General features: G+C 41.1%; 5 protein-coding genes across 10 annotated transcripts; 1 reads left to right on the top strand and 4 right to left on the bottom strand.

The window, feature by feature from the left end:
• Positions 1 to 3344: 3344 nt before the first annotated feature.
• Positions 3345 to 18214, bottom strand: rskrb (ribosomal protein S6 kinase related b). Of its 2 annotated transcripts, none has more exons than XM_015961843.3 (13): positions 17871 to 18214; positions 15415 to 15705; positions 15247 to 15330; positions 15022 to 15090; positions 8675 to 8744; positions 7943 to 8050; positions 7368 to 7408; positions 7107 to 7134; positions 6823 to 6912; positions 6645 to 6733; positions 6464 to 6574; positions 6280 to 6393; positions 3345 to 6207 (listed from the first exon to the last, which is right to left on the bottom strand). In XM_015961843.3, the coding sequence occupies exons 1-13, from the start codon at positions 17898 to 17900 to the stop codon at positions 5983 to 5985; spliced, it is 1350 nt and encodes a 449-aa protein (XP_015817329.3). In that variant the 5' UTR covers positions 17901 to 18214; the 3' UTR covers positions 3345 to 5982. The 2 variants fall into 2 exon arrangements, with proteins under 2 accessions (XP_015817329.3, XP_054586866.2); XM_054730891.2 differs by having other exon boundaries at positions 15415 to 15702.
• Positions 18215 to 18337: 123 nt separating this feature from the next.
• On the bottom strand, positions 18338 to 26039 carry cct8 (chaperonin containing TCP1, subunit 8 (theta)). 2 transcript variants are annotated; one of them, XM_015961727.3, is made up of 16 exons: positions 25901 to 26039; positions 25263 to 25353; positions 25096 to 25175; positions 24839 to 24988; positions 24527 to 24707; positions 24374 to 24435; positions 24162 to 24299; positions 22046 to 22224; positions 20999 to 21065; positions 20834 to 20921; positions 20622 to 20737; positions 20458 to 20529; positions 20212 to 20376; positions 19491 to 19610; positions 19115 to 19254; positions 18338 to 18609 (listed from the first exon to the last, which is right to left on the bottom strand). In XM_015961727.3, exons 1-15 carry the CDS (start codon positions 25958 to 25960, stop codon positions 19147 to 19149), a joined length of 1677 nt encoding a protein of 558 aa, XP_015817213.3. In that variant the 5' UTR covers positions 25961 to 26039; the 3' UTR covers positions 18338 to 18609; positions 19115 to 19146. The 2 variants fall into 2 exon arrangements, with proteins under 2 accessions (XP_015817213.3, XP_015817214.3); XM_015961728.3 differs by lacking the exon at positions 19115 to 19254.
• Positions 26040 to 26186: 147 nt separating this feature from the next.
• Positions 26187 to 30044, bottom strand: LOC107387002 (protein PIMREG). 4 transcript variants are annotated; one of them, XM_070555912.1, is made up of 6 exons: positions 29766 to 30044; positions 28795 to 29109; positions 28387 to 28688; positions 28193 to 28288; positions 27640 to 27678; positions 26187 to 27351 (listed from the first exon to the last, which is right to left on the bottom strand). In XM_070555912.1, exons 2-5 carry the CDS (start codon positions 29086 to 29088, stop codon positions 27648 to 27650), a joined length of 723 nt encoding a protein of 240 aa, XP_070412013.1. In that variant the 5' UTR covers positions 29089 to 29109; positions 29766 to 30044; the 3' UTR covers positions 26187 to 27351; positions 27640 to 27647. The 4 variants fall into 4 exon arrangements, with proteins under 4 accessions (XP_070412013.1, XP_070412014.1, XP_015817215.3 ...); XM_070555913.1 differs by having other exon boundaries at positions 26187 to 27348; XM_015961729.3 differs by lacking the exon at positions 27640 to 27678.
• Positions 30045 to 30174: 130 nt separating this feature from the next.
• Positions 30175 to 40118, bottom strand: tmigd1 (transmembrane and immunoglobulin domain containing 1). The gene is made up of 6 exons (XM_015961724.3): positions 40015 to 40118; positions 39103 to 39176; positions 38735 to 39016; positions 32249 to 32536; positions 31984 to 32087; positions 30175 to 31898 (listed from the first exon to the last, which is right to left on the bottom strand). Exons 2-6 carry the CDS (start codon positions 39155 to 39157, stop codon positions 31887 to 31889), a joined length of 741 nt encoding a protein of 246 aa, XP_015817210.1. The 5' UTR covers positions 39158 to 39176; positions 40015 to 40118; the 3' UTR covers positions 30175 to 31886.
• A 5010-nt stretch (positions 40119 to 45128) lies between these two features.
• slc47a1 (solute carrier family 47 member 1) lies at positions 45129 to 60866 on the top strand. The gene is made up of 17 exons (XM_015961723.3): positions 45129 to 45392; positions 45726 to 45827; positions 47956 to 48024; positions 48127 to 48275; positions 48556 to 48598; positions 50849 to 50893; positions 51318 to 51415; positions 54084 to 54181; positions 54268 to 54381; positions 54659 to 54726; positions 54845 to 54953; positions 55062 to 55137; positions 55217 to 55286; positions 55385 to 55517; positions 57847 to 57941; positions 58083 to 58187; positions 60153 to 60866. The coding sequence occupies exons 1-17, from the start codon at positions 45186 to 45188 to the stop codon at positions 60510 to 60512; spliced, it is 1941 nt and encodes a 646-aa protein (XP_015817209.3). The 5' UTR covers positions 45129 to 45185; the 3' UTR covers positions 60513 to 60866.
• Positions 60867 to 62880: the final 2014 nt, after the last annotated feature.

The raw sequence follows: 62880 nt of genomic DNA, 5'->3' as shown, positions 1-62880 counted from the left end.
AAAAGCAGCTGAAGACTCACTTGTTCAAGCTGGCTTTTGTATGACCTTCTTCACCACTCTCTCTTTATTCTGCTCTCCCCACCTATTCCACCTTCCTCAGGATCCACTGATTTCCCTCTTTCCTATTTTCTCTGTCTTTCTTAACATTTTTAATCACAATCGTCTATTTTTTGCTCATTTTAAATATATTTTAACCACTTTCTAAATTCTTTTTTATATTTTTACATTTTTTGTTTTTGTGAAGCGCCTCGCGATTTTTATCTTGAAAGGTGCCATAGAAATGATATTTTCTTCTTCTTCTTCTTCTTCTTCTTCTTCTTCTTCTTCTTCTTCTTCTAGCCTAACAAAGCACTCCACTGTTTTTTGGTCCAGTGCATTGGTATAAATAATCAAAGTGACTGAAAAAAGGGATTATCTGAGACAAAATGCATCTTTATGTCCTGAACCACATTCTCTCATTCGATAAAAGATCAGTTGCTGGACCAGTGTGCCTTTATTTTGGGCTTCTCACCATGCAGCTTTGATCCTTTGTGGAAGTGAGTGGGTAAAAGTAAGATTTGTTTCTGTACATGCAGTTTCAAGATATACTTGTGTTCAAATAACCCCAAATACAGGCCTTATCCTATTACAGACCTTTTGTTAGAAACATTTACTACGCACATTCTTCAAAAAAACACAAACACAAAATTGTTATTCTTAGGACAGTCAAACTAAATTTCTCAATTTTGAGTGAAAATTAAATTGTAATAGGTATAATACTGTTTATGGCAAAATAATAAAGAAAATAATTTCTGTGCATACATTTTCATATACTGATATATTTCATGGGTTTCAAGTCTTAGATGTAGCTTCAGAGGTAAATAACTGAAGGTTTCATCTTTAAAGATCTTAAAGATTAATTCCCATTTTCATCAGAGAATTAAAAACAAAGCCAGAGTTAAATATGTCAATTATTTGTCAGAACATAGAAGGAAAACCTTTTTAGTTTTAGTGAAAGTAAACTATGCTTTTTTAATTTCATTTATTATTAAAATAGAAAAAAAACAATACTAACAAATAAAACCAAGAAAATGAAAAGGGAACAGAAAGAAGAAAACTTATGTTATCTGCCCCTTTTTAACTAAAATGACATTTTTACAATGAAATAACAATAATTATAAATTAGCCTATACAAAGTAATTGCTCAACTAGTTAGCTAACTTGAGTTCAATTTCCAAAGAAGAACGAAAAAATTAATAGCAATAATAATTCAAAAAGCAAAAGAATTTTTGCACATACACATATACATTAAAGTGCATCGCATGCCCATATGGTCGCACCAGGCCCCCACAATGTGGCTCAAAAATTGAATTAATCCTGGAAGTACCAAAAATTGCAGTTCCACCCTCATCCACTGGGGGCTGGTGTCAGAAGCGAGCAAATCCTCATTGACTCCCATGTTAAAAATATCAATTTCACAGCAGAAATAAACATGTTTACAGCCTGGTTCCAAAACATGTTTTTTGTTTAAATGATCTAGTTTACACTCATGAAAACTCTGAGGGGGATGAATTTTTTTCTCACTCTTCTGTTTAAGTGTATTAAAAGCCTAAAATTCTGTATAATTAATGAGCATCAGACCCACGTGACCACAGAGCTAGCTCCGTGGAAAGGCCTCAGTAGAGCCTCGGTCTGGCCTGGAAACTGTTCCGGGATTTTGAGTCTCCGTGTTTGTGTATTCTTTTTTGGATATTATTTGTGCAATTGTTGGACAACATGACTTGCTGTGGCACTAATTGCACTAATAGATCGTCCAAGGAGTCTCCACTTCATTTTTTTCAGTAAGTAAAATTATATTTATGTATTTTAGGTCACTGCCGAGCTGAGCTTCGATTTTAACATGTACTGTTAACCATGACATTTAAATATAATAGAGTAAAACCCAGTGCATTTAACATAATGCTGCACTTTAGAAAATGGGTTGAAATATAACATGTTGGTGGAGCTGGGTTCCGACTACCGGCTTATGGAGCTCTCGGGAGACCGATGTTTTTCACCCGTTTCTCCCCTCCCCACTGCTCGGCGCATCTCTGTCTGATTGCGGCTTCTGTCTACTGCGTGGGCTGCCGGCTTGTGGAGGTCTCGGAGACCTCTGTGTTCCACCCGGTTTTACCCAGCGGTCAGCCCGGCGTATCTCTGACTCAGAAGCTCTGGTGTTGTGCACAGTTAACTCCGGTTGTAGCTAGGTTGCTATCTCCGTTAGCTTAGCTCCCACCTCCGCGTTAGCTTTGGGTTAGCTTCAGGTTAGCTTGTAGCTAGTTCGACCGGGTGTCGTCAGTTGATCCCAGCCTTACAGCCCCACCCTCAGCTCCACCTCTCTTCCCTTTTGTGGAATTGTCTGGGCTTGACGGAACCTGTGACACAGTCAAAATGGCGGTGGTGGCCACCTCCCATTTATCTTCAAAAATGTGCTATTGGAGTCTATGGAAACCCAATGTCCAATATTTAAATGTCGATGGCTCGCACATACTTCATTTATACATATACAGATATACACACGTATCCACTACATATACACATAAACAAACATACGTTCATATTTATACATACACACATGAATATACCTACACACATCCTCTATAGATTTATTTATTTAGTTTTTTTATATACAGTAATTGATTTGCACGTATGATTCCAGTATTTCATTTTTAATTTGTTTTTTGAAAGTAAATATTGTTTTTGCATCCTTGATTACATTACCTAGCTTATTCCATATTTTAACTCCATATATAGACACACACAGCGCTCCTTTATAATTATTCTATACTTAGGTATTGTAAATAATTTATGTCCTTTTAGTTCATATTTACTCTGTTTTTTTTATAAATCTTCCAAGTAAATTTTTAGGAAGGTTTTTTTTTGTTCGCATTATACATAAATTTAGAAATATTGTAGTCCACTAGGTCATAGAATTTTAATGTTTTGTTTTTATGAATAACAGGTTAGAAGGATCGCTGTAATTACTCCTTGTAATGATTCTTATTGCTTTTTTTGCAATATATAGACAGAATTTGTATAAGTTTTGTATGTTGTGCCCCAGATTTCTATACAATAGTTCAAATATGGTGCAATAAGTGAATTATATGTTGGGTAAATCAGCTACGTTAAGCAAACAAAAGGTGATTTCATAAGCTGCATGCGCTGAGGAAATGATATGGCACAATATGTGAAGCAATAATTCTTGTCAGTTCACTTTTTTAGTCCATGCTAGAAAAAAATGGCAGATTTTTATTTTTTTCTAACATTTGTGGTACTTACAAAAACACACCAAAATCCACAACATGAGTAAAAAAAATTCTCTGGTATATCCATATACATTTTTATTAAGATGAATGTATTTATATATATTTATAAATATGTACAGAAGCATTCTGAAATTAGAAAGCAAGCTCAGCATCACACGTGAGGCATTCCGGATAATTAGTGCAGGTGTAAATGTAAATTTATTTTTATTTTTTATTAAATCTTTATTTGGAATGAACATATAGCAATAAACATGACAAGATGTAAATGACATAGGAACAGAGTCATTCCAGTTTTTTTTTCCCTCCTCCCCAACTGAATCCAAGATGAGTAGTGGACGGCAAGAGCATCCCATCCTTCATAGAGGAGTATCAACGAGAGTCCCTTAATATCTAAAGTACTGAAAAGTGACTGTGCTCGCGAGAGGAACCTGTAATAGTTGAAGGATGAAACACATTTATATAAAACAGTAAACATTACCAGAAACTGAGGGGATGCCTGTGCTGCTGCCTAAAAAAGAAATGAACTTGGTAGGTTACAAAAAGTTGATTAACAGTTGAATCACATAAAGTCCGCTCTTGAGGGGGTAATGAATAAGATCCACTTGTTCCAGATTTCATAGAATTTGGTCTTCCGATTATTTAACACATATGTCAGTTTTTCCATCCTAAATATCTCTAAGACAATCCCACACCAATCATTCAGTGTGGGGAGGACAGGGCTCAGACATCGTCTCATTATTGTTTTCTTACATGCCACCAAGAGTAGTTGCACCAACTTAATCTCACTCCTACATTTCAGAAAGGGGACCAGCCCCATGTATAAAACCTTAAAGTCTAAAGAGATTTGAATGTTCAAAACTGCATTTAACGAGGTCTGCACTCCCGTCCAAAATTCCTTTAACCTGGGACAGTCCCAAAAAATATGCAAATGATTAGCAGCAGTAGCGCCGCATTGTCTCCAGCAAGGCGTATGGGTGCCTTGATATCTCTGCTGATATGGCGTTTTGAAAATGTAAATTAACGCAAAATTCAGACGAGTGGAGGAAAATGAAGATTTCCAGTCATAGATGTAGCAACAAAAAATAACTTCTGTGTTAATAATATCACAACCCACAAGCAGCTGGGTTGAAGCTACAAACTTACAGGCATGCTCGTAAGAATCCAAAGCTGCTGCTTTACTTTGAGGAGGTAAACTTTGTAAATGTTTGGGTCACACAGCATCTCTACAAAGGAAGGTTTAAATTACAGAGAACACAGCATGAAGCAAAGAGTAGTCCATTTCTACTATAAAAGGTCCCCCAGTGATGCAATATAACAAACGAGGAAAAGATTTAAAGGGGACATATGATGAATTTTTATTTTTTACTTAAGTTATAAGACTATGATTGATACAAAACCTTTTTATGAAGTCATTTGCATTAAATTCCTCTCGCATAAAAAGATTTCAGCTGTTTATTCTTGACAGTTTCAGTACCTTCCAGAATGAGCTGTTTCAGAGCTCTATCACTTTATGAAAACATGCTGGAGCTGGCCACGCCCACCCATTACCGCTCAGGCTGCTATAAGCTGAGAAGCCAGGAGGGGCGCACAGTCGAGCCGTCGTAACAGCATCTGTCCATGTGAGAGGTATTTCAATGCTCATTTATTTTTAATTACTTTAAGAAATGGCTAGTTTGAGGCGCATAATTCCCAAAAATAGTTGAGGTATTTTTTTTTCCACATTTGGAGTGTTTATAGAGGCAGTACATGGAAGCACAAAAGGATGCAAAAGGTGCATTTTGCATAAAATGTCCCCTTTAAAACTTTTCTTGTTTTGTTAGGATTTCTACAAATAAAGATGATCAAACACAATCCATTGATACAGACTAGCACAACTTGTCCAAGTGGGGATGATTTCTCATCAGTAATGAACCAAAAAGGTTCAAATGAAAAATCGGAGAGATGTGTAGAATCACAAAACCAAAAATCAGGGAGGCAATTAGGGAAAGGCAAGCAAGTAAAGGAGCAAAATGTGATCAGTACCTTGAAAAAGCACGAACATCAATAACAGATAGAGCAATATAGTGATTAACTTTATTAAATTGGAATTGGACAATGTGTAAAGTGCACCACGCCTGTGTAAAGGTCATTTATTGTGTGTTTTAGTCTGTCTGTAAACTAAGGCCCTGTCCACACGTAGCCGGGGATCTGCCAAAACGTAGATATTTTTCTACGTTTTGGCCTGTCATCCACTCGAAAACGGATCTTTTTAAAAACTCCGGCCAAAGTGAAGATCTGCGTTTTCTCCGTTTTGGGTGTCTGCGTGTGGACAGACAAAACCAGAGTTTTAAGGTCCGCAATGTCACTTTCCACGACAAAAAAATGCTGACATCACGTGTGCGACCTGTGTTTACACTAGCCGACAGCATGGAAGCCCTCAGAGCTGCGCTCGCTTTATCAATTGTCCAAGCGCTTTTTGCTTGTTTGTTTTTGCAAGCGGGATTACTGCTCCTTGCGGAAGACCACAGACGAAGGACGAGGTTAAGAACGGGGGAAGTACTGCCGCCTACAGGTCTGGCATGTCCTTAACAACGTATTTATCCGGGTACGTGTGGACAGTTTTTTTTTTAAACGAGATGGTGTGGATGCAAGTTTTTGGAGGGGCGGATATTCGTTTTTAAGAAAACCCGGCTACGTGTGGACTAGGCCTCAAAGTCCGTCACACAAACACTTCCCTGCGTGGACCTTTTTCCTGAGGATGCTTCACTGCAGGTCCAGGCAGCGGTGCAGCTGTGCGAGCGCCTGCGTCCAGCTGTGTCTCCGGAGTGGCGGGAGGGCTGAGGAGCAAATCGAAGTCGAAGTCCCTCAAAGGCTGCAGGGATAACGTGAGGCCTCGTCGAGCTTTGGCGACACGGTCTGGCCTTTCTCTCAGCTCCAGAATCACCTGGGAGTAAAGAAAAATCTCTTCACTCGCTTTCCTTTTCATTTCTTATTTGAACAGCCGCTCACACATTACCTCCACAGGCTGACGCTGGAGGCGGTCGAGGTCAAACGATATTCCGTGGAAAAAAGTCTGGCGTTTGAAACGATCCAGGGTTTTTAAGCGGCGGGAGGGGTTCTGGCACAAAAGCTGCACAAACATACGCAGGTGATGCTGTGACAAACTACATCAGCAATATGATGACAAATCAAGGAATTACCTCAGTTATTAATAAGGAGAGCGGCGGGCTGAAGCTGAGGGGCATTTCATACGGAAAACTCCTGACTTTCCTCAGCATACTGCAGTGATCTGGCTCTGGAGGCACGGGGAACTGTGGACATGTGTAAAGCTAAACACTCAGTGTTTAAATGTTTAACATCAAACTGGAAGCAAGAGCTCACCTTCCCAGTAGCCAATGAGAAGAGCAGAATTCCCAGTGACCACCAATCAGCTGCATGGTTGTAGGGTCCACCGCTCAGCACCTCCGGAGCTGCAGAGCAGAGAGAATTCCCTCTCATCACTTCACACACTTCAGATAAATTCAGACATCCGCTCCTTTGCAGGATTTGTGTTTCTCACCCATGTACTGGATGGTTCCACAGATGGTGAAAGCTCTGCCTCCTCTCTCCAGACGGCGGGACAAACCAAAGTCAGCCAAGCGGAGGTGGCCTAGAAGAGCATTGTTAGGAGGCCTTGTCACGATGCTCGTGATGATGCACACTCATTATAGTGATGTACTTAACAACTACAATAACAGTCACGCTTCCAGCATGATTGTGTGTTAAACTGTGATATGTGCAGTAAAGAATATTTTCTTAGAAGCTTCTGAGCTTCTGCTGCCCAGCTCTCTGCTGGGGACTCACCGTTGTCATTCAGCAGAATATTTTCCATCTGGGGAAATAAAGCAGAAGTAAAGAGATCTCACTTTTTCAAAAGAGCATGGTTACACAAAAAGAATAAAATGTGAATTATTTTACACGCGTAAGGATTTTTCATCATTTTTACATTTTTAAACCTAAACATGTCATCAAAGACGTAGATTAATGATTCTTGGCGACGGTTTAAGTAGCAGTTAGCTGAGATTTTAGCTATGACAGTAAGAATTACAGTTTTCTACTTCTTACTTTCACATCTCTGTGGATGATCCCAAAATCATGCAGAAAACCTGCAAAAACAACAAAAATGATTTCCATCATTTGGAAAGTGGTTTTATCCCGTATTCTTCTAGAAATAAAGATCAAGATTGTGGGCTTGCCAGTATTGGGCTGCAGTAATGGTTGTGGTTTAACATAGTTTTATTAAAATAAGACTTTTTCTGACAAATATGACATCTGGATGGAAGCAATAGTAAACGTCTCATGCTGAAGCACTTTAATTCTTAAACAACCTCTCATCATTTTCTTTAGTATGGAATCCCATTCCTGCCACTCTGATATATATATATATATATATATATATATATATATATATATATATATATATATATATATATATATATATCCCATAATTATGATTTAGTTATTTTTTTTATAATGAGATAGTATCTCAATATTATGAGGTAGTATCTCATGAGATACTTAGTTATAATTATGAGATAATTACTATACTTTTTAAGGAAAGTGGCAGGAATGAGATTCCATACTTTAGAAACAAGGTATCATGTAGAATTATTCTGGAGTGTATTTTGTTGCACACACACCTAGCGCACATCCCAACTCAGCAGCAAACACTCGCACCGTGTCCTCAGAGAACTGACCAATCATCTGCCAGTAGGTGTACAGGTCTCCTGTGCTGCAGTAGTCGCACACTGTTGGAGAAGAAAGTGCTTAAAAAATGTTTTTGTGTTCTGCAGAGTAAACATGTTGGAGGGAGGGGTTGTGTAAAGGACAGGAGGGATTGGAAAACACCAAGTGATCTTCATTTGAGAGAAAGAGATCAAGATCAGGAACATAAGCTGCTATATGGAAGAATATGAGGGGCACATTTTCAGGCGCAGTTTGTGACCGTTATAGTGATAACATCATGTCTGTTTTTTTATTTGTGATGACGCAGAAGGTTTAGGCCTGCCGAGAACCTTCAAGTTTTGACCAACAGAGCGGCACTATTTCAGTATAAAATGTGATTCAGTGATGATTCACTAGCTGAGCATGCAGTGGTGCTGCAGTAACGTTCAGTATCTGGTCTCTGGGCTAATATGCTGCCGTTTAATTGGGGGGTGGGGACACACACAAGTGGGTCATAGCTTTTGAGTCAGTGGATAAGTGGGAAAAACAGGGATAACTGATGCACGGGGACTGGCTAAGTGCTGGGTGGGGAATCGTGGGTCGATTCTTAACAAAGCCACCAGAACTTGGGTGACAAAAGGTGGAGTGGAGGGGTTCTGGATTGAGGATCTGGGTTAAAGTGGGTCACTGATCGCTGCCTGACTCACTAATGTAAAGGTGGCGTTGTGTCTGCCAGCAGTCCTGGAGGTCGAGGATGAATGGATGGCAAATCTGACGCTGTGGGCAAAGGTCAAAGGTTGTGAACTTGAAAAAAGCTTGATGCTGACTGTCACTTTTGACAGTTTTCAGGTCTGATGCACAAAATAAAACAACCAAGGATTACATAAAACTGTCTCAATGAGAAATATACCAGTTTGTTTATAGACATCATCTCAAGCAGCGCAGAAATCCAAAGAAACTGTAGCAGTAGCAAAAGATTTAGCTCTGCATGTTGGTCTGGCCACGCTCCACTGCAGCCTCAGCATGTCTACCATTGGCTTGGCTAAGTGTAGGGCAGTCCAATCACAGCGGTCTATGTTAGTAGATGGACAGTGTCAGCCGTGGTGCCCACTGATTATGACGGGGCTTCAGCCCCGAATGTTTTCAGTCGAGCCCCGAATGTTATTTGCCTTTTTTTTCACTCATCAGCCACAGGCTCGCTCGCTACTCTCTCTCTTCGTCACAGCAAGCCGGACTTGCTTCCGTGACTCACACTAACATTTTAATGCACCGCTTCCCCGGTGTGATTTTCCTGTTTAAGTGCTAATCCCTCCTCTGCGTAACCAGGTTGCAGGTACAGAAGCCAGGAGAGGCTGAAATTCCCCAAACGTATTTTATCCTACTGGCTGATATGAATAAAAACTGACATTCCAGCCATGATTGCTTTGATAACTTTTAAGACTTTGTGCTGATGATCCACCTGAATTGTGTAGTGGATGAAATTACCTCATTAAATTAACTCAACATGATAAATAAAACAATTATTGGTAATATTGTGAATGACATGATATTGCCCACCCACAGATGGAATTGAAATTATTTTACATGAACTAAAGATAGATGGATAAAAAAAATGTAATGAACCATGTAAAACACAATAACCTGCAGTCTTTTTGTGATTTTTTGTAATCCAGATTTAGATCTGATCAGATTCTTTAGTTGTAATTCCTTTAGTTGGATAACTAGGTTTAATCCTGCCCTGTCCTTGTTTCCTGAGCTGCAGGTGTAATGGCACCAGGTGGGCTTGTGGTTTGGCTCTCTGGTTTTTAAGGATGCCTTTGAAGCTCAACAGTTTTTGTACCAAGATTTAGGACCACCGTAAAGTTCATCCTTTTATTTTTACATATATTTATTCTGTTGCAAGTGTAGATGTGTGTATTTCTGGCCACAACTCTTGTTTTTTACTAAAGTGAAATGTCATTTGTGGTCTGGGGGCTAAGCCCAGGTGCTCCATAAACCTCTGGAGGCAGACGTTGCAGGTTTGCAACAGTTAAAACCTACCTACATAGTTACTCCACATAAGGATTGCATGAGCATTTTTAACTTAGAATACCCCTGAAGCACTTAGTTGTTTGTCCTTTTATCCAAACTTATTTTGAGCCTGAGGGGGTTAAAGGCTGAAGACGCCCCTGGACAGTGGGCGGGCTTATCGCCACTATGACAGGGCTTTTTAAAGATGATGGTAGAGCTGCACCGGAGCAAAACAAAAATGGCTTTGGCACCAACTTTGGACAGTTTAGACTTAGGCTATTCTTTCAGACATGAGAAGATTGAGGTACTTCCACTTCTCCTTCCATGGTGTATGGTGGACTGCCTTGTTGACAAATCCGTACGAATTCATCCCATTGTTCGTTTGCTCTAACATGTCCTAACGCTTTCCAATTGAGACAGTATGAAAGACAATTGTAGACTCCGCCCCTACGAATGGAGCTCTATCTATGGGCCAATGCAAGACTATACGTAAATAGGATGGCTTGCTAGGCTACATCTCAAGTTCCCTACTTTGCGATTTACGACACAACCTTTGGAACGGTAGCTCCATATTATTAGTGAAAATATTTGGAGAGTAACAATACATTGATGTACATCAATACATCAGTTATGCGGTCATTGACCCAAAATGCAAAAGTCAGTACAATGGCTATTTATCAAACACACTTTTATTTTGCTCTCCTTGAACCGTCACCTTATCGTGGTGGAGGAGTTTGAGTGCCCTAATGATCCTAGGAGCTATGCTGTCTCGGGCACTTTGTGCCCCTGGTAGAGTCTCCCATGAAAAATTGGTCTTAGGTGAAGGGTGAAACAAAGAACGGTTCACAGAATCTTTCACGGTAGTAAATTCAAAGAGTCGGAGTACCCGGCCCGGAGGGTTACTGGGGTCCCACCCTGGAGCCAGGCCTGGGGTTGGGGCCCGTGAGCGAGTGCCTGGTGGCCGAGATTTCACCCATGGGGCCCGGCCGGGCCCAGCCCGAACCGGATACATGGGCTCATCCAACTGTGGACCCACCACCCGCAGGAGGAACATGAAGGGTCTGGTGCAATGTGGATCGGGTGGCAGACCAAGGCGGTAGCCTTGGCGGTCCGATCCCCGGACAAGAAAACTGGTTTTTGGGACATGGAACGTCATCTCGCTGGCAGGGAAGGAGCAGGAGCTTGTGGCAGAGGTTGAGCGGTACCGGCTAGATATAGTCTGACTCACCTCGACACATAGCATTGGCTCTGGAACCCAAGTCCTTGAGAGGGGTTGGACACTCTCCTTTGCTGGAGTTGCTCCAAGTGAGAGGTTAAGAGCTGGGGTTGGCCTTTTGTTAGCCCCGAGACTCTCTGCCTGTGTGTTGGGGTTTACCTCGGGGGACGAGAGGGTAGCTTCCCTGCGCTTTCGGGTCGGGGAACGAGTCCTAACTGTTGTTTGTGCTTATGGACCAAATATCAGTACAGAGTACCCACCCTTTTTGGAGTCCCTGGGACGAGTGCTAGATAGTGCTCCATCAGGGGACTCCATTGTCCTGCTGGGGGACTTCAATGCTCACAAGGGCAATGACAGCATGACCTGGAGGGGTGTGATTGGGAGGAACGGCCCGCCTGATCTGAACTTGAGTGGTGTTTCGTTATTGAACTTCTGTGCAAGCCGCAGTTTGGCCATAACGAACACCATGTTAGAACATAAGGATGCCCATCGGTACACTTGGTACCAGGGCAGCCTAGGACGCAGGTCGATGATAGACTTTGTAGTCATATCATCTGGCCTGCGGCCATATGTTTTGGACACCCGAGTGAAGAGAGGAGCGGAGCTGTCAACTGATCACCACCTGGTGGTGAGCTGGATCAGATGGCAGGGGAAGATGCCGCATAGACCTGGCAGACCCAAACGCATAGTGAGGGTCTGCTGGGAACGCCTGGCAGAAGAACCTGTTAAGACGGTCTTCAACTCCCACCTCCGGCAGAGCTTTGACCGCGTCCCGAGAGCAGTGAGGGACATTGACTCCGAGTGGGCCTTGTTCCACTCTGCAATTGTTGAGGCGGCTGTTGCTAGCTGTGGTCGCAAGGTGGCCGGTGCCAGTCGTGGTGGCAACCCCCTTACCCGCTGGTGGACACCAGAGGTTCGGGGACCCATCAGCATGAAGAAGGAGGCCTACAGGGCGTGGCTGGTCTGTGGATCTCCGGAGGCAGCAGAAAGATACCAGATAGCCAAGCGGGGTGCAGCAGTGGCAGTTGCCGAGGCAAAATCTTGGGCGTGGGAGGAGTTTGGTGAGGCACCAAAGAGGTTCTGGCAAAATGTCCGGCACCTCAGGAGAGGAAGGCAGCAACTCGCTCACACTGTTTACAGTGGGGATGGGGAGCTGCTGACGTCAACTGGGGCTATAGTCGGACGGTGGAAGGAATACTTTGAGGAGCTCCTCAATCCCACCTATGTGCGTTCCGAGGAGGAACCAGAGCCGGGAGACCTGGGGATGGACTGTCTAATCTCGGGGGCAGAATTTGCTGAGGTAGTCAAACAACTACACAGCGGCGGAGCCCCGAGGGCGGATGGGGTTCGTCCTGGGTATCTCAAGGCTATGGATGTTGTACGGCTGTCATGGTTGACACGTCTCTGCAACACTGCGTGGTCATCGGGGGCAGTTCCTGTGGAGTGGCAGACCGGGGTGGTGGTCCCCATCTTTAAGAAGGGTGACCTGAGTGTGTGTTCCAACTATAGGGGGATCACACTCCTCAGCCTCCCTGAAAAGGTCTACTCCAAGGTACTGGAGAGGAGGGTCCGATCGATAGTTGAATCTCAGATTGAGGAGGAGCAATGTGGTTTTCGTCCTGGCCGTGGAACTGTGGACCAGCTCTATACCCTTGCAAGGGTGATGGGGGGGGGGGGGGGGGGGGGATGGGAGTTTGCCCAACCAATCCACATGTGTTTTGTGGATTTGGAGAAGGCTTATGACCGTGTCCCCAGGGGCACCCTGTGGGGGACGCTCCAGGAGTATGGGGTGGGTGGCTTTCTGTTAAGGGCCAATCAGTCCCTTTACCAGAGGAGCGTGAGTTTGGTCCGCATAGCCGGTAGGAAGTCGGATCTGTTCCCAGTGAGGGTTGGACTTCGCCAGGGCTGCCCTTTGTCACCGGTTCTGTTCATTACCTTTAAGGACAGAATTTCTAGGCGCAGCTGTGGTGTGGAGTGTGTCGAGTTTGGTGGCAGGAGAATCTTGTCTCTGCTTTTTGCGGATGATGTGGTCCTCCTAGCTTCTTCCAGCTTTGACCTTCAGCTCTTGCTGGGTAGGTCCGCGGCCGAGTGTGAAGCGGCTGGGATGAGGATCAGCACCTCCAAATCTGAGACCATGGTTCTCGACCGGAAAAGGGTGGCTTGCCAACTCCGGGTCGGGGGAGAGGTCCTACCTCAAGTGGAGGAGTTTAAGTATCTCGGGGTCTTGTTCACAAGTGAGGGCAGGAGGGATCGAGAGATCGACAGGCAGATTGGTTCAGCGTCTGCAGTGATGCGGACGCTGAGCCGATCTATCGTGGTGAAGAGTGTGCTGAGCCAGAAAGCCAGGCTCTCGATTTATCGGTCGATCTACGTCCCAATCCTCACCTATGGTCATGAGCTTTGGGCAATGACCGAAAGAACGAGATCGCGGATACAAGCGGCCGAAATGAGTTTCCTCCGTAGGGTAGCCAGGCTCAGCCTTAGAGATAGGGTGAGGAGCTCGGACATTCGAGAGGGACTCAGAGTAGAAGCGCTGCTCCTTTGGATCGAAAGGAGCCAGTTGAGGTGGTTTGGGCATCTGGTCAAGATGCCTCCTGGACGCCTCCCTGGGGAGGTGTTTCGGGCATGTCCTGCCAGCAGGAGGCCCCCGGGTCGGCCCCAGGACACGTTGGAGAGGTTACATCTCCAATCTGGTCTGGGAACGCCTTGGGGTCCTGCAGGATGAGCTGGTGGAGAAGGCTGGGGAGAGGACGGTCTGGAGCTCCCTAGTTGGGATGCTGCCCCCACGACCCGGACCGGATAAGCGGAGGACGACGATAACAATGACTAATTTTATTTTGAAAACTGCTCTACTTTTTAATGTTCGGCTGACATGTCCTTTTCCACCTGTTCCTGCTCATCACCAAACGTGTTACCGTAATTTAAAGAGCAAGTCACCCCAAAACAACTTTTTCTTTCTGATAAACTATATAAATATGCGTCTTATCATGCTGCAGACATCTGTAGTCAATAGTTTTGCACTTTAGTGCATTTTAGTTAAACTTAAAAATGTTTGCCTAAAACTGTCAGTGTTGTGCCATTGTCAGGTAAAAACTCTGCAATGCATTTGAATTTAAATCTGCCATTACTATTGGCTAAGAGTGTAACCTAGAATGTTAGCTGGTACCGTATGATGTCACAATGTCATTGTGAGCCTGTGTGTGCGTGTATTTGTTAGCGGCTCCGCCTTCTCGGTCTGCTAGGCAACAGCATTTGTTGCATTTTTCAAACAGGAAGTGTGGGAGTGGAGTAATACTCTGGTGGGGGTGACTTGCTCTTTAAGAATATGGCGTCGTCATGGGGAACAATGAGAAAACAGTTTGTCAAGAAAGAGTCTCTCCCCTGGGAAATTAAGTTCAATATCTTGTTATGTTTCATATAAATCGGTGAGTCCTAAATCAAGTCAAATCGAAATGGTATTGTGACTTAATCTGAGATATTAGCAAACATCAAATCGCAATCCACAGTATGAATATAATATTGTGATCAAACTAGTGATTTTCACCTCTAGAAAATAGGAAGCTTGTTACACCCTAAAGCAATTTTTCATTAATAAGAGCTGTACAATAACACATCATCTGCATACATCAACACTTCACACAACAATATTTTCTTTTCCATTTAATATTTTAAAACTAAGATTAAATATTCAATTCTGATAAAAAAAGTCAGGTCAGTTAAAAATATTTTCACAATAAGGATTTGTTTTCAAAGACCCTCAGAGTAGATGATCAGTTCAAAGAAATTTGCTGAATTTAGTAGTTCAATGTATGTTAAAGCAGTACGCACCTGAACAATTACTTCTTCTTTTGACTGATCCAAGACTCCAAGTCGTAGAATCTCAGATTTAGGTATAACCTGTCGGTGGATATAAACACCAATAAAAAACAACTTTAAATTTGAATAATTTGGTATAAACAAAATTTGTTTTTGAAGTTTTATTTCTATGCAAAAAAGCCACTGGAGGTTGTGTAGCCTTTGACATCGTTATCATCTGAAATTGAATAAACTCACTTTGACAGCAAAAGTTTTCTGCCTGGTTTTGTCCTTAACTTTCAGAATTGGCCCAAAGGAACCTTTGGCGATGTAACCCAACACCTGGAGGTGAAGATAAAAATATTAAGACAGAGAGAACATAAAAGGCCATCAGGTGTTATTGTTTTGGTGATTTCTGATTTCTACCTGAAAGTATTCATGCCCAGGCACTGATCTGTGGGGGAATTCAGGCAGGAACATGGTTACAAACCCTGGGAGGCACCATTCTGCCCTCAGCTTGCCCGGTCCGACCCCTGCCAACCTTAGGACATGCTCTGGGACCTCGGGGGCTTTGCTTTGGAGCATTCGATGGTGGCCCAGACGTAGGGCAGGTGGAGCAAGGCGACAGACGCTTGCAGGGATGGACAGACCAACGCCGGACAGGAAACCACGCCAACCAGATGAGATGTGCTCATCCTCCCCCGCTCCAGAGGCCTTCTGGGTGGTAGAATGATGCAAAAAGAAGCAGCTTCATGTAGCATAATTTTTATGAATACTAAATAAAATTCACATTTTTTCCTATGAAGACCATTTTTGCATGTTTTAGCTAACTACACAAAACTGATATTGACCAATACCATTTGTTCTGAGCCTGATTTATGCAAGAATGAATTGCGACTTATCAAGGCAGCCGTGTAGAGATTAATAGGACTTCTACCTCCAGATTGTGAAAGTTTGTAAAAAAAAAAGGAGTTGTTTCAAAACTGTTTTAACTACTTGAGCATATCTTTATTCTTTTTTCTTTAACTATAAAGCTGCAAGCTGTGCAAACACAGTTCCTGTGCAGTCAGATTTGAACCTCTGTAGCAATTCTTATCTGTTTGACCTTGGCGGTATGATTCTTGTCATTTGAGCCAATGAACGTGTCAAGAGTCACTGTGTTCCCTTGATGCTTTACATTGCCATGAAACGAGAGATGTTTAGCAAAGTCAAAACTGTAAACCAATGCTGAGAAAAATAAAGTAAAATAAAATCCTGCTTGGAAAAAGGAAAGGCACTAGAAGGATGTGTTACATGTTCATTAGTTGAAGCTTCGACATGGAAACTCCACATTTAGCCTCATTAGTGTGAACTTTTGTGTTTTGACCAAAAATGGAATAGTCTGTGCCTATTGAGAATTCCAAATCTCATCAACTCTATAATTTGAGGAATAATTTGAAAATAAAATGAAACCAAACTGTAAATAGATGTTGTATTGTATAGAAAGGCTGTTGCACATCAGTTTCACCTCAGTGATGTCGTTTGTCTTGCATCATCTGGGTTTTTGGGTTTGTCTAGCTAAAATGCAACAGTCCCCGCTCTCATTTGTGTTTTATCAACATTAAAAATCCATATTTCACCTCATTTGATCACACAGCCCTGTTGATCCAGGTCGCTGGCTGTCTGGTGCAGGATGTGTGCGGTCAACCATGTAACAAGCCATTATCATCATAGCAGCATTATAGAGGACACATCTCATCTGGATGCACTGCAACCAAAAAACCCTTCAACGAACATTGAAAGGGTGACTAGGGAATTAGGATCTCACACTAGCAGCAGGATTATTTTGCAAATAAAAGTATTTATACTGGTGTTGTGTCGAGATATGTTCCTTCGTTTAGATTTCTCACTGAACACAGGAGAAACTATTGTTACTGGTAAATCTTTATTAACAAACTCCAAACAATTAGGTCTAGTTTGCAAAGATAAGTTAATGAAATTTCCCAAGCAGCTCAAATAGACAAAGGATACAAACTTCTACCAAATAAGGAAATAAAGGGCAATCAACAATTTAAAAACAGCATTCAGCTAACATGTTTTTTCTCTGCTAAAATCAAAATCGAGGGGTCTGTTCTTTTAACAAATGTTTTAAATAAACTTATTTAATTTTAAATAGCCCAAAACACTGGCATGGCAAGCCAGTATTGATATATATATATATATATATATATATATATATATATATATATATATATATATATATATATACACACACACATATATACATACATATATATGTACATATATGTATGTATATATATATATATATGTATGTATGTGTGTATATATATATATATACATACATATATATATATATATATATATATATATATATGTATATACACATATATATGTATATATATACATATATGTATGTATGTATATACACACACACATACATATATATATGTATATATATATATGTATGTGTATACACATATATGTATATATATACACACACATATATGTATATATATATATATATATATATATATATACATATATATATATGAAACACCGTAGTTTAGGTGGGAGAGAAGCAGGTGGGGAGCAGATACAGACTGCAGTAAAAAATCTCGGAATAACATCGGAAGAGTTTTCTAACCTTCACAATAAAAGCATATTTATAGGATGTACTTATTTTTGTGGTAGCAGTGATTAATCACGGACAATACAAGTGCCATGTTTGTTTTAATGTGCTAGCATTAAAGCTAACCCGAATGACAGCAGTTCGTAAGCGTGGGACCTGTCCACTACAAGTCTGCCCACCAAATATCGCCATGGTAACGGGGAACCCTACGCGTGCGTCACACCTCAGCAACAAGGGATTTCGTGCAGCTCACCTTCCTGTTCTTACTTCCGTCGGCCCCCATTTTTATTACCGTGGCGGGACATGAGCACCGTGGAAATCAATCAGTTCGTCTGCTGCTCCTCATCCAGGCGCTCAGACCATCCCCCTCCCGACATCACAACCTCCCATTGCTCCCAACACGGATCCAGTTAGAACTGGTGTTTCCGTTCGCACAAATGATATTTCTTAAACCCTCCGTCATTCAGGCTGATGGCAACAGAAAAAACTAACCGAGTTAATCCCGTGAATGATTGTCAGCTCGAATCCGCCCACACCATCGCCATTCGGGGAATTTAGCGACCTCTGCTGATCAAAGAAGGTAAGAGCAGCACAACCAGCTAATTACTATGACTAAGTTTGCCTGTCCTCCCATATTTGATCATAATTAAATGCAGAAAACCAGACTTAATTCAGGAAATATTACTGGGATTTAAAGAAACAGAAGACCAAACCACACAGTGACAGCACAAATGCCTTTTATTTGGGACCTAAGAACATAAAAAGCAAATGGAGCCATCTGTACTTTTCACTTCTCATGTTGACCAATCAATGCAACCAGTGGTTGTCTACACAATAAACCTTAACAGCTGAGTTTTAAATAAACAAGTAGAAAAGATCTGCGACTGTATGAGGGAGCACTCTGGGTTAGAGGAGCATCAGGTTCAGTCGTCCTCGTCAAAGTTCTTTCCCTGTGGAGGTTTGGGTCCACCTGCTGGTTTGGCCATAATAATCTGAAAGGAGAAATGAGAACAGTGAGACCCATGCATCAGCTGAAAGTAATTTTTCCATATTAATTTGTCCAACAGACACTAAATGTCTGCCAAATCATTTCACTAACCAACCAAATAAGCATATCTAGTAAAAACAATATTAGCTCAAGTCAAACATAAACACTTTCATTCATCACCACCAACTGAAGCTAGTACTGAACATGAGACTTCATTTTTTTAATTAAAAAAATCTCAAAAGAATTTCACTAGTCTCATTTCTACATTCCTTAAAAACCGTCCTGCACAGTAAAAAGTGCACTTAAGTACATGCAGCATGCAACCACACCATTCACTGTTTTGAGCTAATGCACACCTAGCGCTGTTACAACACTCGTGTGTTCCACGTGGAATCTGGTATTAGTAGTGACAGGCCAGACATCTCATATCCTCATTTCCTTGTGAGCAAGTGAGTTTGACCGATGGTTCGGTTAGAGTTTTAGTGGACACACTTCATTCCGACACCTACTGAAAAACGGTTTGTGTGTGCGTGTGCGCCCTCTAGTGGTGGGTTTCAAAATGATCAGGCTCCTCATCCCAACCGTCCTTGTCCCAATGGCCTCTCTGCTTGGGAGCCTTGGGTCCCCCTGCAGCCTTGGCCATGATGATCTGGATTGTACACACACTAACATCACCTATCTGAAGGCTGTTAAGCCAAATAACCTTGCCTTTGAAGTACAGACGGAAAAAATAATCACTTTATATAAAAATACACACCTCTTTAAATAAAAGGGAAATAAAAGGGAAATCAAAATAAAAATGCAAACCTGAAAGACCTATACATAAAACATTGCACATAAAATAATCAGTTTTGTTGGAATAATGTTTGTTTTCTTTGTGCACACCTGATCCACTCTCAGCACTGTGATGGCGGCATTGGTGGCCAGTTTGATGCCCCAGAATTTGACCAAGTAAGGATCCAGAATTCCAGCCTCCAGCATGTCCTTCACAGCGGGACCTTCTCCCTGCAGGGGGCATGACATTCACATCATCAGCTCTCAGACCAAAGCGGCACTTTGACAAGAGTCACACATTCTGAATAACAATCGCAGAGTTGCCTAGCAACCAGAAGATGTGAATTAAAGAGCAAGTCAACCCCTACCAGAGTCTAACTCCACTCTCACTTCATGTTTGAAAAATGCAACAAATGCTGTTGCCTGGCAGACCGAGAAGGCGGAGCTGCTAACAAATACACACACAGGCTCACGACAGAATTGTGACATCATAATGTACCAGTTTACATCATAGCATACCTCTTAGCCAATAGCGGTGGCAGATTAAAATTCAAATACAGTGCAGAGTTTTTACCTGACAACGGCACAACACTGCCAGTTTTAGGCAGAATATTTAAATTTTAACTAAGATGCACTGAAGTGCCAAATTATTGACGACACGTGTCTGCAGCACGATTAGACACTCGTTTATTTAGTTTATCAGCAAAAAAAGTTTATTTGGGGGTGACTTGCTCTTTAAATTAGCTGTGTTTAACAGCAATAATGCACCTAAATCCACTTTAAACGTTGTCACTTAGGCTTTTGTGTGTAAATATGAAGGCTGCATACTTACTTCAATGTCAAATCCCACATTTTTGTTTCCCTCGTGATGTGCAGCATACATTTTAGAGATGAGCTCATTGCCCTTCACACCAGAGTTCTCAGCCAGAGCGCGCGGCAAGGCCTCGAAGGCTTCGGCGTACTTTTTGATGGAATACTGCTCCAGACCGGGGCAGGACTATAGAGGGAGAGACATCTGTGTTTCTGCCATGCATCAGTTTGTGGTGTAGTGCAGATCAAACCAAAGTCACAAACACACCTCTCCATATGAGCTGATCTGTTTGGCAAGCTCAATCTCAGTGGCTCCTGCTCCGGGTACTAGTCGTTTATCCTGGAGAGAAATGGTAAAACAGGAATTCAATTAGCTAAACGGACTAAACGAATATATCTGAAAACTCTGCAAAGGGATTAGCACCGACTTACCCTGACCAACACCTTGAAAGTGTTGACTCCATCATCGATAGCCCTCTCGATGTCATCCATCAGGTTGTCAGTAGAGCCTCTGATCACGATGGTGGAGATGGCTCCATCTTCTTTCTCTGTTTCAAAACAAAGCCAGACAAAGCATCACACTTGGGACTCGGCTGAAGCAGAAACAAACTTAAAATAAAAACAGAACAAATAACAAAACTTGCCATGTTTGAAGACCACCACCTGAGTGTCTCCCACTTCTGTTAAGTAAACACTGTCACAGTGACCCATCTCATCTGGAGTTGGAGCCGTCTAAGAATATATAACACCTCAAGGATTAATCTCATTACTTTTACACCCCTGATAACAGAAAAAATGACTTTACAAACCATTTTAGGCAGAGCTACAGCACCCACGGTCTTGCACAACCTTCTGAGGTCCCACTTGGTGTTTAGCCTGTAGATAAAGGAAGGTTTCAGGTTTCAAAGCAGACAAGAACGATCATTTAAATCAAGAAGAACTCCCTTAGGGCTCATGACGAACTACAACCCTGAAGAGACAGGAGCTCGGGTGAGCCCCAAAACAGCCTCACTGAACCTTACTGCCAAAGCAAATTGTGAAGAGTCTTCATTTATTTTAATACATTTGCTGTGTGAGTCAATCTCTATGGGAAAAAAGCTCTGGCGCTTCTGTTTCAGGAAGTGGAAGGAAGTTATTCGGAAAAGTGTGTGTGTGTGTGTGTGTGTGTGTGTGTGTGTGTGTGGGGGTCAGATATGGAGTCTTACTCATTAATATTCGTGATATTTGAACACCTCACCTCTGATTGGATAACAGCAATGCAACTCTTTCACTGCCTTCATTCACTTTGCAATGCTGATGTTTAATCTCTACAGATAACACAAGCCCGAAGGAGTTCCACTGTGTTATGGAGTTGCTAATGCCAACGGTTAGCTTCTACTAGCTGAAACGCACTCTGCTCTCTCCTGGACACGAAAACAACAGCCTTCCTTGCTGTGAGCCAAGATGGGTGAGTCAGTGAACGCTAATTTGTGACGTGGAGCTGTCAGGCGTCTTCGAACCAGAGCTTTTCCTCGTGTCTTCTATTGGCGGATAATCCAGGAGATGGGGATAGAAGACTATTTTCACGTTCAAACTCAGATTGGCCGATCAAATTTAAAAAAGAACAAGTAATAGAGGTTTCTCAGTGAGCTTGTTCTTTGAAAAGTCAAATGTTCCGAAAAAGGTTTCCAATAAATGAATAAACTGAAGTTTTGTGGTGGAGATTGAGGATAATACGTACAAGTAGAGGGCCTTGAAAATAAAAGGTTGAAAAATGCTAATGTACCACATGTAAATGATTATCTGATTAACTGAAGGATAACTTGGTAGAGTACTAGAGAATAACGTTTTATCACTGGAGCTGCTGCTGATCTTACCGGACCACCATGAGCTTGTACTTGTTGGCGTAGTGCAGCGCCATGTCCGCCACTTTGCCCCCGGTTACCACCACGTTGGCACCAGCTTCTTTGATGGCCTTCACCTGGGCCTCCATCATGTCCTCCTCTCCCTTACTGAAGTTCATCAGTTCTTGTGCATTATTTATCAACACTGTACCCTGCAGAAAAAAAACCACACTTCTGTCAAGCACCAAGATGAGACCATAGCATTCTAGCCTTATTGTTGCAGACAATAAATTGTATTTTACATAATGTTAACCCTCTGGGGTCCATGGACGCGTATCCGCGTCTTTTGAACAGGTCTGATTTGGGAAGCTGTAGCAGCAAGACTCCGCCTCCCCGAGTTTCGGTTTCAATTCAGCTTTAAAAAGGAGATTATAAACTACACCCCAGATTTTAAATTTTGTTAATAGGCAACGTAAAAGCGGAGTTACACTAAACTAAACGACCTATTTTTAGACAATCTGACAACTTGTCAAAACAGCAGTGAAGTGATCCGTGAGAGGGAACGTGCTTGTGAACATAAAAAACCCACAAAAACACGAGATCCTTTTGCTGTTGGTGGAAGTCTCACATATTCAATCGATAAAAAGTACCATTATGTAGCGGAGAGGGAGAGGAAGGCTGCACGAGTAACGAGATGTGCGCAAAAAGGAGCCGCTTCGCGGGGAAAGGAGTGGCGCGAACGAAGTAACAACAATTAGATATTGACGATAAACTTTAGCCTAGTGAACTAGACCAAATTCTTGCTTTGCAAAGTTTGGTCTAGGCATGCTCCATTGGAACCTCAGCAGCTCCTACCAGGACTCTGGCTAGCCAATCACAGCTCTCTAGAGGGGTTTCAAACACATAAAGAGCTGTGATTAGTCCATAATGGTGGGCCAATCATAGTGCTCTATCTGCTTAGTGAACAAATCACAGAGCTTTATTCGCTTTGTGGGCCAATCAGGGCACTCTATATGCCTGGTGGGTGGGATGATGCAACAGAGTGAAACAAGAGTATGTCACATTCATTGTCCAGTAGAATGCAGAGATCATTTGAAAGACAACGGTAGAACCCGCCCCACAACTGAGAGCTGTCAATGGAGTGTGGCCAGACTAAATAAATGTATTATTTAGTCTGGCTTGCCAGGCTAGATAAACTTCATATTTTGGAGCGATCCGGACAGATATAGTGTCGCTGCAGTTAAGTCGGCTTTTATTAGGCTTTAATAAAGGATGATGAGAAGGATAAATGTCCACCAGGCAGTTCAGATAGTTCGGCTGTTTTTTGAACTGGAAGCAGAGGAAGTGGACGGAGACTCGCAGCCGGAGTCTGAGGCAAATAGCGAGGATGTTGAGGATGTGGCAGATCCATCCTTCCTCATAGAAGAGTGGGGTCATGATGAGGTAGAGGATAAAGGCAGCGATGCAGCTCCTCGGAGATCCAACAAGAGGAGTGGGCGGCGCCGCGCAGCTGTAAGATCTCGATCTCCGCGGCGTGAGACGGAGCCACTCCCCACTCCAAAATGCATGTACATTATTGCCAAATTAATAAAATGAGTATAAATTCAGATAGTCAAGGTTGTCCTGGAAAAAATGATCCCCATAAGGCAATATTTATTGTTTTTATTAGAAAATACAAAAGAAAAACCAAAATGAGTCAAAAATGGTGATTTACACCCTGGACCCCAGAGGGCTAATATTTTTTTTTTATGTGTTATTTGCTATATTTATTCATATTTTTTATAAATGTACAGTCTAGATTACCATTCTAAATTATAAAAAAAAAAACATTCGTCATAAATGTTTGTTGGTTTCACAGTAAAATAAGCAACTTTTTTCCAGTTTGGATTTTATGTTTTTGAGTGATTTATGGTCTAATATGCAACCCCTTTGTGTTCAAATATAAAAAATAAGTATAAATTCATAAGGTCCAGGTTGTGTTGAAAAGACTGATGCCACATAAGGCAGTGGTTATGGTTTTTATTTTGGAAATACAAAGGAAAACTCTCAATTAGTCAAAAACGGCAAATTACACCCTGGACTCCAGAGGGTTGAGGAATAAAATGCCAACATTTCTCAGCTTTCTCCTAAGCCTGACAACATTTGTTACCTTGGTCTCTGTCACCATACAGTCGAAGGGGCAGGAGAATACTGCAATCTTGGCATCCTTAACAGATGTGACGTCTCCCTCTGCTTCCTTCTTAAAAACCATGCCATGAAGCATGGAAGAATTGGTCACTCCACAACCCTGAATACATAAAAAAATAATTAGTCACAAAGAATGCAGACTAAAAAATAAAGCTAACATGTAATGAAGCTCACCAAAATCTTGCACACCCGGACGTTGTCAACGTTGAAATTGTTGGACTCTGGGAATATGGACACTGAAACAAAAACCCAGTAGGGTAAAAAATAAATAAAGGCAGAAAGAAACAAACTTACATTACTGTAGGGATGACATCTGAGCTGACTAACCACAGGCCTCTGCGATGAGGTTGGAGAGGAAGTCCTCATTCCCGTACTGTTTGCTCATGACTGCCGTGCGAATGAGAGATGTGGACTCTTTTAGATCATGTAGGTTTTTAGCTGAGGAACATACGCAGTCGGGAAGGAGCTCCAGAGCTTTCTTACAAGCCTTTTCATAGCCATCAATCACCTGGAAAAAAAGATACACTTACTTCTTTATTCTAAATTTAAGTCATTTCGTCATAAGAGAGGAAAAAAAATTAAAGAAAATGTTTTTTCAGGGTAAATAACATTAAATCCATCCCATATTATTCTAGTTACCTCTGACACAGACAAGCCCATCCGGAGTAGCTCCTCAGCCAGCTCCAGCAGAGCTCCAGCAAACACAAGCACAAAGTTGGTGCCATCTCCAACCTCCTGCTCTTGCATGTGGGATGCCATCACAATCATTTTAGCTGCTGGATGCTGCACCTATGGAACAAATGTTGGGGCCAAACAAAGTGGATTAGCATATTTGTGAATTATTTTATTTACTTTCAACAGGATGGACAATAAGTATTTAGTAAATATCTCCTCACCTCCAGCTCTCTGAGGATTGTTGCTGCATCATTAGTGACAAACAGCTTCTCCAGGTGGTTGATGACCATCTTGTTCATACCTGTGACACAACAGTTTCAGTTTAATTAAATAAGTCAAACTTTAAAGATGTTTCTGATTTTAGATACTTTTGTTGGAACATAGTTACCATTGGGGCCGTAGGCGGTTCGTGTGGTCTGAGAAAGCTCCTTGCATGCTCTTATGTTACGAAAAACTGCTTCTTCTAGCCCCGAAAAATGCTACAGTAGAAAATAAAATAGTACATTTAATAAGACATTTACAACGATGCAGAATGTTCGTTTTAATTTCAAAAAGATAAATGCTATGGTCAACCTGTTATTTGCAGCAACTTAGAACTATTATGAAAATATGAGCTGGTCTGTACTTGGTGTAGAGCAGAAAGAAGTGAGAACACTCATAAGGAAAATCATGTTAAATGCCCTTAAAGAGCAGAAACTAAGTGTCTGAACTTTAGTTGTGACAATTAGCTAAACGCTAACTGGGTGTGACTGCAGTTTGACAACCTAACTACTGCAGCATCATTTTAACGTTTAGGCAGGTGTATGTGCAAACATGAAAACGTCCCAAATAAGAACCGTAAACAATACAAAATAATCAGACCCATTATTTCAACGGCAAACCCAACCAGTTACTTGGACCGGCCTGGCTCTTTCTAGAAGTCTCCCACATGACTGTGAATGTACATGCTAACATTAGCTCGCAAGCTAAATCACAAACACCCACTCAAACCTATTCTACCGCATAAACACGGTCACTTGAACCCACCTTAGCACCATCCTTTAACATTTGGGCAAAGCCCGGAGGTTTTGGGACGTGAAGAGCCATTTTCTGATGATTAGCAGCCCCGGTAAGTTAAAGAAGCTAACCGCAGCGTGCTTTCTGCTCGGGGTACAAAGCCGGAGAGGAGGAGGCGGAGCCAGATACGGGTAACAACAAGGGACAAACCGAACGGTTGTCGTTTCAGCTGGGCTGATTGAGCATAAACCGCATAAACCAAGTTTAAGATTTTCCACTTGAAGGTGCACATGTCATCGACATTAGACCAATGGCGTAAAATTATTGCAAATGTTTAATCAAGAAGTCAAAGTAACAATTCTTACATGCACTGAAATTACAGGTCATTTTAAAATATTACTTATAACCTAAATATATGTAGCGATCTTGTTTTGGGGTTACTGTGCGGCAGAAGAGTAACACTCACCATGTAATGTTTAGCTACTTTTAATAAAAACAATACATGTAAAAATTTACAACCCATCAACGTGATGTCAAACTCATAGGGTGAAGACTTGTTTCTGGATTTGTACAGATTTTATTGTTTGGACACATTCACATTTAGACAGCTTTTCTCCTCTTCCATTCACACAGAAAAAATAAGATGGGGGAAATGTTTTGCTTCATTTGAGGCAGTCACTATGCAAACGACTCACTGGATTTCTCTTCATGACATAATCCTCACTGCCATCGTCTGGTAATGAGCCTTTAACTTCTCCCCCATCACATTAACGGATGATTTATGTGTACTGTATTAGCACATAAACCACTCACATTACCAACCGATGGAGAAAAAAGCTCCCAATTAACCACTGCTTAATCTTTATATAAAAATAACACTATATGCTTGGTTTAAACACATTTTATAAAAAAGGCACCAAAATGTTAGGATAATTGCATACATATATGGGACAGATTTGCTGTCCAGTGTCAGTACATTTAGTGTTAGTGCTTTAACTAGATTTGGTTTATTTTAAAAACAAGTTTTATGAAATGCAACTACGTCAAAAAAAAAAAGGAAAAATGAGACATTTTGTCAGACAACATCTCTCAAGGTCCTGTGTCAGCTAAAAATGAGGACTTTTAACTCATATCTAGCCAACTTGAAACATGTAAACACTGAAAATTCACACAAATTAATATAAAAACAGAAAAAAGGCAGCTAGGTATAGAAAAGTCTCCCAGTATCAAAACAAATCTACATGTAAATGTAACAGAACAGTGACGCCACAATAATACATGTAAAAAGACAACTTTCACAGTCACACATAAATGTAGTTCAGTTGGGTTTGCAAGCAGTACTCGCAGCCGTGTTGACCCACCCCCCCAGTGTGTTTGAGAGGCGTGACGCTCGACGCGAGAGGTTAGAGCGACAGAGTTTACCGCTGGGGTCCAACTTCCTCATCACCGCCCCTGCAGAGCGTTTCTTTAGACTGGGTCTGCTGGGAGGACAAACGCAGAAAGCAGAATATTTAAAAGTGAATAACAGAAATGCAACTTGCAGATTTAGTAACAAGAAGGGAGCAACTTCAGCGCTGTAAAGTCAGAAAGAAACAAGTTGGACAGAAATTAAAGGCACCCTTTGATTATGAGCTGTTAGTTTTAGACTTATAAAGCACAGTCGAACCATGAACATCAGTTGTAGCGCGGCCATGCACCTTCATGCTAAGATTAGTGGCATCCAGAACATCGGTTTCCACATTTTTGTGGATTTTTTCCCCCATTGTTACCTTTTGTTTTACTCCACAATTAGGGAATAGTTGAAATTCCTGTTGAAAAACAAACTTGTTAAAACTCTAAAAAGAAGATTTTCCCATAAATGAGGACTGCACTTAGCTGCATGTAACGTGAATGGATAAAACACAAGATCGCTTGTGTTTCTGATGTCCACAGCGCATCCAAATCATAATTCCCAGATCTGGCTTTAGGATTTTGAATGTCAACACGGGAAGTGATGCAAGGAAGTGTTCACATTTTTGTCATTTCATCTGGCTCCAATTCGCACACCCACTTTCTCCCCACACAGCCCCCTCCTTATCGGAATACCAGAAACAGACCCTGATTCAAACCCAGGCGGGAAGAATGTCGGAGGGGAGGGGGAGGAAGTCTGGAGGCCCACTGGATTTTCAGGGTGGGAGAACAAGAGTACACATATCCAAAGTTCTTCTAATCATTAAAAACTCAAAATCTAAACAATAAAGTTAAAACTGAAAAAAATGCCAGTTCAACAAAAATCAAGATTGATCAATAGAATTTTTAAAAAAGGTCTTAAAAATGCTTTACTTGTCATCTTTGCCAATGAGGTGATCAAAAGCCTTGGACAGATATTTGAGCCTCCTGATGCCACTGGCAACTGAGTCCAAGTCTTGGTCAAATTTTCTACCAGAGCAGAAAAACAAAGACACAAAAGGAGAGAAACATCAGGACTGCATCTGCACCAAATATAGTGAATAAATGCAAAGAGTTTTGGAACTCACAGCCTCTGGCTCTGCGTGTTGGGAGAAGCAAAGGGACTTCGTAAAGCAGCCATTCGGACAAGCTGTCTCCTGCCTCCCCTGCTTTTAACCCCATGTACAGATGCTTCAGGTGTCTTGTGTCCTCTAAAGCCCGGTGTGTGCCCGGGTGTGACAGCAGACCTGGGGGTGCGTCTGGGTGTAGCAGCTCGACCAGATGTTTGCCTGGGAGTGACAGAAGCTGTCACTCCTGAATTTTCCCCATCCCGACCTGGGGTGGCCACCAAACACTCCTCACGAGAGAACTCCCTGTTCCTTTGAAACCTCTGGGTGAAGAAGGAAAGATGAAAATAAATTAGTTGTTTATGTAGCCCAGCAGAAAAATAAAAACCACTAAATTATTCCCATACTCAACAACACCGGTTCACCCACCTGGCACACGTCATTGATGGAGTTCCGAGCACCGCGTGTAAGTTTGCGGACTGCGTTGGTCTTCGGTTGCCCCTTTGGGGCTTCTGAAGTTGGATTCTCTGGGAGGGAGTTTGCTTGAACAGACCTCAGAGGCAGTCGCTTCCGTAAAGACGTTTGCAGAGAGTTAAGCGAAGATGAGGAGCGAAGCTTGCGAAAATGATCAGGGGCCTCTGGGGAACTCTCTGGTCCATCAGACTCATCTAGGGCTGTGTGTGCTCGCCAAACCCCAACCACAGCCCGACCAAACCCATCCATTGCTGAAAGATGTTTTATTGACTGTGGGAACAAAATAATATGCATCCAATAAACAATACTAAAAAAATTCTTACCAGTTAGACAAAAATATAAAAACCTTTTTGCAATGACTGTTTCACATCGATCTTTTCTGATTAAAATAAAAAAAAAAAATCCTATCTCAATCAAAAAACCAGCCTAGATGTTTAAGAATTACAAATAAAAAAAACCTTTATAATGTTTTTAACTGTGTGAAAATATGTGAAACGGATGAAAAATGACCCGTTGCACCCTGTTAAATCAAACAGTGATAATGATGTTAGTGGAAGCTCCGTGGCTTTTGTTTGGCCAGAACAAAAGCTGTCTGCCCTGCCCTGACTAGCTTAGCTTAGCCGATGGTGCTCGACAGCAAGAGGTGACAACAGCAGTGATCCATCCAACATCGTTACTTTTACATACAAAATGTGTTACAGTATTTACACATTTACGTTACACATTAAACTACAAAACACGGGAAACTGCAACTATTTTGTTCATGGTTAAAACTGACAAATTTACAGTGTTCCTGAACGCACCATCAGAGTTAGAAGCGTCGACATAAAAAAGTTTAGAAGTGAATGACTCAAGTTTATCTGTATTACGTCAACTTTTAAAGCCTTAGAAAAAGACAAAAGCGACAGTAAACCCAAACCGTTTACCTGTGAGTAAAACTCGTTAAGATAGTAGACCTGTCCGTCCTGTCTTGTCTACTCCAGCTGCTCCTCTTTCTCTCCTAATTTGAATTTGAATTTGGACCCAGACTGTGGAAAGAGTGGGCGGACCACAGAGGACGTTCCTCATGCAAAAGCTCGTGACGTAGCACGTAGGATGTTGAGGTACTGGAATGTTGGAATGCGTGAAAAGAATTGTCATCGTTAAAGATTTTACTGTTTTACAGTGGATGTAAAAGTTTATGTATGTGATAGACACTTTTATCCACAGAGATTCATAGTAAGATCATTATTAAAACAATTTCTGATCATCTCGAGATTGAAGTGAGATTATTGTGCACATTTTTTGGAGATCAAAACCTCTAATTTGAAATGAAACAATTCCAACCAGATTGTCTTCAAAAGCATAATTTTATATTTATTTATTTATTTATTTTTATTTCCACAAAAATCCTTTCAGACGTTCTCAGTTTTCATGGCCAGGTAAGCGCAACACTTTCTTCGGAATTTGTACAAAACCAAACCAAACAAAACCAAACAAAACCAAACCAAACAAAACAAAACAAAACAAAACAAAACAAAACAAAACAAACCAAAACAAAACAAAACAAATCAGTCAGGTTGAAGAATGCTGACGCAACCAGCAGGTGTCACTGCAAACCTGTGGTGGGTTCAAGCACTGGAGCTCTGAGATCTTCACATTTTTATCTTGAAGGCAGAAATAATGAACATTTTACATTTTGGAGCTGACTGATCTGAAACTTTATCTTAACAAATCAGACAAGCAGTTACAGTTATTTAAGGATTCAAGAAAACCAAGCCAAGACAATTAAATGCCCTAACTAAGGAAAAGCTGACATTAAAGCTGTGTTCTTGCCATCCTTGGCATCATTTTATGTGAGCTTGTTAAGTTTTTCATTATAGAGAACACAGAGATCCAAACCTTGACTCACGCAACCTTTTAATCACCATCCTGTTCCAACATTCAAAGTAAATGTATAACGGGATTTTAACAAGCTTCCTTGACTCCGGAGCTAAAGTTCAGCTCAAAATTTAAATGGTGATGACCCCTTTAGATGCAAAAATGAGTTGATGAATGAGTTACTAGAAAACACAGACCTCAAGCATTTTTGCCTTTTAGTTGTCTCTAGCAACATTTTGTTTGGATCTTCTAAAATTAAACTCATCCGGTTCAAATGTCTGAGGGCCCAGTGGCAATATACCAAATATTGATAAACCTCCAATCTCCTTCAAATAAATAACTGTGAACACAGAACATAACATGCTACATTTGGCCAGATCTTAAAGGATAATAACAATAATGAAATATCTGGTCTGGACTCGCTCAAATTTTACAATTTAACAAAAAACATCACAGAATATGGTCAGCTTGCATTTAATTATTCCATTCACATTTTTGGTTTTGACCAGAAAATTAATTTTTAAAGGCAAACCAATAAAGAAATGTAATAACTAAGTACTTGAACACATTTGAAAGGAGTCCAGTCTTCTTTTCTTCAGTGGACAGGATCATATGTTCAAATTCAAATTCAAAAAAACTTTAATCATCCCCGAGGGGCAATTGTTTCAGTACAGAAGAATTGGTACTGTGGTCATTCGCAACAAGAGTCGCGCTACCATTAATTAGATGAAAAGGGGTCGATCACATGAGGAAGAATTGGGGGAGGGGAAAAAAAGGCATACCAGAGTTACTCCCGGCAAGGCGTAACTTTACTATGCAGAAAAAAACAAAACAAAAAAAAAATAAAAAATAAAAAATACGCCTCAAACATATAAGCACGAACATCAACAATTCACAACATGAGACACAGAGAGGAAGGCGGGGGGGGGCTGGGATCCTGTTTCCCCAGTGAGAGCAGCCCTATGGCGCTCAGCCACTGTAGCCACAGGTGGGAGGGAGATCTTGGGAGGAGCGCAGAGCACATTGACACCTGCAGGTTGATGACCTCGCCAGGCTAAAGTCCACCAATCCGAAGGCGGGGGGGGGGGGGGGGGGGGTAGGTCGGGTTTTCACAGCATCTGTCTGCATTCCTTAGTGGGGGTTTGTTGTTGGCATTCACAAGGCTGCCATAGCTATGTTGTTGGTTTTTACTTGCAGCACTGTTGAGAAATACAGAAATCCTTATAGAATTCTATTTATATGAGTATTTTTTTATAATTATTTTGCATTTTTCTTGTTTATTACCTTTGTGATTTTCTTCCAACGTGAAACAACAGCTAGAAGTGCGGTTAGGAACACCACCACCAGCCCCGCTATCGTCGGCATCAGAGGGAACTTTATGGTCTTTTCTGCAGATGAAAAGCGAAGATGATTAGCTCTGTCATCATGGAGTGAGTCATCACTTTATATGCAGATTACTAATCCCAGAAGGCAAAGCAATAACAAATAAAACCATCAAATGCTTAAAAAGGCCTTTTGCAAAAATAGAAAGCTGAATGAGAGAAGCGACCTGTCACTATGACATGGAAAAGCTTGCTGTGAACTCCAGCACTGGGAGAGGTTGCCGTGCACTTGTACGTGCCTCCGTGCACGCTTTTCTCCACCCTTCTGGCTTGAAGTACACTAGTGAAGCCATCGCTGGTCACAGTGAAACCACCCGCTAGCAGATCCACCATGCTTCCATTTAGCGTCCACAACATTGAGGAGAGTAATGGGTTGGCCCTCATATCACACTGCAGGACCAGCGATTCTTCTTCCTCTATGGTGACTTCCTCTGAACCATTGAGCTCTGGGTGATCTGAGGAAAATCAGATAAATATTAATAAAAAAAATAAAAAAAACCAATTTCTCACAAGATTCCTTGCAGAGGAATCTGTCTGCGTAAAATTTCCCCTCTGCATAGTGACTGCCGGTTTTGACCAACACAGACAGACCTGTGTGCAGGTCTCCAACAAAGCTAATGACTCAGAACCATTAGAGATGAATGCCGATTAATTAAAAGTTAGCAGAGGCTGAGCAGTGACAGAAACCCGTGTAATCATAGTTCTGGTTGCAACATGGGAGATGAGAATCACAGCAGCAAAAGCTCTGAGAGAACTCTAACATCTAAATGTATAGTAATACCCCCCCCCCCCCCCCTCACACACACACACACACACACACACTCACACTGAGATTTTCCTTTTCTACCTCCAGCTATGAAAGTAAGAAAATTATGACCCTTTTTTTAAAGGTACGGCAGAGGATCGTTCTGAATTTCAGGAAAGAACCGCCTTCTCCACTTTTTGAAAAAAAAATGCACATGAAAGCGAACGCCCACTTATCCTCGTGCACGCTGTTTACCAGTAGCTGCTGGCCTTGCAGCTAACTTCTTCTAGAAGTAATCTGAAATGAATTTCTCCATATAGCATGCTGAACTTTCTCTTACCTGTCTAGCAGAAAATCAGCAACAGAGGCATCTGTGGGGATCCCAACCTTCGCTGTACATATGCTCAGGAAGTGAAAACTACCCAGCAACGAGCACGTACGATGACAGCCTTGCGTGAACGGTTCACCAGAATGATTGACAGTTATACAGACCAATGGTTTAGATGATCCATCCAGAAAAAAAGATCCTCTGCTATACCTTTAAGTTATAGTAGTACTATGGTCAATACAAAATGTGTTTAGAAACTTCTATGTACAAAATCCCTCAGTAACATCGTCAGTTTTATTCTTCACAGTTTCAGTACCTTCCATAATATGTCATTTCAGGGCTCTGTCACTTTAACAAAACAAGCTGGAGCTGGCCATGCCCACAAATTCCCCTCATCATCTCATCAGAGAGGGGCTATGAGCCACTGCTCCTCCAGCAGCACCTCTCTTGCCAACACGTTCTCACTCCCCAGCGCATCAAAAACAAACGCTTGGTCAGCCACCCTCCGCCTCATACCCCTGACGCCAAAAGTGCCCTTTTTCGTCACTTATGTGCGAAAAGGGGTTTTCCCCTTTTCTGACTGCAGATCCCAATGCAGCATAAAACTGACGCGATGGGATGTCCGCAGCCAGGGCACCAAACAAGCTCATTGTACCTCACCCTAACCTTATCCTCTTTGTCACGTTGCGGGTGTGGATGACGGCGGACCATGTGTGGAGGAGCTGACAGGAGGCAAAAATGCAGGCACGGATAAAATAAAAGTGGATTTAATGGCAGAGCGGGAACGACAGAACAAAACAACGCTGACAACAAACAATGATCCGACAAAGACTCAAACAAGACGGGAGGTATAACTACTCAAGGAAACAATCAGGAACACATGGGCAGGTAAACAAGGGGCAGGTGAAACCAATAGGGACTAATCAAGGGCAGGGGAGAGACACAGTCAGGGAGGCAGGAGCAGATTGTGACACTCGTTATTTAACCTTCCCCTTCCCCTCACCCTATCCTAACCTTAACCATCTTGCTAGTTAACACGTTAGTGATGTGTCGGTCGCTCTATGAAGCGAACGGAGGGAGCCGCCTCGTCATTGGTCGGGTTTGGACCGAGGCAACGCGAGGGGGAGGTTTCAAATACCACGGTGGAGGTTAAAAGTAGAGGGTATTTGTAACCTCCCCCTCGCCAGATGGTATGTTCTAATGTTCCCCTTGGGTGGCAAATACAAAAATTCACAGTCAGAATGCATGGGAAACAAATGCTTGATTACAGTGAGAGTAACGTTTTAGGTAGCAAGAGGGTTAAGGTTAGGATGAGGGAGAGGGGAAGGTTATAAATAGTAAAACGTAAAGGTTTAGGTGCGGTTAAATGAGCTGATTCGGTGCCGCATCACCGGACATCCCATCGTGTCAGTGTAACGCTGCACTGGGATCTGCAGTCAGAAAAGGGCAAAAAACCCTTTTCGCACATACGTGACGAAAAAGGGCACTTTTGGCGTCAGGGGTCTGACGCAGAGGGTGGCTGACCAAGCGTTTGTTTTTAACGCGCTGGGAGTGAGAATGTGTTGCTCTTGCATGTGAAAGGGAGTTTATATTCTAAGTTCCTCTTTTGTGACATCACAAATGGCCACTTATTGAAACGGCTTGTTTTAGGCACATCATTCTTCAAATAAAACACACAACGGATATATGTGATTTTTTCAAGTGCTCATTTCGGCAGTAGAGAGTACCATGGCAGCACAAACAGATGCAAAAGAAGAGATTTAGCTTTCTTTTTTTTCTTACTTTAGAATCAAGCCTCCACAATGCAGCTCAAAAATTGAGGCCAACCCGGAAGTACCAAAAATTGCAGTTCCACCCTCATCCGCTGGGGGCTGGTGTCAGAAGCGAGCAAATCCTCATTGACTCCCATGTTAAAAATACCAATTTCACAGCAGAAATAAACATGTTTACAGCCTGGTACCAAAACATGTTTTTTGGTTTAAATTACCTAGTTTAAACTCATGATAACTCTGAGGGGGGGTGATTTTTTTTTCTCACTCTTCTGTTTAAGTGTATTAAAAGCCTAAAATTCTGTATAATTAATGAGCATCCGACCCACGTGACCGCCGCCTCAGACCCACGTGACCACAGAGCTAGCTCCGTGGAAAGGCCTCAGTAGAGCCTCGGTCTGGCTTGGAAACTGTTCCGGGATTTTGAGTCTCTGTGTTTGTGTATTCTTTTTGGATATTTTTAGTGCAATTGTTGGACAAAATGACTTGCTGTGGCATTAATTGCACTAATAGAGCGTCCAAGGAGTCTCCACTTCATTTTTTTCGGTAAGTAAAATTATATTTATGTATTTTAGGTCACTGCCGAGCTGAGCTTAGATTTTAACATGTACTGTTTAACCATGAAATTTAAATGTAATAGGGTAAAACCCAGTGCATTTAACATAATGCTGCACTTTAGAAAATGGGTTGAAATATAACATGTTGGTGGAGCTGGGTTCCGACTATCGGCTTGTGGAGCTCTCGGGAGACCGATGTTTTCCACCCGTTTCTCCCCTCCCCGCAGCTCGATGCATCTCTGTCTGATCGCGGCTTCTGTCTGCTGCGCGGGCTGCCGGCTTTCACAGTTAACTCCGGTTGTAGCTAGGTTTCTACCTCCGTTAGCTTAGCTCCCACCTCTGTGTTAGCTTTGGGTTAGCTTGTAGCTAGTTCGACCGGGTGTCGTCAGTTGATCCCAGCCTTACAGCCCCTCAGCTCCACCTCTCTTCCCTTTTGTGGAATTGTCTGGGCTTGATGGAACCTGTGACACGGTCAAAATGGCGGTGGTGGCCACCTCCTATTTTGGCACAAAATCTTATTATTGGAGTCTATGGAAACCCATTGTCCAATATTTATATGTCGATGTTTAGAATCAATGCAGCTCAGTGCTACCAACAATCTGGGAAAACCCCACAAATAAAATGTCAAAACTTCCAGAGCCTGACCCAAACCTCTTCCTACTCACTCTCTCATCGTCAATGCCTTCCCGCTCACACACGTGTTTTGCAACAAACTGACAGACAGCTCTGCCAGCCAACAATGGACAGTTCACAGACAACAACTCCGTCACCCAAACGTTTCCCACAAAATCAGAACAAGACTCCAAACAGAACACATAAAACAACTTAAATGAAATTAGAAAAGACAAACAGAATGGAAATTTTTTTCCATTACAAGCAGTCCGGCTCGGCATTTCTTCCTTTTCAGCTGCTCTGGGCTGAAAATGTGTGAGAGGGGTATGCGCAGAGGGGGGAAGGATGGTCAGAGGGCAGTTTGATTATGGATCAGTATCCAATCATTAAGAACGGGACATTCAAAATGACTGGATGAGTTTTTTCTGGGATTAAACGCTTTGGGGGTCTTTAAAATGCCACATGCAAAACTTTTACTCAAACTTTGTTCATTTTACAAAAAAGAGCATTGAGGATCATTAATAACAGTAACTATAGAGCAGGGCCGTGCAGAGACCTTTGACGGGGCGGGTGCTCAAAGTAAAAAAGGGGCACTTACAGAGCAAAACTTTTAAACAGATTCACAATCCAACAAGTTAGAAAATTCAGATAATGAGACCCATGGATTCAAACAACATAATAAAAATATATAAATTAGTGTCATTAGTGTTAATGTAAGTTCACAAATAATTGTTTTGGTTTATAAAGCTAACTTCTATCACGAGATGTTACAACCACATTTTTGCCCCTGATCCGAGTCCAAGTTGTTTGATTTTTGATTATCTTCCAATATTGAGTCCTGTTCTGATACCAGATGGTGATGCAATGCATAATAAAAGAAGAAAGAAGTTGTCCTTCTGTCTGTATTTGTCATTTTGTTATTTTAGCCTTAAAAGGTCACTCATTCAGGAAGTACATTTAACAGTGTTCAAGATAATGTATTGTTATTGCACAGGTGTACAACCAAATTGACTTGGCGTTTACTAAAGACAGCTCTAGTAAGAGGTAGTAAAATAAATGTAAATTAAATGCAACCACACAAAGTTATCCAGTGTGATCTACAGCTATGTTAGCTGAGATCTTTTTCCTGTCAGTAGAAAATTCTTGATCCCATTCCATGATCTCACTGAACTTACCACTAAACATGAGAGCTCTGCTACCAACCTAACAACACCCTTTACACAAAGACACCATCATCACATACGTGGCAGGAGTCTCAGAGAAACTTTGAAGAATCTTCTCCAAACACAACATCCCGATAAACTTTAAACCCAACAACACCCTCAGACAGAACCTGGTCCATCCAGAAGACAAAACACCCAAACAGAAGCTCAGTGAAGTCGTTTATGCAGTCCAGTGTAGTGAGGACTGTCCAGATGTTTACATTAGAGAAACTAGACAACAATTACACAAGAACATAACACAACACAGGAGAGCCACCTCTTCAGGTCAAAACTCTGCAGTCCACCTTCACCTGAAGGACATGGGACACACCTTTGAAGATGACAAAGTCCACATTCTGGACAGAGAAGATAGATGGTTTGAGAGAGGAGTAAAAGAAGCTACCTATGTCAAACGTGGAAAACCCCACTTTAAATAGGGGCAGGGCTTAGATTTCACGTTTCCAGTACCAATAACGCAGCGGTGAATCTCATTCCTCAGCAGTTTCAGTCTTGGTCACACCTTCCTGTGTCTAATCAACATGACTCCCTCACAATAGAGAATAACGACTCATCAGGAGATGGAGAAGAGGGGTACTCAGAGTAGTATCTGCTCGTTAAACAATAACAGACAGCTACAGCCTATAAGCTTGACTCTCCCATCTCCCAGTTAGAACTGACAAAGCTCCTCAGATGAGAAGTGAAACGTTTTAAAGAAACCAAAGAAGTCCAGCTGCCTTCATTTGAACCCTTTGGAGTAATAGTCAATAATAAAAAAATACATAATAAAGTCATAAAATGTATATAACTATGCTCACATTCACGCTTACCATCTCTTTGTGGGAGGCGGAAAATTTATCACGTTTGTGGAATGCCCTTAACAGAGAAATTAAAGAATCAAACTCACTTGCTATATTAAAAAAATGTATAAAATCAAATGTATTAAGTAATTGTGAAAAGGTAAATTAAAATTTCAATAATTATATGTAAAAATTAGAAATGGACTGAGGTTATATTGTGTATGTTTTACAGATAATTTTTTTTAAAAAGGGGCGGAAATGATAAGATTTTTCTTCTATCTGCTCCTTTTCATTCAAATGTTTATTTTTTTCCATTATGTTTATGTACTGTATTTGCTTGTGTTTATTTTATAAATTTTGAATGGAATAAAATTAGAAAAAAAAATGGGTTCCTAATTTTTTGTAAGAACATTTAATTTATTGGTTGCCATCTGCATTCAAAGAGCATTTCAAGCTAAACGTCAAAAAAGGCTCCAGACAAACATCTCCGACTGCACCTTTAAGGCCAAGTTTGGTGATTATTTGTAAAGTTAAAGCATTAGAAAAAATACTTTTAGTTGAACTTCAAAACATTTCACTGAGTTATAATTGCAAATATTAAACATTTTAGAACAAATTATGTATTAAAGAAAGATTTGCTTACATGTGACATTCAGAGTGACAAAGGCCACGTCTGAGGAGTTGCTCTGAAGGTAACAAGTGAATGTGGCTCCATTATCATCATAGATGGCAGGAGAGATGCATACTTTGCTTTCGCCTTTCTTGTTCTCTTCCATCAACTTAATCTTCTCACCGTTCCTCAGCCACACCAGCTCTTCCTCATTTTGAGCGACATCATCTGGCCGACAAGCCAGAGACACACTCTGCCTCAACCCCACCTGAACAACATCCACACTGCTCGATGGTTGGCTCTCGATTATGACGCCTTAGTAAAAAAGAAAGAAAGAATGATGCTGAAATGTCACAAAATGATGATAAATGTTACATAAAGAAGGGATCATCAAGGTTTACCTGTTGTCTGGGTTGTATGACAAAAGAGCAACAGGAAAAGAATGGCTGGATTCATTGTAGTCGTCTTTATAAATCTGGACCGAAATAAGAGGTAATGGTAATTTGAAGATTGCTGGTTTGAATCGCTGTTATTACCTATTAATTCTGTGTGGATCAAGGGTGCAAAAGGGGCATGGTCAATTTCCGCACTTGAGAATCAGGACACCCTTTGCACTTGCACCCCTGGACTGGATCGTGCAGTTGAAGGGCACGAAGGTGGAAGTGTGAGTTTGGAAGTCACATTAATTTACTATAATGAAAAAAAAATAAATAAAGATTTTGTGAGGGGTGGGTGCCCCCCCCCCCCCCCCAAAAAAAGAAAACATAGGTGCCACCCATGCACAAACAGGGCCCCACTTGGGCCACCCCATTTTAAAGGGTCTGGACACACTACTGTTATTGAGATTTAAAACCATATTAGTTGATTTTTATTATTATTTTTATTTAGATTTTTTTTAAAGTCCACTTTTCCTGATGTAAACAGATTATTAAATTTTTAAGACCAAGTAAACAAAAATAGATTAAAACATGTTTTCATACATATTTGGTGATCTCATATCAGAGTTGGCGAGATATTAAAAAGGTCAAACTAAGATTAAACTCTTGCAAAACAAGTTGGAGAGATTGTTGGATAATTTATCCAACAGAGATCGTTGATATTTTTAAACATCAAACTCCAGCGTTCAGCCAGTTTGTTCTTCGTAAACAGAAAATGACATTTAAGCTTGTGATCGTTATGTTTTGCTCTAATGCTTGTTTTCTGAAATTCTTGATTCAGAGGAATCCAGATGCAAGATGAATCTTTAGCATGGAATCTGTAAAGCCTTTTCATATGTGACCTTTCCTAAAGAAACATAAAGAAACGACACGTACCTGTCAGGTTGTTTCTGTTTTTGTCCCTACTTGTGATTTTCCATCTGTGAAAGGCCGTTTGAACCCCCTGCAGCTCTTATATACCCTCCCTCCCGAACAAGTTCATAACTTCTCTTCTTCAATCCCCTCCTCTAAATTTAATGGATCGGTTCCAGTCAACACCCTGTTTTCTCAGTGCTTCATGTTTTATTGTTGCTTTCTTTTAATGTGCAGACAGCATAAAACCTTATATTAGCAGTAGTCATCACCATGTGGCACTAAATCTTGCTGGGAGGGAAGGTGAAGATGAAGCTTCTCATTTTACGAGATTCTTTCCATTTCTGGGTTTGAGAGCTTAAATGTGTCCTCTCAGATTTCCAATTTAACACAGTTTTAAAGAAAAAAACTTATTTAGTGATCATTCAAGTTATTATTTAAGCCCAAAAGTAAACGATGGAAGACAAAAAGGCATCAGTGGGACGCTCTTACTGGAGCCCTTTTTACCATTTCAAAGTAAAAGACCTTAACTTGGCAGTAAAAGGAGGTGAATTATTTCCTTGTCAGCTCCAACCATGTTTTCTTAATCTCAAATGATTAACTGTAGTCAGGGGGAACCCTAACATGTGTTTTTTAAAGCAGAAACAAGTTCAGAGTTATGGAAACAAACAGCTGCTAATTAATAAAGATGATGAATTATTTAATGCAGCATACAGAGAGCAGATTAGAGGAGGCAAAAAAAGGCAGCTGGTTTATTAAAATGACATTGCAGAGGCTGACAGAATGTAGCTGAACATGCTGATACGACACGTCTGCATCCAGAGACATTAACGTGGATTCTGTAATTATTCTGAGTTCTTGGTGACTGCTGAAATACCTTTTTTTTGGTTTAATTTAGCCATCCAAGTTTTTAAAAAGCTTTCTTGCTCTTTAAAGATGTTTTTTATTTCATTAATAAATAAAAAGCTAATTTTGAGCTAATCACTCACTTAATAAAAGACAAATCACATCAGGCCAGGATTAGAATTAACACTTTCAAACAAAAACCTGCCCCATCCATACGTGTCTGCTGCTCTCTGGTGGAGGATCTACAGATGGTGAGGGCCAAAATTATTTCTCTATTACTTTTATATAATTGCACAACATTACATGATATTACATTACCCACTATATAATTCAGTTTTAGGGTTAAATAGATATTTATTCTAGATTTCGATTAATTTATTTAATTTATGACAGAAACAATTTTTTTTACCATAAAAGATAAATAAGAAAATAAAATTTTTAAAATAAATTAACACAATGCCATGCATGAATTGAAAAGTGTATTAAGTTCTTTTATGATGAAATTTTCAACAAATAAAAATGAGTCAAAAATCACAAGAGAAACACAAATGATCACACTTCTGGTACTTAAACACAAACTAGATGTAATCTGAAAAAGAAAAATTAAAAAAGCATCTTAGCTGAAGATCATCTTCCCACATTCACTTTTATCAGCTCAAACACAATATCTGCTTTTGTCTGACATTACCTGAAGGCCAGGACCACTTAAATAGTTTCTCTGAGCTTCTTTCACCTTAGAGCTCCAGCTTTTACTCTTGCATTTTGTGTCTTCTAGCAGGCATTCCTTGAATAGCACATCCTTTTGAATCTAATCTATTTCTAAGTGAGTGGATGGGTGTCCACCATGTAAAACGACTGTTGAATAATCCTGTGATTCCCTCTGTTGGTGTCGATGACTTTTGATCTTATAACAAGCATGTTTTCAAAGCAAAAAAAAAAACATTTAGTTCATGTGCAATTATATTATACATTTTGGTTGTTGATTGAAAAGGTCTTTAACCAGGGACATCACACACTAAAATGACTCTTTTTTTAATTGCATATTTGTGCAGTGGTGCCCCCAAATATTTTCATAGGGGGGCCAGTGACTATTTTGGGATGGCACAACAAATTGGTCCCTGCATGTGTTTGCTCTGGAGAGTTTAGCCTGTAGCTATGCATTGCCTTGCGCTGCCCTTCTTTATCATTAAAAAAACAAAAGGCTTATGTAACCAAACCATTTTCCTCAAATTTAAGAAACACAAACATTTCAGAAAAAATGTTTTCAGTTATTGTTTCAAAATATGTAGAATTTTTAAACAGTTGCATGTTCCTACTGGGACTTAACTTTTGAAACTAGTGAGCCTGAGTGAAATTCACATATATTTTTAAACTTGGATTTATTAAATAAATAATTTAAAAAACATTAAATATATTTATTTATTTGCTTAAGCATTTAAGTCATAATTAAACAAAATTAATGTATGGTTTGTGTGAACACAAGAGTGATTTATTAAGGGGTGTTGTCAATTTTCCAGGGGTGGTCAGGCCCCCCTAGCCACCCCTTGGGGGCACCACTGTGTGTAAGTAATCAATGCTGAGTTTCCAAAACAAGAAACGTGAGTACATCTATATGAATCTGAATGTTTCTCTCACTTCCCCATCAGAGAGAGAGGGATAAACAGAGGTAAATGTTTATTCTGTGTCACATGGAACATGAATGGCCTCATTTTGTGTCCCAAAGGTCACACTTCCCCAGCTAGGTCAGCTGGGTCAAGCTGTAACTTTTGTTCCACAGATTATCCATCACAGGAGCCGTGCAACCTGCTAAACACCATCTTTTATCTGTCTGCTGTTCCGTCCCAAGATGAAGGACACTTCAAGATTTTAAAATAATAATTTTAATAAACTCTTTTTACTGTTTATTGTAATCATCATAAATAATCATCATGGTTCAGTATAAATGTATTTAATTACCGAAATGACTAATTATTCTTTGGGTTAATAATAATTATTATATATGATAATCAGTAATGTGTGATCAATAACCAGAAGGTCATTCGCACGTGTACACATCATGCAGAACTGAATCCAGAGTAACCACCTCACATGTCTTTGCTCCATAACAACAAGCTTTCTGACGCTGAGAGGGCGTGTTCTGAGGTTTTGTTTAAACCAAAATCTCCGCAGCTCAAGTCCAGTTCTTGAACCAATCAGAGGACGAGGGTCGGCCGCCTGACGCCTCCACTAAGCTGTTCTGTCACGCTGATAGAATTGCTCCGAATAAACGCACCTGTAACCAGCTGACGCAAAACTCCTTCAGAGTTATTGATTTTGAGACGCAAATAGTTTCATCAGTTGTTGTGACCCAGAGACATGTCAGGACTGATTTGAGTCGCACTAAGGTCCTACCAACCTCGTGCTCGGAGGAAACCATCTCCACCTGACATCTCGGACCCACAGCAGGGCCCCTGAACTGGGTGAGGTAGACACTTTCCGACAGATGGCGTCTGATGCTGTTCTCTCTAAGAACCAACTCATTTAGCTGCAAAACAACGTTTTCACCCAGAACGCGTTTCTCTCTCTGAAAGAAATCTTCTGAGATCCATCCACGCACCCAAGCATCGCATTTCATTTTAGTTTTCCATCCAGACACAGGTTTGCTTTTAATACCAAGTTTTAATATCAAAGCTGTTACAAATTGTCATTTCTTTAAATTGTCATTTTAATGGTCATCTTTAAAAATTGTTAGTAATAAATTTTTAACTTTTTAAACCTGACTCTTCTTTGAAATGAAACACCGAAAGGTGCATATTTGGTTATTGAATAAGCAAAAAATCCATTAAGTCTTCTGTTTAATAAATAACCTTTTGCTATTAAATTTAATTATCTTAAATTAAAAATTAATCTTTGGATGAAATATAGACCAAGCCCGTTGGTGTATGAACTTCTATCGATTGTATAATATCCTAGATATTTATATATGATATAAGTTCATATGCTAATGTGCCTGATCTTTTCTCAGGATCTAACCAAGCTGATAGAAAACAGTGTTAAATCCTAGTGTGTAGATTGTCAACGCTACATCTGTTAAAAATGATAAACATTAAAATGTTTTACATAAATGCATAGTCCTGCAAATGGGCTTCTGTGAATAAAAACCCAATAAAACCCACAAGTTAAATATCTATTTCACAAAGTTACCTATTCTATACCAAAAGTGAAATTTTCTCGTAATTTTGAGGCTGAACCTTTGATAATCCTGTAGCTGCTCATCTGATTTTCAATCTGTCGCTCAATCTCTTGTGTAATTTTGTCACAACCAGCTAGTTTAATGAGTAATAGTTTTAGTTTTCTAAATATTACACTTAGTATTTGACAGATAATTGCTCCAGTCATCCTTTAAGAAGTCATTATGTGAGATTTTTTATGAAAGATCAAAGGTCATTCTCAGCTGCAACATTTTGAATGACTGTAAAACAATGTCCGTGTTTATGCTCTGATTGACAGAATTATAACCATCTCACACATCCATACAGCGTAAAATGTAGTGTTTGCCTGTCTGTGTATCTGTTGCCTGTCTCCTCCTATTCTGATACACTCGATAGCATCTCGGTTTTGGGGGTAATCTAAACTTCTGTAATCAAATCAGCTCAGCCGCCATTACTTATTAACACACCAGGAGAAGTCACTTACGCCGGGGACACACCGGCCGCGGAAGTGCCATAAATGTTTGTGAATGAAGGTTCAAGTTGGGTTGGGAAGTCTCTTTGCTCTTGTGACATTGTCTCTTTGTGTGGAAATAACATAAGAATAGCGAGTGACCAAAGTTCAGCCGGCCAGATATGATCAGTGGCAAATTCTTGTGTGCACACAAACACGACGGATGCAATTAATGGATTAAGTTTTTTGAGGTTGACGCTCCTTGTAAACAAGCTGCATAAACTGGCATTCCTCATCAGATTACTACTGAGCCCTGCGAGACCCCTCGTGCAAACCCACACACCAAAACATGCACTTAGAACTCACTCACTCACATTGTGTACCCAGCCTATGTGTGTTCCCTCCAACAATAACCTAACACACTCAATAGCCCTGATGTGACCTCCGTATCGGTGCCTTATACCAGGCTTAGTCATCCCTGCGAGCCAGTGGGGAATACAGGTGCTGCAGCTCCTCTTCTCCTCTCTTATCAAACAACGCTCCATTTAAAAGAACTTTATGTGCCGTTTTTCTAAGCCCAGATTGGCTGGCTCCCCTCGCCTCACCCTCTCACCCTTTTACTCCCCCCCCTCCCACACCCTGCTGATTTGTTCTGTAACTTTTCTTCCTCCTCTGTTGCTCCTGTGCTCCTTTTCCCTTGTGTTTGAATGGAGAAGCAGGGTTCTCTGGAACCTGCACACCCGTTGCCGGGTGCAGAGCCAGTCTCCGGGGTTGCCAAGACGGAGGGGGCACACGGGGATGAGGCAACAACATTTGCCAGCTCCAAACTGTTCCGGTGTGCGTGCGTGAAACGCTGGCTGCCACCAGCCTACAGAGAGGAACTTTACCACGTCTTACGCCTCACGGGCCCTCTGGTGAGTGGAGGAACGCTGAAATGTTGGTCAAGTCTGTTATTTATAAAATAATCAGATTGGAATTCATTCTTTACTATTTTTCTCTGATGTAGATGTTGATGTGCTGTGCATAATTCAATCTAATCATGCAATCACTTGTGAAATTTATAGAGTGTGCAGTAAGTAAAAATTTGAGGCCTATACTTACGAACAAATTAGCACTTGGCTGCTGATTTCAAATTCTGCTCTCCAACTTTGTTACTCACAAGTTGTGTGTGCAGCCGGTAGTTAAAACTTGATGCACTAGTGAGGGGCGTTGTATGCATTTTGTCAAATGTCGACTTATTTCTGCAGCTGCTGGCTCGGATCCTGAACTTTCTCCTGCCCTTTGTCAACACCATTTTCTGTGGTCACATTGGAAATGCAGAACTGGCTGGATTTGCAATCGCCTCAGCGGTATGGCCTTTTTGCAGATTGAGATGTCGTTCTATTGTATGTTTGTATTCGTATGATAGTTGTATGAGCTCTGAGGGTATTTTGCAGAGGGATAAAATACTTGTCACCTTAGAAAAACAAAAATTTCCACACATGTTGAGGGTATTTTAAGGCCTTTCATTTTCAAATCTTGCATCAGTTTACAGCCTAACTGACAATAAAAAAAAAATGGAAATGAGCAGTGAAATAAAAAATTCTATCAAAGAAAAACAAATACATGGCAACAAATTTGTTCCATGGGCATTCCTTTAAATGATATGCCATTTTAAGTAAAAAGGTTTTTGGTAACTTTTTGAAAATGTATGACAAATTAAAAAAAGCTATACAGAACTGAGCTGAGCAGAATTGAATAGAAATGGACTAATCCATTAGGTATACTTTGTTTTTTCTAGACACCGAGGCATATTTAGCAAGACTCAAGATTAGCAGAAGCACTGCAGATCAAAGGGTCAATCAGATTCAGATAAGAAGTTATTTTAGTCTAAATTATCTTTGACAAATAGCTGAAAACTAGTCTCCACATTCAAGTCTGACTAATAAAAAACATGCTCAGTGAAATAAACCATTGTAAGTGACTGAATGCAGCTTGTACTTGTGCTCAGCAATGATTGAAAATGTTGCATCAAAGCAGATCAATTTGCCAGTTTGATTAGAAATTTTCTGTCTGCCTTAGTCCAACATAATTCTGCACATATATATGCTTGCATGCCCTTTAGTACTAGCCTTTGCACAAGAACTGCACTGGAGAAAAACTACAAATATGGCAGAGGCTCAAGAATGGCACTTGTTTGGCATCAACTTTGAACAACTTGGGCTTGTCTTTGAGACACGAGCTGAAAGAGGTCCTTTATTTAAAAGGCGGACTGTCACATATACTGATTTCTGTTTTGATCTTATGGTTTTGATGGAGTTTCTTCCTCAACAAGAGCCACATAAAAGTACCTCGACATCTTCCATTGTTTTTAACCGTCTAATCCCACTTATCTCAACTGATCACGCTCATGCCCACTTTTGTTAGGAATGACACCACAGACTTCACACCACTCTGCTAAGCGGAGTCTGCCCATGTCCTCGCCCACATCCGTGTTTCTGAATGCAATGTAAACACAACCAAGCTGCGTGGGGGCAGGCTGAGCTGACCATAGACATAAATACGTAGACTCGCCTTTGGGTGCTGGAGAACGTAACGGCATCACCACCATATTGAATGGGTCCTTCACTAGCTAAACACCACTGGAGTCAAGGCAGAGTAAGCAACTATGCAGCCTATGGTTGCAACAACCGGCGCACTATTGAAAACATGTTACGTGGGATTACTGTTGACTTCTCCAGCTTACTTGATGGGATTTTGAATTTAATTTATTTAATTTAATAATATTTATATTTTAACTATCATGCCATACCATGTGTCTGATTTTGTGAAAAAGAATAAGAAAATGTGTTTTTTAGTTGGGTAAACATCATCCTCAGTAGAAATAAATGCATTGGTGGTGAATGGAGACCCAACCAAGATGGCGGTCTGTTGCTATGCCAGCTCTGCCAGTCCACATCGTGTCTATGTACAGGTATATGATGTCTATGGAGCTGACCATAGTATTTAAAAGTGGTTACATGGTGGGGGAGCGGCTTAAAACATGTCCTGCAGCCCACCACTTGGAGGCGTTTTGGTCCTTTTGTCTTCAGGTTCCAGTTTTCATGTACGTTTATGAAACTATTATTTTGCAAATATAATTTCACACTGGGTTTGGGTTTAATTCACAATTTTATCCACTCAATGTGCACACAATGAAAACTGGAGGAATTATGAGGGCTATAATGCAATAAAAGGTAGTAATGATGTCACAATAACACCAGTAATAATTTTACAATTGTCAAGTAACGTACTGGTTTTTAACTTTTTAGTGAAACAACTCAATATTTGTAGTTTATTTATGTGTTGTTTAATTGCATGCCTAAAGCAGGATTAAAATGAGTTCTATCAAATGGTTGGTTTTAATTAGATAAAAAAGAATTGATGAACTTCTCACATAACTCGGAATAAAATCTCGTAACTCAGGTCTAACCCATAAATTTTTTCCTCACTCTTCAGACCATTAATGTGACCACAACTGCAACGGGCTACGGCCTAGCTCTGGCGTGTGACACACTTATTTCTCAGGTGAGCAAATCCCATTATCTGTGGATCAATTGTGTGTCACAACCTCCCCCCCAAAAATTTTTTGAAGAAAGTTGATAAGATTTTCCTCCTTCTGCTTTGAAGACTTTTGGCGGTAAGAACATGATACGTGTAGGGGTGATACTGCAAAGAAGTTCCCTCATCCTTCTGCTGTTTTGTCTGCCCTGTTGGGGTCTTCTCATCAACGCGCATAATCTACTGCTCCTCTTGCAGCAGGAGGAGGAGGTGGCCAGGTAAATCAATGACGCTGACACACCGTCTCCTCGGCGTATTTGGATATAAAAGCTGAACAGCATGTCTTGATCTTTAGTACCATGGCTGTAATTCTTATCAGCAGTAGGAACATCTATATTACTTTGTTTTTTATCTTTTATTGCTCAGTGTTTCATGCTCCTTTACCAAAGTCTTGCATGTACTGCATGACCCCAAGAGTAGATTTCTGTCACTTTAACACAATGTGCATTGTGTTCATGTGATGCAAGGCTTATGGAAATATTATTGCTTATATTTCAGAATTGCACAGCTCTATGTGATGATGTTTCTACCAGCTGTTCCAGTGAGTAAAATCCACATTTGCTTCAAATGACATTCCGAAGGCAGTTTTAAACCAACAGTCACGATTAAACAGTTTTTCACAGATGCAGCATGTTTGCTGCTGCTGATCATCAGGAAGCCAGTCAAAATAAAATTATTTATATATATTTAATGCTGTGTTTTCAATTTTGGGATTCCAAGTAATTTCTGGAAGGGGGTAGGCAACAGGGAGAATACAACTGCCTCGTCTTTTCAGCCATTGTGTCTCCATTCAAAATTGGCCCTTTGCGGACTTTGGTAATATGCCACTATATCACGACCATTTTGGCCGTGAGGGACATCACTTATCAACGCAAAACATGTCTACGAACCTTAATAACAGTAAAAGTTCAATAGGGAGCCTAAGTCACGCCCATCTACTTCTGGACCACGGGTCATCGGAAGTAAGAATAAAATGAATGCAAGTCAACGGGGCTATAAAAGCTATTTTTTAATCTCGTTAGATGCGTGCCATGGATTTCCCATATGATGTCCGTGAATTTTAAAGACACATTCCGATGCCATAAAAGCACTTATTTTTCAACGGGGGCAAAAGTTATTTTAGGTTTTGTGTGAAAATACATCTAGGGCTACAAGTGCGCATCACCAAATTGACGTCATTGAACCAGACAGGAACCAGGGAAGAGCAGAGGGAAAGTAGCTGTAAGTTTAGCGAGCTTCGAATGTTTCTTTAGGGAGGAAAGAACCACCATCAATATTGCCATGTGTGTCATGTTGCAGGTGTGGATTGGAGGTGATGGACCATGTGTGGTGGGGAGTTCAGGAGGCAGGAGAGCAGGCAGGGATGAAAAATAAAAACGGTTTTAATGGTGGAATGGGAACGACAGGAACAAAACAACAGTGACTACAAACAACAATGATCTGACAAAGACTGGCACAAGGAGGGAGGTATAAATACACAGGGAAATCAGGAACACATGGGCAGGTTAACAAGGGGCAGGTGAGAACAATAAGGGCTCATCAGGGCAGGAGAGAGACACAGTCAGGAAGGCAGGGGCAGAACGTGACAGTACCCCCCCCCCCCCCCCCCCCCCCTTAAGGGGCAGATACCAGACGCCCACAAGGCCACATAACACAGGAGACCAGGGAACACCAGAACACTGGACTTGGGGACTCTGAGAACTTGGAACACTGGACAGAGGAGATTCCTGCCGACAAATTTTTACAAACTGATAAATCTCAAAGTACATGACAGGTGTGGTCAAAACACACATCATTACGTTTCATTTAAATTAAAGTAGAACATGTGTGCGATTCAGGCCATAAGATATTAGAAAGTAGCTCTTATAGCCTCACTGCATGCATTTTTTCACTCTTCCGGGGCCCATGAGCCGACCGGAAGGGAAGGAGACTAGACTCCCTATTCTATGAAAGTATGTCTTAATTTAATTGTTTCAGGGGACGGGAGAGTGGTTGTCTGACCTAAAATGTGGTGCTCAATGACCAGCAGAAGCATCATTTTTGTGGCGCTCTGTAGGTGACCACTAAGTGGCCAAAATTACTCCACCGTGGGCGAGATTTCTGCAGGAGTTTTCAGCATTGGGAGTTTAGCAGCTGCGATTTTAAAGCAGCGTCACTACTGCTTATTTGTTTCACCAGCATTTCTTCCAGTTTTACAAACGCTAGTTTGGCGACGTCTGCTGATAGCATGTACTACCTGGTTACAACCAATCAGAATGAGTCAACCACAAGTCCTACCCAGCGACTCTACCAGGCCATTTCTGAGTACAATCCAAACCCCAGTGCAGGACTTGGTTGGTCCTCTCGGGCTAGCCCAGTGAATTGGAAACATGCACATGCAGCAAAGGTCCGGTAAAATTACCCAGAAGTTCCAGAAGTGGATTAATGCTTCTGCATTTGATTTCCAAGCAGTTACTTTCGTGGCTTCATTTCTGTCACAATCCAAATAAACATATACATCTGTTGGGAGCTGTAATGAAGGACATTCTACTGGACATGTTAGACTAAAGAGGGGAAAAAGACAACTAAAGTCTGAGTAATTCTTCATTTATCTAATCTGAAAATACAAATTATTTACAATAAGTTGTAAGAGACACAAAATGTTGAATTTTTTTTTAAATTTGTTTCATTTCATGACTTATAGGAAATTAATTCTTCAAATATATGTTCCGCTTTAAAAAACAGCATACCCCTTTACTAAATGAGAGGTATGCATTTTTTCTATGATGACATTTTTGTCGTTTTGTTTTAGGCCATGTTCCTGCATCAGCTGCAGGTTTCCTACCTGCAAAACCAAGTAGGTTTATGAGTAGATGTGCTTTAATGTGTTGTTTTTATTCTCACTTCATCGTGCCAGCATGAGCTAAAAACACTTTGATTTTTAATGGATTAAAACAACTTTTTAAGTATTTTGATTTTGATTTCAGGTGCTTGTGTCTGAACAAAAATATCTTTGATGGAGTTTCATGATGATTTATTTATTTATTTATTTATTTATTCATAAAATTACATTTTAGTGATGCTAACTTCACATTAAAATGTGGGAAATTAATAGGAATTTTACACATTTATAGTGTGTTTTTGACCTAAAGCTACACTGCTTGATTTTTCTATATTTTCCTTGGAAAAAACAGGCTTTACTTTATCTTATCTGTGTAATTATGTGTGTGATTATCTGCACAGACTAATTGTGAATTCCTGGCTTTTTTCATATCTCTCAGGGGATTATTCTTCCTCAGATGTACACGGCTGCAGTAGCAAACATTTTTAACTTGGGGATCAACTATGTTTTAATCTCCTTTCTCAAAATGGGAGCTGTGTAAGTGTGTCAAACCTTCCCTATCTTTTACAGTAATTGTTCACGGACTTTGTATTACTTGATATGATATCAGACGTCACGTTGCAGATGGAGATGAAGAGTGCTGCTTAAGCATCATCAACAATGTCACATTTGAGGGTGAATGCATTATAATGGTTGAGAACTGGGTCAGAGGATGCATTTTGTCCAGTCATGTTTCTGAGAAGGGTGATTTGTTTTTTGTTCTGGCTGAGTCATCCGTTCACTAAAGTTTATTATTCTTGAACCTCATATAGAGAGGGAGGTAGAATGGAACAGATAAAAAAGAACAGAGGACTCTTGTTCCAGCTGGACAAACATTTGATTCATCAAGCCGTTGACCATTTGGGTCCCCCCCACCCCCCTCCTGTCCCAAATCTAGCAGAGGACTCCTGCTAACTGCAAATACGTTCTTTTGTCAGGCTGTAAAAACTCCTATATTCAAAAACCCTTAAAGAGCAGCTCACCCAAAAACAACTTTCTTTGCTGATAAACTATATAAATGAGTGTCTAATTGTGCTTTTGTGCATCTTATGTTCAAATTTAAATTTTCTGCTTAAAACTGTCAGTGTTGCGCCCTCTTAAGGTTAAAACGTTGCACTACATTTGAATTTAAATCTACCATTGCTATTGTCTAAACGGTACCCTATGAGGTTAGCTGGTACCATATGATGTCACAATGCCACTGTGAGCCTGTGTGCGTGTATTTGTTAGCGGCTCCGCCCTCTCAGTCTACCATGCAACGCCTCCTTTTGGTGCATTTTTCAAAGTTCGACTCTGGTAGGGGGTGACTTGCTCTTTAAAGGTGTGATTGACTGAAAAAAATGTTTAAATGTTTATTTCTGATTATAATCAGTTACCCTGAGATTTTCATGCAGGCAGAACATGAAAACAGTCTTCTACACCTATCTCCTGCATTAGCTTCTGATGCTAAAATTTGAAAATCCTCACATATCTATGTCACACTGAATTTACATCCATGGTCTCGCCCATCTTGGCTCGCGCCCGCCCACAGGAAACTTTTTTTTTGCAGCGAAGGGAGTGTCTTGTTGATAGTGACTGTAATTTGGCTGAACGCGTTCTTTTAGTCAATCAGAAGTGAGGTGTGTGCATATCATGAAAAATGAGTAATCCTGCTGTTTTCAACCCACCTCTGTACCAGCAAACTTATGCATCTCAGAACAGGAGCATCATAGCTATTTAAAAAATAGCCCATAAGGCATTGATTTACACTAGAGAACAATGCAAATGTATTGAATAAATAAGTTAACAAGTTTGAAGATGCCACAGGAGACGATTTTCTTTCCATTCAATCAAGCTACTTATGACAAATGCAGAATTTAAAGGTCAAACCACTTTTCTTCAGACTTACCTTACTAAAGTCTGATCTATGCTTCTCCATCAGTGTCAGTGGGGATTCATGCAACACCATAATGCATTGATGCAAGGGCTTTGCGGCAGGCCCGCAGAGGCTGGCAGAGACATGTCTCATTTTTAACTGTCCATCAGAATCGATGGAGACCGCAAAATGGTGATCGATCAGGAGTCAGGACGCCACTTCCTTTCGTCAACACCTCTCAAAAAACAAAAAGAGAAAGATATCTAGCAACAGACACGGACTAGATTGAAGAAAGTCTCTTGGGAAAAGTCTGATGATGATATGAACGTGTATACACTGGTGACTGAAGGAGCACAAAGATGCACAGCAAAGGTTTTATTCGTGGATGAAATTACGGAAAACGTGGGTTTGATGGTGGCGACTGCATGAAGAGGCAGAGGAAAATGAGGGACAAATGTGTCTGTGTTAAAAAGTCTCTGAGATACATGTGCACAATATAAATGCACAATAGTAAATATCAGCGCTGCATCTGGAGGATTGTTGACCAGACATGACCTTAATGGTAGCAGGATACCCCAAGAACAGCGCTACGCCCTCTGTTGTCCTGGCGGGGAATTGCTTTGCAACACTTCCCAGTGTGGCAGTGTGAGCGTCCTGTCACAGTGTCCCGATTGATCATGCACCCTGGCTACTTGGCCAAGGGGATGTTCCTTTGGCTGACTGGTTAGCATGCATGACTCTTACCCGGGAGTCTGGGGATCGAATCCCACCCGGGCCCTCGTTTGTCCACCTTGCCACACCAGGAAACAAACAAGTCTGAAGCCAAAACGCTTCGGTCAATCCGTGCGTGTCTCCCTTGTGGAGCTGACGCAGAAGCATATACCAAGCTTTAGATTAAGGTGTTAAAAAGACAAACGCTCAGCGAGGAGATAGTTTTGCTTCCACAAACGGACACTAGGGGGTGCTAAAAGCAAGCAAAACTGCTTAGTATCCCTTTAAATTAAATCCAATGAAAACAAAATGGAATATTCCGTCTTTGACAGTATATAGCCCGGTTCTGGCATCACTTTTGGTTCAGCTGTTCCGAGTCAAGAACACACGATTTGTGCACACAAAGGGAGGAGAGGTCAGCGGGCACTTTGATGGCTGGATCAGGATCCAATCATCGTGAATGTCCCGTTCCTAATTATTTTTAGACAAAGCGTTTAATTTATCGGTTGCCATCCATACCCCCCTTAAGAGCCAGTGTGTGACTGTCCCTCATGTCTTCTTTCAGTAGTTTAAAAAAAATCACATCTTCTTTTGTTTCAGTGGATCAGCAATTGCCAACAGTCTCTCTCAGATCGTCATCTGTCTGCTGCTTTTTGGTTACATCAGATGGAAGAAGCTCCATAAACAAACTTGGGGAGGTTAGATCCATATTCAAACATCTTAAAAATTAATGAAAGTATTGTATTTTTTGTTTGGAACCGTGAACATTTGAACATTTCTGCAGGCTGGTCCACTGACTGTCTGCAGGACTGGGGCTCCTACATGAAGCTGGCCGTTCCCAGTACGTTCATGGTCTGCTTTGAGTGGTGGATCTGGGAGGTTGGTGGTTTCCTTGCAGGTAAACAGATACATCCATCACATGAATCACAATAATTTCCTGACCACTTCCCCCACTGAAAGATAACTGTAATCACTGTTTGCATAGCTTTAATTCACTCTGTACAACCTTTCCTTGTGTAAATCCTGTCTGGTTGAGTGGAAAGTAAATTTTAAAAACCAAATATGCTGCATCTTTTTTAATTGTGGAACTTGTTTTCTTTGATAATTGACCTCATAATTTTACGTGACATCTTTCTGAGTGAATTTCCCAGAGTTTATGTCTGAATCCCTGTCAGGTGTTCTTGGAGAGGTGGATCTGGCTGCCCAGCACGTGTTGTTGGAAATAGGAGCCATAACATACATGGTATGAATTATGATATTTAATTTTTATCTGTCATTGTTGTTTATTTTCTAGAATGATATTTAGCTGAAACCCCAAGTAAAGCGCATTTTGAAGAAGTGTCTTAAATTGTTTGATGCAGTTCCCTCTCGGAGTCCACGCAGCTGCTTGCGTCCGTGTCGGGAATGCTTTGGGAGCCGGAGAAACCTCCAGAGCAATAGTCATCTGCAAAGTTACTTTGGTTCTATCAGGTAAATACAGATGGGATGAAACAGACCTGGTCTGTGTAAATCATGAAGAACAACATTTAACATCTAAAATGTCCATACTGAGATCACAGTCTTGTTTCCCTGCTGCAGGAGTCCTCGCTGTTTTCCAGGGTTTTGTCCTTGCTGGTTCCAAGTCTGTGGTTGGCTACATATTCACCACTGATGTGTGCGTTTTGATCCAACACATTTTCACTTTTTACCACATACAGGATATTTGTGATGATCTAAATGTGTCCTCTCTGCAGCAACATCGTGGAGACGGTGTCAGAAAATATAACCGTTTACATGTTTCTGCAGTTCCTTGATGCACTTCTGGTACGCCTGTGTTCCTTCAAACACTAGAGACTTGTGATGAATCAGGGATTGTTTTATTAAATCAGTGTTCTTATATGCACAAATCCTTCTTTTCTTAGTGTGTCTGCTCAGGAATACTTGTAGGATCTGGGATGCAGAAAATCGCTGCGTTGTCCAACTTGGTGTCCTACTACATCATTGGCCTGCCTGTAGGAATAGCACTGATGTTTGCTGCTAAGCTCAGACTATTAGGTAATTCATTCAGCAATCAGTCACTCTGAGTATTTCATGCAGGCTGAAATAGTCTCCTACACCTATCTCCTGAATTAGCTTCTGGTAGAAAATAGATGGTGAAACTCTAGGTTTTGAAAAGCCTGACAGATCTACTGTCACTGTCACTTAACATTCATGGATCTTGACTCGCAACAAGGAAGGCTGTTGTTGTTTTAGTGTCCAGGAGAAAGCAGAAATACCGTAAATCCTCTAATATTGGCCTGTATTCAATTAACGGCCGGGTCTCATATTTTGGCCGGTGTCGGAGTCGGCGGAGGTGAATAATGGCTGGTATTTTACTGTGGCTGGGTGGAATGTGGTAACAAGCAAGTACGGGGGCGGTTGTGTCAGCCGTCTCACTTTTGCTTTGCCAGTGACAGACCGCGAGGGTAACTTTAACCGTGCAGAGACGAAGAGGAGGCGAAAATGTGATATCAAGTTCAAAGAGAACGTGTTAATTATGCTGCAGAACACTCTGGGGAGCAGTAGCAGGGGTTGTATGAACTAGTCGACTTCACTATAGTGACTTTTTATGCCCGTCATCGACTAGTTGCTGTCACGTGATAATGACCGGCAAGATGCAGCCCTCGGAAAAGACAGCAGCCTGCTGTCAGCAGGTGACAAGCTCCTACGCGTCGGGGGGGCAACGCGTTGTGCCAGAGCGTCGGTACTGACACGCGATCGTTCATGTCGGCTCATTTCCTTTAATGTTTTCTGTCTTTTATTTGCACCTGACGCGTTTCGCTGCTGTGGAGCGGGGCGCATCACCTTGTCCTCCGACGCACCGATCACTGATGCGGCTGGCGAGCAGCTTGCACTCCGCTGTTTTTGCGGTCGGTAGATCTTTTAGAACTGCAGTTCAAAGATAACTCATAAGGTGAATATATATGAACCCAAGTAGCAGTTTTTCTTTAGGACTGAGAGGAGATGCAGGAAGATAATAAACAGACAGGACAGAAAAATAGTCAAATAAAAACAAGTTAGTTTTTGTACCTGGTGGTTGCAACAAACAGACACCATTGAAGGTAATCAGAAGTGAGGAACAGAAAATGAAATAATTATTTTAATGTTTAGAGCAGCAGGAACTCCGACTGCAGGCGCATCAGTGAGTTTGCGGCCACTGCACAGGGGGAGGGGGGAGAGGGCTGAAGCAGAAACTACCGTTGTTAAAAGAAATGTGTTTAACTTAGAAAATGTGGGCGCAATTTTAATTGTCAAAAACTCCAGCGAACCATTAGTTCATTTTGCTCAAATAGAAATAGAGGCCTGCCTCTAATTCTGGCCCTCCTTCCAATAAAGGCCTGGAGCTCGATGAGCTTGAGTCAAATACAGGCCCGGGCCTGTATTAGAGGATTTACGGTAGTAGAAGCTAACCGTTAGCATTAACGACTTAACCACACGGCAGAACTCCTGCAAGCTTGTGTTATTTGAAGAGATAAAACATCCATGTCACAAAGCAAACAGAGTCAGTGGTCATCATGTTGCTGTTATCCAATCTGAGGCAAGATTTCCAAATATCAGGAAATAACACTAAATCCTGACGTGTTGTGCCCCTCTGCTGCAGCAGACTCATCTGTGCGGATCCAGACGCTTCTGGGCCTTTTTTGCCCTGAGTACGGCTTGCAAGGCATTCATTCCTACCAGATACCACTGCAAATGTATTGATTAAATGAGCGTTCTACACCTTTAAATGTATTATATTTTATATGACATAGTGGCTTTAGTGTTTTTGTGAAGCTTTTACATTAACCTAATATTCAAAGACCAGCAACATTTAAATGAAATGGAGATAGTTTGCATGTATGTAAATGGTGCATCATTAGAAAAGCCCACTGAGTCCATCTCCCATTTCTTCATCCGATCTTTGATTGTTTTCCCTGCTGTCCACTATTACCCCCCCCCCCCCCCCATGCCGCAGTGAACTTATCTATCCACTCAAACTGTGCAGAATGTGCACATGTCTGTTCACATAGATGGAAATTTTATTAAATTTCAGAATCCTGAACATTATATCCTCTGCATGAGCCTAATAAACTTGTATATCTTGAAATGGTCTCAAAAAACCCATTTGTAAATTTACATCATTGAAGGTGACTCTAATTTGGGGAATAAATTTGCAGTATTGATTTTAGCAAATATAAGAATCACTAGAAGGAAGTTTAGCAAAGATAATTAAAATGGCTTAACTTGTACCTTTAAATATTTGAGCATTTCAGTTTCCCGAGAGAAACGATTAATACTACTAAAATAAAAATGAAAGGGTGAAATTGAATGATCATGTGTCTGAATTTGTGTTTTGTTCTTTCAGGCTTTTGGATCGGTCTTTTACTTTGTGTTCTCCTTCAGACAGGCTTTTTCCTTTTTCTCATTTTTAAACTCAACTGGAAAAAAGTCACTCAGAAGGTGAGGTAGTCCCTTGTTTCGTGTACAAATGGTACAATCTATGTGCATAAAACAAAAGAAGGATCCCTTTGTGGGTCTTATCAGATAAATTCTATTTTAATTTAATACTTGTGCATTTTGAACCCTACAATCGTGTTTTAGGCTCAGTTGCGAGCTGGGAAGATGATAGTTGTGACGCCTATACGCCCCGTCAGTACAGTCCTGAATGAAGCAATGCTGTCAGACATCCCTCTCTGCCCGGAATCGGTAAATATGCTGTCCTGATCCTCTTCGTCTCTTTGAGCTTTTTCCTTTAGGTGTCTCCACAGCCAATCATCTGTCTCCAATTGGTCCTATCTTTTGCATTTTCTACCCTCACACCAACTAACTTGATGTCCTCTTTTACCGCATCCATAAATCTGAGTTTTGGTCTTATTCTCAGCCTCCTGTCTGATGTCTCAAAACCTTACTCATGTAATCTAATGAGCTTTGAAAGAAAAGCGTCTGGACTTCTTTGAGTTGCTTGAAGACGTTTCACCTCTCATCCAAGAGGCTTCTTCAGTTCTAAGGTCAAATGGTGGAGAGTCCCAGATTTAAACCCCAGTGGGAGTTTCCCCCCGAAGAGGGAACAAAAGACCCCCTGATGATCTTCTACATAAACATGAGCCAAGGTGTGAGGGTGGGTGTGGTTCCTATTCAGCCAGAGTTTCGGGTGAGCTCATTGTGAAGCCTGGCCCCACTCTTATCATGTGAATTCCTGAGGTCAGATGGCCCAGGATATGCGTGGGCGTTGAGGCATCTGGGAAGGGATCTCAAAACTGGATTATAGATGGCAGACAGTTGGTGTCGTAAACCACCACCTCTGTTTAAAGATGGTTGCTCACAGTGGACATAAATGGCTTCCGTTACTCCTCTTTCAAACCATCTGTCCTCTCTGTCCAAAAAGTGAACGTTGGCATCCTCGAAAGAGTGACCTTTGTCCTTTAGATGCAAATGAACTGCTGAGTCCTGTCCCGTGGAGGTGGCTCTTCTATGTTGTGCCATGCGCTTGTGAAGTGGCTGTTTGGTTTCTCCGATGTAGAGGTCTGGGCATTCCTCGCTGCACTGTACAGCATACACCACATTGTTCAGTTTGTGTTTAGGAGTTTTGTCTTTCGGGTGAACCAGTTTCTGTCTGAGTGTGTTGCTGGGCCTGAAGTACACTGGTATGTTGTGTTTGGAGAAAACCCTTCTTCATCTTCAAGCAACTCAAAGAAGTCCAGACGCTTTTCTTTCAAAGCTCATTAGACTACTATGACCTGGATGACTGAGAACCTTCACAGACATACTCATGTAATCATTAGGCCCGTTTCTTCCATCTGAACTTCTGCATAATTTTACCGGAACTTCACGGTATGTGAGTCTCTCAAGTTCACCGGGCTAGGACCACTTTCCGGGTCATTTCAGGGACCAACTAAGTACCTGCATTGGGGTATTTACTCAGAAACGGCCCGGTAGAGTCTCTGGGCGGGACTTGTGGTTAACTCATGCTGACTGATTGTAACTCCGTAGGAAATGACATCGGCAGTCGTCACTAAACAAAAGGAAAATACTCCGGCAACGCCGTTATTCACGCCGCTTTGTCGACTCATACACAGTGTTGTAAAAAAACAATGTTTCTTCTGGTCATTAAACGTCATTTTACGTCACAGTCCCTCTCTGTACTTTGCCAGAATAAAACTTGTAATGTCATTAATTTCTGTGGATGTCTTTTGGCCGATCAATGACGTCACTTACTGCCAAAATGGCCGCGATATGCTGACATCATAGCAAAGTCCTGCAAGCACTGATTTTGAGAGGAAAAAAGACCAAACCAGCTTGTTTTTCCTGTCATCTTTGCTTTGTTTTGTATAGTGGAAACATGGTAATTGTCTCTCCGCTGGACATGTCCAAACCATCTCAGTCTGACTTTATCTTCATGACATGAGATTTCCCTCGGGTATCCTCATTCCTGAGCCTATACATCCTCGTCACTCCTAAAGAAAAACCTCAACATCTTGTGCTCTGCAACCTCCAGATCTGCCTCCGATCTTTTCCTTATGGACACTGTCTCTAAACCAGACATTTTTGCTGGTCACACTACTGTATTCTACACCTTTCCTTCTGTCATTGCTGAAGTCTTTCTTATCACAAAACATACCGTGTTTGATCAATGTGTTTAAAACTGTGCACTATATTTTTTGCATCATAAAGGCCCAGTCGAGCAGCGAACCAGCTCCTAAAACAGATGGCTACAATCCCGTGAATACCCAAGATGTGGAGCTGAAGGCCACTCTTGAGTTTGAGGAAAAAGGTTTGACTGTTGGAGGTCCTAAGAGGGAGGGTGAAGATGACAAAAACACCTCAAACACCAAAGCTGAGGAAAAGCTCTCCATCTCTCAGCTGATCACACGCCGAGGCCTCGCTTTGCTGTTTTCAATTCTCACACTGACCATAGGAGTTGCTTTCCACATTGCCTTTCCCGCTCCAGAGCCCAGCATCCAGAGCAAGGCCAACTTCACCTTGATCTGGGCCAATGACTCCACTCCAGCGTCACTCAACTCCAGCTTCTGAGCCACTTATGGTGACACCTTGTGACTGAACGCTGCTGTTTCAGCTGTGTGGCACAGAGAAAAATGCCTTGTTACGGCACAACTGACTAAATCCACAGAAGGCAGTAAGCAAATGGACAGTAAGAACAAAGGCCATGTTGGGTTCAACATGCATTACAGAGAATATGGAGAAACAAGTGTTTTTATACAGACAACCTCTGATCTTTCCATATATTCTTGATCTGATTGATGTATTGCACCGTGATAAACATCGTCTTCTTGTTTACTGACCTTAAATAGTTTTTTCCCATGTTTTAACATCAAAAGAATGAGTGTAAATATGTCTACAAGTGTAAATAAATTCTGCTTTATTGTCTTTTTGCGCAGGTTTTTGATGCCAACCATCCCATTCTCAGAGCAAATGCGATGATAATTTTAATATCAGTTTTCTTTAGCAAAAACAACACATAACCTCCTGTTCCTATGCTGCTGACAGGAAATGTTCCTACCGTCACTTTTCGCTTGTTAATGATGCCACAGCATGTTACTGATTGCAGACTCTGGAGGTGAGCGGGCCTAGATTACAGTCTCTGTTAGGAGCCTGTGACAATATCTCTGCTGATGATGAGCAAAATGCATCCATGCATGAATCCAACGTGATTTACATGTTGAATAGTAATAATGATATTAATAAATTAATATTCCCTTTGACGTCACTGTGACAATCATCGGTTTTGCTGTGAGTGCAATGGTTTGTATGTAAACTGTTATGGTCGGAACAAAAAACGTTCATATACTTGTCTCCAAGGGAAACTGCTGTCAAGGTTGGGATTATGTGGTAAATCTAACCAGAGCAGGTGATTTTCTTTACTTAAAGCAACAACAGATTGTTTTTTAAACTTTAAGCCAGAGCTTTAACATTGATCTCAGTGATTGTTGAGGAAGAAACTTGACCAGTTTCATCTTTGACACCACTCTGCAGACCTCTGCTGACCAAAAACCGCACTTGATAGTTTTTTGTAGTGGGTAGGTGCTCTTTAGGGGGCACTCTTTACCTGCTTAATACCATTCCAACTTTATTTATAAAGCACATTTAAAATGGCATGGCAGCTGACCGTAAAACACAACATAAAAACAAAAACACAATAATAAAAGTACACACCAAAGCAGATAATCACGGTCAATAAAAAGAAACACATAATAAAAATAATTAATAAAAAGTCAAGGGTTTAAAAATACCTGGTTGTAAAAGTGGGCCTTAAGCAGTGACTTGAAACGGGGGAGGAGTGGTGCCAGCCTCACTCGTAAATATGTTGATGGCCTCACTGCACTGATAACATCTAATGGCTGTTAGCTGTTATGCTAGCGGTTAGCATTTTCAGGTTGCCAATTGTCAAGAAAAAGAAAAATAAGATGTTTGCTTTTTCTGTTGGCATCGTGGCAGAGCCTGGAAGTAAAAGTAAAAGAGTAATGTCTTTGGAGGTGAAGCAAAGCGCTAAAGTCAGAGTGAACATCGGTGCAGTATGCTAGTTGGAGGGAGCTAAAGGAGGCTACAAAATAACGGACTGATTGTAACCCGGCTTTGTTGCTACTGGACTTGTAGGTAATATTTTTTGTCTAACTGAGTGGTTCTTTTTACTTCGTGGTTTATTTTAGTATTAGATGGCTCATGTTAGTTTTAGCTCATTGTTAGCGCTAGCTGCAGCAGGGTTGTTTATGACAGTTGTAATTCCACTTTCAACCAGTAGGACAGAGGAGCAGGAGACTGTCTAGTATTACTTTAATCTCCTGAAACGAGGATGCTGACTTCCGTGTACCACCTGACTGGTTGTTCTTTTTCAGGAAAACTGGTTTAAAATATTTAACTGTTCTCTTTAAAAATGTAAACATCAATTTAAATCTTTTAGAAATCTGAACTACCAATTAATCAAAACCATTATTAATGTTCATGGCATCCTATACAGGAGTAATAAAATCATGCACCAAACAAAAAGGTGAGAATTTGGAGGTTAAACACAATCATCTCATCTTCCATCGCTTATTCAGGTCCAGGTCACGGGGGCAGCAGCTGTAACGGGTAAAGCCCAAATTGTCTTCTCCCCAGCAGGCTACGCCAGCTTTGCCTGGCATCATCCCAAGATATTTGCAGTACAACCTGGAGAAATGTAGCAACTGCATTACATTCATTTGGTATTTTTGCTTTTGTGACAGACGTTTCACCATAGAACGGAAAAAAGAAACAGACATGATATAAATAATACAGTTATCAGACTAATCTTAGAGTCAGATGCCTATCATATTAAATAACATATTTACTGGCATGCACATTTAGAAGACAAATCGTCACAGTGGTGCATTGCAGTCCCATTTCACTGAGGAACTGTGTCTGC

The sequence above is a fragment of the Nothobranchius furzeri genome, chromosome 10, assembly GCF_043380555.1.
Source record: "Nothobranchius furzeri strain GRZ-AD chromosome 10, NfurGRZ-RIMD1, whole genome shotgun sequence".
In the NCBI taxonomy this organism is placed as follows: Eukaryota; Metazoa; Chordata; class Actinopteri; order Cyprinodontiformes; family Nothobranchiidae; genus Nothobranchius; species Nothobranchius furzeri.
Note: the sequence above shows the minus strand (reverse complement) of the source record. Positions and strands in the feature narration are given on the sequence as shown.

Bases quoted from the DNA above. Each gene is read 5' to 3' on its own strand.
- rskrb (XM_015961843.3), bottom strand. From the start codon at position 17,900: ATGGGGGCCGACGGAAGTAAGAACAGGAAG. The intron at 7,409-7,942 runs GTGTGTGTGCAA...TTGTTTTTGCAG, and splicing joins TGAGTTGGGATGTGCGCTAG to GTTTTCTGCATGATTTTGGG. The intron at 6,913-7,106 runs GTGAGTCCCCAG...ATGCTCTTCTAG, and splicing joins TATTCTGCTGAATGACAACG to GCCACCTCCGCTTGGCTGAC.
- slc47a1 (XM_015961723.3), top strand. From the start codon at position 45,186: ATGGAGAAGCAGGGTTCTCTGGAACCTGCACACCCGTTGCCGGGTGCA. The intron at 55,518-57,846 runs GTAATTCATTCA...TTGTTCTTTCAG, and splicing joins TGCTAAGCTCAGACTATTAG to GCTTTTGGATCGGTCTTTTA. The intron at 57,942-58,082 runs GTGAGGTAGTCC...ATCGTGTTTTAG, and splicing joins GGAAAAAAGTCACTCAGAAG to GCTCAGTTGCGAGCTGGGAA.
- LOC107387002 (XM_015961729.3), bottom strand. From the start codon at position 29,088: ATGGATGGGTTTGGTCGGGCTGTGGTTGGGGTTTGGCGAGCACACACA. The intron at 28,689-28,794 runs GTGGGTGAACCG...TTCTTCACCCAG, and splicing joins CCATCAATGACGTGTGCCAG to AGGTTTCAAAGGAACAGGGA. The intron at 28,289-28,386 runs GTGAGTTCCAAA...CTGCTCTGGTAG, and splicing joins AACACGCAGAGCCAGAGGCT to AAAATTTGACCAAGACTTGG.
- tmigd1 (XM_015961724.3), bottom strand. From the start codon at position 39,157: ATGAATCCAGCCATTCTTTTCCTGTTGCTCTTTTGTCATACAACCCAG. The intron at 39,017-39,102 runs GTAAACCTTGAT...TTTTTTACTAAG, and splicing joins TCATACAACCCAGACAACAG to GCGTCATAATCGAGAGCCAA. The intron at 32,088-32,248 runs GTCGCTTCTCTC...TTTCATCTGCAG, and splicing joins TTTCCATGTCATAGTGACAG to AAAAGACCATAAAGTTCCCT.
- cct8 (XM_015961727.3), bottom strand. From the start codon at position 25,960: ATGGCTCTTCACGTCCCAAAACCTCCGGGCTTTGCCCAAATGTTAAAG. The intron at 24,989-25,095 runs GTGAGGAGATAT...TTTGTTCCATAG, and splicing joins CAATCCTCAGAGAGCTGGAG to GTGCAGCATCCAGCAGCTAA. The intron at 20,738-20,833 runs GCAAGTTTTGTT...GTTTTGAAACAG, and splicing joins GGTGGTGGTCTTCAAACATG to AGAAAGAAGATGGAGCCATC.